The sequence below is a fragment of the Haliaeetus leucocephalus genome, unplaced genomic scaffold, assembly GCF_000737465.1.
Source record: "Haliaeetus leucocephalus isolate CR32 unplaced genomic scaffold, Haliaeetus_leucocephalus-4.0 Scaffold187, whole genome shotgun sequence".
Taxonomy (NCBI): domain Eukaryota; kingdom Metazoa; phylum Chordata; class Aves; order Accipitriformes; family Accipitridae; genus Haliaeetus; species Haliaeetus leucocephalus.
Genome location: NW_010972623.1, coordinates 1071462 through 1143550, shown reverse-complemented (window position 1 = coordinate 1143550; position 72089 = coordinate 1071462). Strand labels below are relative to the sequence as shown.

The window sequence follows — 72089 nt, the reverse complement described above, 5'->3', positions numbered from 1 at the left end:
ACTGTTTCTAAACAAAGGCCATCCCTTTCAGGACTTCAAACAATTGAAACCAATTGTTTTGATTCACAAGGAGATTCCAGCCAGAGCAATGCTCTTGCATGGCAGGTTTTGCATTCATTGAATCAGCACCTCCCAGCAGAAAACCTTGCCTTTGGAAAGTTTCCAACCATCTCTGCTTTGGAAACAGTGCTTCAGGCAAATCACTCTACCACATCAACACTGAATCATAGTTTAGATAGAGATAGAAATCTAGAGGATTTCCAGAGCAAGCTGTTTCACCACACCCTTCATGCAAAGTCTTTTTTCTACTTCCAGTTCTTGCAAAGGGCAATGAGCATTGTTGTAAGTGTTTACATTGCTGCTCTCTGCCAAATTAACATGATCACTCTCACCACCACAGGACCTTTTAGGTAATGCTAATTACTTGCAAGAAACAATTTTAGAAGCACTAAAAGCAACCAGGATAAAGGGTATAACTCCAGTGAAAAACTCTACTCCAACAAACAAGCTTAAATTGTAAATTTTGCAAAAATGCCAGATTATCAGATGCTCCCAAATTTTGTAAAAGCAAGTTACTTTCAGCACATATATCATTGCTCTTTCATACATCATTTCACGGTCACTGTTGTATCAGAAGGTAGGTAGTGAGAAGTAAGCAAAGAACCACCTAAAATACCAGTCCACGTTGTGAACCAGGTTTACACAGACCATTTGATGACCACCTGCTTTTCAAAAGTCACTCTTTGCCTGCCTTGAACCTCCTAAAAAATGTACTTTCACCATATTCCTGCTATGTAGGATAGCATTGTCCCCACTGACTTAAACGCAAATCATGGTGTGGTGTAGAAGACTGAACACAGCTCATCTGAACCTTACCCCCAAGCCTGACCTTTAAGACGATCTTCCCTCTTTCAGTTGCATGTGGCAAGTCTCAATATATCATCATCAGTGGGAAATATGTAACTGCACCACTGAAAATAACTGGGAGACATGGAGGTAACTGAGACAATGCAGAACTGCCAGAACCATGGCAGCTGCTGAGGGCAGCTTTACAGTTTGACATTATGCACATCCAGGTAAATGATTATTTTTACATGCATTTTCCTGTGGGCACAAGAACTAGCACAAATATACAAGGAATTTTTTATTAATATCACTTTGTGGAGAAAGTATTGAAAGCTCCATTTCACCAGGGACTGTTTCTGGAAGGGGAAGAAAACTAGTGGAGTCTTCCTCCCAAAATCTCTAAAGTGGGTTAAACGAAGACATTCCTTCAAAAATGTTAAATCTACCATGATAATACAGGGAAATACACAACCCCTTTCCTGCCAGAACCTCGTTTAAATTAGCTTTTCCACACTTTTCTAAAAGCTTCTATCAGCTTTCAGTAACAATAACAGGAGACTAAACACTGCAGACAAAGTACTTTCTCTATGCTGAACAGTTGAAGAAAAAAAAAAGAAAAGAAAGAGAGAATGGGGAAAGCAGTGGAGCACCAAGGCTCTCCCTGTTTCTGTGGGGGTAGATCCTCACGCTTGGTTTGAGTGCCTTGTGGCTTCAGCAAAACTTTGGATCAAGCTCTGAACTTTGTCAAACAGCTTCTTGGTTGGTCTCAGCCTGTGCTGTTTCATTCAGGCTTCAGCACCCTGTAGGAGAAAGCACTTTCCTTGCTGCTTTGTGCTGAGTGACTTCCTACAGCTTCATTCAAGCTGGAGCAGCCTAGCCCTGAACCTCTGCTGAAACATGCAGTGCTGCATAAGGGAGTGAGTTTCCTAAGTCTTGTTAAAATCAATGTCTCAATATCATCCACGCTGCCTGGAAAGTTTTGGCCAAGCTTCATCACTAAGATAGGATGAAATATACCATCTTGTAGTGGAAATATTAATTTGTTACTTTTCTGAAGTGTATCGAACATGAAAATCTTTCATGTTATTGTATCTCTGTCTTTTCTTATCTGCAATATGGGCTTTCTGGGCCCCCTGTCTACCCCAACCAATATTTTATATAAACCTGGAGTGCAGAGCCTGCACTGACATCTTAGAGGATGAGCCAAGTGACTATCATTCAAATATTTATTTCATGAGAAGTTAGAACATTTTGCACTTTCCTCCACAACTCTTTCAAAAGCAGTTCATTTCTTCTTGCTGGAAGAGTGCCATTGTTCATCTGATGCTAAAGATAGGGCTTTGCTGTTTTCTTTTAAGTCAGCGATTGGAGGGTGGAGAGCAAAGAGGGAGTTAAGCTTTATTATGCTGCCTTGTCAAAAGGATACAACATTATGCAAAAGGAATGATGTGGAACAAAAAATTGCCTTCTTTTCCATGCACTCTCTCTCACTGGCATACAGATTTCAAGTGATATTCTTCCTTCGCTTTGTCCGGTAGATTGGAATTCAGATGGCTGTGTCAATTAAATGGCAGGCACTTTGTGCACCTTGCTGCCTCAGTCATTTAGGAAGCAGCAATCAGTTTTCTGTTGCCCTCAAAATTTCCAGATTAATGAGGCAGGAGGATGGCGGTGTTTGTCTGGCTTTAAATCTATCTTAAATATGCATTTGATCTCTTTAGCGTTGAAGCCTGTAGTCTGGAATGAACAATACTCCCTCAGAGTAAAGACAGGCAGAGTGTTACATCCACAGAAGGGCAAGCGGGGCACAGAGGCACTATGTGATTTGCTTGGGGTCACACTGAGATTGCATGGAGAAGCAGGGACTCCAGCTTACAGCTTCCCTATCTTTAAACTGGAGGCAAACATGGAGGGACTGTGATCTACCAAGAGAAAAGAGGACAGCCAGTTTCTTTTCTCTGTGGCTTCACAGGATAAACCAGAAAACACTGAGTGATACCCCTCCTGATTTGTTTTTCTAACAATGTGTGCCTACCTCCCAGCTGCTCGCCTCACTGCAGCATGTTGTGCAGCAGGATCATTTTATAGCCAATAAAGTGTTTCTTCATGTGTGTTTATCATCCTTGAAAGTGGAATCCCTCATGGCTGAACGTCACTCGCACGGTGCGCAGTGGGGAACGCATGGCAGACTCCCAGCGAATTCCAGCGTTGAACATGATTAGCTTCCTTGTACCTCTGAGGAATAGTACCAGGAAATTGCTAACACTGTAAATTGTCTCAAATATGCACTTACTAAAGCCTTTAAAGAGCAATTACTGTATGTTAACTGAACACCAATCAACTGTAAAAACAGCAGTTATGTGGATTTAATAGGTATATAAAGGAGAAAATCTCACCACCCTGTGATTAATTCTAAATCACATAAAAAGTGTAACTTGTACACTTATTGCTTATTAATACATAAAACATGTACAGCATGTTAAAACATTTAATTAGCACTTAAATAACAGGCTAAAAGTTAAGTATCAAATTATCACTAAAATACTGTTGAGCTCTTCATTAACCATGTGAGACAACCCCCCAACATGCAGTGCTTAGGTCATTCTAGCAATTAGGTGCTTTCAGTTATCTGTCAGTGATCTTATATCAGCTGTGTCTCATGGTCTGTCGGGAACAATGATATATTATCTAGTTTCACTGTCTCCAGAATCACCTTTCTTACAATACAGGACATTCCCAAGAAAGCCAGAAGACAAAGAAGGGACAGCAGGAAGAGATACTCCTGAGCAAAGTCTTCAGCTCTCATTTCCATGAAGCTGTGTTTAAAAATCTGGCCAGTAGAAGATATGTTAATAGCAATTCTCAATGTGGAGAACTTCATCAGTAGCTATAAGCATCTCAGGAGGGACAGGAGAGTAAATCTGCAGCAAAGGTTCTCACATGGAAGAGGAGATCAGTGGTAAATGACAACGGGGTTGTGGCAGAGGCCAGGGAAGAAGGGAGCCAAAACTAGAGAGCTGGAGGCCTCCAGCATCGTGAGGAGGAGAGCAAGTGACTAAATATCACAACAGGAGTTTGAAAAAGTAGAAAAAGGTGGGGGAGGGAGGTGCACCTTAGACTTGACCTGCAGTCGAGATGGATGTTTACTAGGGATCCCAGAGGGAAGGAAAATAATAGCTGGTATATGCCATTGGGAACTTCATCCAATCATGCAGTCTGTTGACAGAAGGAAACCACAACGTAGAATTACCCTTTGTTTAGTCTAAATCAGCTGCCAGTATGCACATACACCACATGAAAGGCGAAACCTGAACATGTTCCCAGAACGTCTTCCTGAAAAAGCCATCTGCTGCCCAAGCTAATGTTACCACCCTCCCCATCACAATGAGTTTTGAAAGGGTAAATTCCATTTTCCAGGCAAGATAACACCCTCACCTCAGCAACATAGCTTAAGGCTGCCAAGTGCAGTCAAGAGACTGGTTTCTTCACAAGGCTATCAGCTATTGTGTGCAAACTCACAGAAAAGGCACAGGTGTAGAGGGGTTTCCATGCAGCCAGCACAGCCCATCACTCTTGTGGGTTTGTGAAGGGCTGTGGACTTGCACCACAGCTTCAGAGAAAAGAAGGGATTGCTAATGGCCAGCACAGACAAAGGCAGAGCTGCCAGCAAGCTGGACAGGTTATTGGAGGGAGACCTGTGCTGTTGTGCTTCTCCGCCTGCAGAAGGAGGTGGTAGAGGAAGGACACCCAACCAGCCCCCTGACTTCTGTGGGGCAGATGTGAAAGTGTTTGTTCAAGAAGAAGGCCCAACAAGAGGAGGCCATCTATTGGCCCCAGACAGGAAGATGCATCGTTGCTTCTCACCAGAGTGGGTAGAAAAGCCTCCCTTTCCTCAGAAGCGTCATTTAGCAGACCCCACAGAGGTGGGCAGATCTGTTCCCCCTCAGAAAAAGGATGTCCACTCACTAACTTGGCCTAAATTCTTTGACTATATTTGATTGCATTTTTTCTCATCTTGATAGTAAATCTGAATTTATGGTACCCCAACAGCTTAAAAGATATGTCATGCAGAAATTAAAAAAATTTGTGCCTTTCACACAAAAAGGTTTAACTTAAAGCAAATATTTAACTTAAAGCATTTTCCCTCTTGATACAACTATATCTGTGCACTTACCAAGAGGACAGATTTAAATGTGAGCAGTTATGGGTCCAAGAGATGGATAGCTCCTTGCAGTGGGTTGACCTTGGCTGGCCAACAGGTGCCCACCAAGATGCTCCATCACTCCTCCTCCTCAACAGAACAGAGGAACAAAATATGACAAAAAGCTCATGGGTCGAGATAAGGACAGGGAGATCACTTAAAACCTACCATCATGGGCAAAACAGACTCAGCTTGGGGAAATTAATTTAATTTATTGCCAATTAAACACAGTAGGGCAATAAGAAATAAGAACAAAACTAAAAACACCTTCCCCCCACCCCTCCCTTCTTCCCAGGCTCAGCTTCACTCCTGATTTTCTCTACCTCCTCCCCTCTCAAGCAGTGCAGGGGGGCGGGGAATGGGGGTTGCGGTCAGTTCATCACGTGTTGTCTCTGCTGCTCCTTCCTCCTCATGCTCTTCCCCTGCTCCAGCGTGGGGTCCCACCAATGGGACACAGTCATCCATGAACTTCTCCAACGTGGGTCCTTTCTACGAGCTGCAGTCCTTCAGGAACAAACTGCTCCAGCGTGGGTCCCCCCTGGGACCTGCCAGAAAACCTCCTGTTCATGGGCCTCAGTTCCTGCCAGGAGCCTGCTCCAGCATGGCCTCTCCATGGGCTGCAGCTTCCTGCGGGGCACATCCACCTGCTCCGGCATGGGGTCCACCATGGACTGCAAGGGGACAGCCTGCCTCACCATGGTCTTCCCCATGGGCCGCAGGAAAATCTCTGCTCCAGCGCCTGGAGCACCTCCTCCCCCTCCTTCTTCCCTGACCTTGCTGTCTGCAGGGCTGTTTCTCTGGCATTTTCTCATTCTTCTCTCACAGATGCTGCTCCGCAGCATTTCCTAGCCTTTCTGAAATATGTTATCACAGAGGCACTACCAACATTGCTGACTGGCTCAGCTTTGGCCAGTGGTGGGTCCATCTTGGAGCCAGCTGGAGCTGGCTCTGTCCGACATGGGGACAGTTTCTGGTGTCTTCTCACAGAAGCCACCCCTGTAGCCTGCCCCCCCTGCCACTGCCAAAACCTTGACACAGAAACCAAATACACTCCTAATCTCTGGAAACGGAAACATGTCTTCAATAACTATCAGCAAGAGTACAAGCAATCCTGATCTCATCTAACCTGTAAAGTAACTAATTTCTGTCCTTACCAAGTGTTTGGACAATATGAAGCTGCTGAAAGTAAACAAATATTTTGTGGAAGGAACATATTTCTCCTCTGTCCTGGACCTGAACATGTCTTGAAAGTCACTGGAGAGAAGTGGATCTTCTTACTCCATGACATAGCATGTCAGGTCTTCTTTCTTCAAGGGGTTTTATTCTTGGCCCGGCATTTGTTGCCTAGTTCTGTGGTGGGTTTAGTGTCCTTCTATGCACAGGAGAGGATGTTCAGTGTATTTTTCAGGTCTGAACTAGTTTTATGGTTAGCTTAGTTTGGCTAACCATAGCCAGGAGCTAGGATCCAGCTCCATGATGCAGACAGACCCTTCTGGTTTTACATTCTTATTCTGGTAAAAGAGAAGTGAAGGTCTTCAGGCTAAGGCCATGGACAAGGACCCAACTTACCAGAATTTATTTTCTGGTTTTGATAGACTTCCCCAGGACAACATTATTTCCTTCACTTCCTGTACCAGTTCTCCATCTAGCAAATGGAGATATTAAAACCTGCTCCTACAGTAAGCCGTGACTTGTTTTTCCATTAGATGGTAAGATTTTTGGTGAAGGGTTTGTGCTCTGTTCATACTACAGCAAGCACTACAAAAATATTTGTGTGATGTGCCTTCTTTATGCTATTGTCATGTACAATAAGATTAGTGTCTTGTTCCATTTTTTATCCCATCCTCTGCCTATAAATTATGCTCTTTGAGAAAGCATTAATGACAAAGGATACTAGAATAAAATTCTAACTGGCTTTTGCTCAAATTATGACTACCATCAGTGAAAAGAAATATGAGAATTAAAATAATTTAAATATTTAATTAACAACAGAAGCCTTGCTAGTGCTATGGATCCTCCATGAAGGGGACCTTGAAATGGTGATAGGAGACATTTATAAATAGTTTTAAGCCCTTCTCTCTCACTGGAATATAAACAGGAATTAAAGTTCAGGAATTTTGAATGCAAGTTTGTACAACTCTTCCTGCTTTGAGCAGACTCAAAGTCTAAACATTATAGTTTTAGTGAATGTTATTCATAACACAGGGAAGTTAGTTAAGAGAGGAGTATCACTACCTTTAAAAGAAAGAAGTCCCAGCCTGAAATTGGACGCAATCTGGACTAACTGAAGCCGTGCTGGTAACCTGCTGTTGAAGAAGCAAATGAGATTCTTCACTGCTCACAAACAGCTAAAGATGTCTGGAAAACTTTGTGCAGAACAAAACAGTCCAGCAATGAAACAGCTGCACAGAGAAGTTATTTAGGAACCATCAATTTAGATGTTCAGATTGGAGATAGATCTGAGCCATGAAGTTTTGATCAGGATTCAGACATGCTGTAAGTTTTCAGTCTGACCTGCCATGGGGACTGGGCAGTATTGAGCTCCTGACTTCTCCAAAGCTTATGCACAATTTGGATCTGAGAGGATAGCTTGCTCCCAGCTCCAGCTCTAAGAGGAGGTCAGACACCTCAGTGCTGAAAAGAAGTACTTGCATTGTACCTCACTTCATCCTCTGTGCTGAGGTCTGTGAGGAAAAGCACTATGTCAGCATGGGTCGTAGTTACAGATAACCCCATGGACAGAAAAAAAATTAGGAAGTACCATGACTCTTTGGGTTTGCATATTCCTTTTCCATCATTAGCTTTCAGATGACATTAGGCATCTGGAAAATATAAGCATAATGGCCAGGTTTGAGATACTTAAGTTATCTTAATAAAAAGGCAACCCACCTACATGTGCATAAGAACAAACCATGAACTGGAGTTCTTGTTATTCACAGAAAGTATGACTAAAACACAGAATCAGTCATTAAACTCTCATAACTCAGTCAGAAACTCACTTGAGTGCTAGAGAACAGCTCATCTGTATTACACCCTTGCCATTTCATTTACAGCCTTTGCTAGTTTTTGTATCAAGATGGAGCTCTCTGAAATCGAATCTGAACACTCTAATTGAGAAATCTTGGAGGTTTATCTTATTCAAGGTTCCCATTTTGTATGAAAAATCAAAATTATCACCTCTTCCCTGAGCCGTTTAACCACCTGTGTGCATGGCACTTTTCCATTGCTAATTCATGGTGGTACCTGATCATACTTCTACTTGAATGCAGAGTGTATAATCACAGAGTTTGCTCTCAAGGATAACATTGAGGAGGAGGTCTACTTTTTTTTCCCAGGCAAAGACCAAAAGATCTGCAGCAGATGACTGAAGTCCTCTGCTCCAGGTGAATATGGGCTCCCCATGAAAATCAACTCTTCCATGTCTGCAGTCAGAAAGAAGTGCCAGGAGATCCTATATCACAGATATAGGATCACCAGCACACCTATAATACAAACTCCAATATTAAGTTCTGAACTCACACCTCCTGCAATGGTAAGCATGATTTCTAGATGTTTTCAAAACCACTCATATGCCAAAGGATGCCAACAGGCCCCCTGAGACTTCTAAAAATCCCATGCTACTGTTATGAATGTTGAAAGGCAAGGACGCTGCCAAGGAAGTAATGCATTTTCTTACTTTTGCCACCATGTGTGTAATCATCATATTGGTTTGGAGACCCTTATCCCTTATTCCTCTTTTCCATCTCACTCTAAGGATCTCCCAGACTTCACAGTGTCCCTGGGAACACTCCATTTGATAAAAAGTAATGGGAAAAGAGCATCTCCTTGTCAGCTTTCCAATTAAATTACATGGAAAGAAATCTAAGTTACAGCATGAATTCCTGCAGAATGAGGTCCTAATTGCTAAACATTTACGTTAAATTGAATAAACAACAACATATATTTAATCTGATGATAAGAATATAATTATATTTTTGTTCCTGCTGTTAATTGAGTTAATTACATGGAATATGCTATCTACATCTGATCGCCTGTCCTTCCTGCTTTTGGTGAATAGGACAGAAGACCAACCAGTTCCTCAGAGAAGGATCAGACAGGTTTAAATTCATTCACCCCCAAAAAGCTTTTTTCTGCAACTGAGCCAAAAAAGCACACATCCTGTTTGCACCTCCCCTCCAGAGCAGATCCTAAGGACTGATGAAGGCAAGCACAAAGATACTCTTTTGACTGCCAGATGGCTTATGTCTGGTCCCAACCAAAGGCTAGCAGACAACTCTGTTTTCTTGCCTTGCTGTATGCTCCTCCCTACCAGGCAGGGATGGTGTCTGTATAGTCTCAGTCTTGCATGTACATGAGGCTGGGCTTCCTTTAGCACGGACAACCATGATAATGTTCTCAGTCTCCTAATACAATAGCCCAACTTCTACCAGATCCAGTATAGCCAGAGTTTGTTGTCTGGTTACTAGGAGTAATCCTGCAAAGGAAGGTGGAAGAGGTGATTACAGGAGCAGCTGAAGAACAGGGGAAGCAAATCTCATTTTCTAACCTGTTTTCCAGGAGGAGACTCCTATAGTAACAGGAAGAAATACCCTGCAGCTGCAGCAAGATGGCTCAAAGACCTTACTTCTTTCTGCAGGCAACATGTTTTTAGTGCTGTTTAATTACCTTTGAGAAACCAAATCCTTTCTACTTCTGAATGACTATTTTTACTTAAATCTTGTGGTTTCAACAATCACATACCTGAGGTCCTGAACAGTCTAAGCAGAGGAAAACATTTTCTCTGGAAATAACACATCAAAGACTCATTGCTTTATGGAGCTTGCCTTCTAATTATCTACTGGTTCATACAGACCAAAACTACCACTCCTTTTACTGCAGCATGTCTGCTAGAAGTCTTTCATGACTTCAATCTAAATGATTCCACAAAGACTTGAAGCATCATTTGGCCCAGGAGCTTAATATGATTTCCTTCAGTTGCAGAGAGAAGTTGAAATTTCAGTCCAACATTTTCAACACAAGCTAAATTAATTTGAGGCATAGCTGGTAAACATATTTCTCTCTTTAAACACTACTGAGAGCACAACAGAACAGCTGCAAAGAGACACATTTCACTTAGATTTGGAAGTCATGCATGTACAGTTGGCTAGTCTGAGCTAAGCTCTTCATTAATAGAAGTGTAAACTCAATAGAGAATTCAAGAATCAAGCTGAGGCATATTTGCTTTTACACCAACTATTCAAAGAGGCAAATTATTTGAGAAGAGAAGCATGTCTCTTCTCATTCCAGCAGCTAACTTCATTTTTTCCTAAGCATCCTAGCTGAAATGAATCAATTGGATTTCTTGACAGATTATTTTATGTACATGAAAAATGCATTTTATGAACAACGTAAGAATAACAGATAACACAACTAACTTAGGAAGCATTTCTTTTTAGGAGAATAAAATAACAATTTTTTTTTAACACAAAAGTATTTTACCTGTCAGTTCTCATCAGAGAAACCAAGAGTTCAGTAAAATTTAAAATGGAATTGGTAGCAAAAGTAGTGTAACTTTTATTACTATAACATAAAATGAATATGAAATAGGTAGGGCTCCTTCTGCTTCTGTGCATAAAGCTATCATCAAAACAGATTGAGACTTTCACTAGGGACAGATTATTCCCTTCCTGCTCACCATGGGATTTCCTGCTTTTTCTTCAGGAGTCAAGACACTGAACTAGACAGGGAACAGACCTGATCTGATCAATTCCCACATTCTGCTAGAAAAAAACCAGATCGCAAATGCAGTAAAAGAAAAGCCAATAGTGCTACCTGACACTTAGCTGCACTCTCCATCTGTTGCTACACAATGGAGTGCATTGCATGAGAAGTTACTTTATTTTGCTTATTTTTCATGCTGTTTTCCTCATTTTTTTTCTAAGTTGACAGAACTTTGTATTGGATTCCTCCAGCTGTAACAAGCAAGAATACTGGCTCAATCACAAAAGCAAAGCAAAAACAAAACCCCACCACACTGACACTATTTTGTTGGGTATATTTGACTTGATTTGTAGCATATTGTGGGAGTGCTGGAGAAAACAAATTGTAGAATTCAAGTCAGAACTAATTAAATAGTTTGGGCCAAGATGAAATGCAGGAATACAGATCGGTATCTTCTCCTACATGATAGCCATTTTCTACATCTAAGAGCTGGTCGGTGCTGTCCCCTGCTAATGATGCATATAAACCCATAGAGAAAGCCTGATAAAATTTGCTTTGATCTTGCTAAGACATCATTGCCTTAGGTACATTATATGTCACTAGGCATGCATTTAGATGGAAAGCATGCCTTTTGGTCAAAAATGATTGGACATAGAACAGACAGAAATGCTGGTCAGAGAAGAGTCTATGAGTCAGTGAGCACTTCCTTGAAGTAGTTCACACTTCACCAAAACCATGGACTTGCAAAAAGTCAGAGACAAGCTGGAGATATCGAAGGTTAAGACAACCCTGAAGAAATAGGAAAATAGGAATTTGAAATAGGAAATGGGCCTGGGAGGTAATTCTGGAGGTCTGTGGTCCAACCTGTTGTCACAAGCAGGTTTATTGCTAACACTAGAGCAGGTCAGTCATGGCTTTGTCTGTATGAGTCCAAAAAACCACCAACAGTGAAGACATCACATGCTCATGGGTTGACCTGCCCCAGTACTGCACTGCTCTCCCAACAGAAAAGCTATCCTATTGTCTTACCCGAATGTCTTCTCCCTTTAGAGCCACACACATATATGTCCTGCATGTCCAATGAATCATGCTTCCTTCTCTCCCTCTACCCCTGCAAAATATGTGCTGTACATCCACACACAGGTAAGCAACTGCAAATGCAGCAGGAAAGATAATGCCTTCAGCTAGGCTTTCCAAACCTCAGCTGATCCAAATAGACATTAACTTCCTTTACCAAGACTTTGGCAGGATGCTTGCTCTTTGACTTATGCCACCCAGCCCCACCTTTGGTTCACAGGGTGTTTGCACCCATCCATTTATCTGAGGACAGTTTGGTATGTGACAGATGAGAAGGCAATAAAAGGTTTACAAGCTGCATCCTGGAAGGACTGTAGCCTTCAAGGCTAAACTTTGTACTCCAGACTGCTCAAACTGAAATCCCTGTTTCCAGCAGTGGTTGGTGTGGGGGGCATGGAAGTAACCATGCTGTGAAGAAAGAAAGAAAGGTTTCTCTAACATCTTACACCTATCTTGGACCAAAACATTCCCTTTTCCAAAATGTTCTTACCCAGAATAATTTCCTATTCAGTAATCTTGTTGCTTTGGAGCCAGACATCTGGCTTTCATGATGGAAAAGTCTGCTTTATCACAAAAATATTGAAGAAAGACTTCAAGGTGAGGAAGAGTGGAGAAACTTGGGGCAGTTTTCATTGAAATGTACTGAAAAATTGCAACTGTGTTTAGATATTTTCTTGAAGCCAGGAGATTGACTTTTGGTGCTTAAGTTCACATGAAGTCTTCTGTGCAGCATCAGTTTCTAAAATAACTGAGCCACAAGTATCAACATTTCACATAGCCTCTATCACTTCGTAAAGAGTGGACTTTCCACTGGAAACCCTAGAGTTCTGCACTATAATCCTTACTTACCATGACCCTGCCAATCCTCAGTGTTGGTCTCTGAGTCACAGGGTAACCCCAACTGCTCAACTCCTCTCCAGGGAGGTTGTATGTTTGGAAGGGAGGGAGATAGCGGTCTCCATTCCCATAGCAACTCCTGCAAAGCCTTTGCACTGGTGTGAATATGAAAGCAAGATCTTTGCATGGAGAGCATTCAGGCACTGTACCTCTAGACTAAAAGAAAATGCCAGCAGTCAGCTAGCAATAACGTGGCAAACATTTACCCAGACTTCTTAAGAAAAGGAAGGACAATGAGCCTGGGATTACAGTGTGTGCAGAACATCAGTTGTCCCACAGCACAAATGCTTCCTGTGAAGCCCAGGACTCCCAGTTAAAAGAAAGGGAATTGTCCGGCAAAGCAGAGAAGTAATGTGAGTAAAGGATCATGTTGGTAACTGTTTCCTTTGCCTTTTCCCTCCCACCCCTTTGTTATATTTCAATTCAGCACAGGAATCTCAAGGCAGATGATCCAGTCACATTCAGCCAGAAACCTAAAACTGGGACGATCGAGGGCATTGGTTCGAAATCACACAATCCTGCCACTGAGGTGAATGGGATAATGCACTGTAATACTCTAGAAATATCCCAAATTCTTGCATTACATCAGTTATGTAATTCTTGTTAGTGATGTACCACTGAGCAACCCTTTCCCTTTTTAAATTGGTTGAAGTGCAGGTTACCTCTGGGCTAGAACATACAACATGCAGATTATTTGTAGGTCTCCCTCATGAACAAATGTTTCCAGAGACTGCTGAAAAAAGGCAATGTCTAACAGACTAAAATGCACCCTCCCTCCCTCCCCCCCTTTTTTTTCCTGTGTAAACATAGGATCAGGAAATTAGTATTTTAACAGAGAAATATTTTGACTCCTAGGGACAAAGGTGGAAGAATGTAAAGCTATCAGGTGATTCAAGCTTCCATACTGTTTAACATCATACACATTCAGTTGAGATCCAGTTCTAGTACAATCAAAAAGCCACTTACACTGGAAACAGGATCTGATCAAAACAGACCCAGAAAAAAAACCCTGACATCTTCTGAATGTGCATTTAAATATCTATATTTAAGCAAAGAAAGATTCCAAGACAACCCCGCAAGTATAATTTTAAGTTTTCAATGGACAAAGAGGAAAAAATAATGCCTCCATCTTACTGGGTGTATATTCGACTCTAATTTAAGTACAGCCTCAATGCTGGATCCAGTAGGTCATTGGATATTGGAGCATACAGTATCCCAACTCATGAAGAGACTGAGTTGCTAATCCAAATACCAGCCTGTCTACATCTATTTTGATCTTTCAAGACAGCTTGCAAAATTCCTTCATTTCTATGTTTGGGTTCAGGAGTCAGCAGACCTTGGCAGTGTGCCCTTGACCTCTAACGGATGTTGGGCTGGTGGATATTCAAGGTATTCTTTGGAGAGGTGGTGGACCCTAGACCTGTGTAAACTTGGGGAAGTCACCCCCCCCCCACCTGTAAATCCAAAGTTCTCAGTGAAATAGGGGAGGAAAAGGTGCTTTGCTCCCTCCCAGAGCTGCCAGTTGCACAACCAGTAACTTTTACAGACCCATCATCAGAATAGCCAATACAAAACTACACACACACAAACACACACTCTTAAAAAGTTTTTATTAATTTTCATTGTTTTTTTTTTTAAAAAAAACAAACCCGTCAGTGCAACAGTTCAGTATCCCCTTCCTATCCCCCATCAGTAAGCAGTAATTTTAAAATCAGGAAATACCGAGTGCTGAAGCCAATGGGTTAGCATTTTGCTATTATTTCCTTCTGTCAAACTCTGAAAAAGTCCTCTGTATAAATTAAACAATGAAAAAAATGTTATTTTCAATTCTATGTCATTACAGTCAACAGAATCATAATAATGCATCTATGTGTGTCCACAATATATCAGGTATACATTTTTGGGAAAAGAAAAAAAGGAAAAAAAATATGATATTCTAGGCTTGTTAAAAGGATAATGGTCCCATATTTTTTATTAACAGGTTAGCAAAACAAAATCCAATGGATTACAATATTTACATGTTATTTGAAAAATAAAGTAGTGATAAAAGCATGTCACAATCATTATTTCTTTTTTTTTTTCTTTTTCATTTTTGGTAACCATTACAAACACCCAATCCAGGTATGGAACTGTTTAAATACATTTGAAATGAGGCCAATTAAAAACAAATACAGACACAAAATGTGTATTTATACTTGTCCCTCCAATGTGTTTTTCCATGACGTTCCCTCCCTACTTCAAAAACAAAATAAAAAAAAGCCAACAAAAAAATCAAAAGAATCCCCCTAACACACAACTGATGAATCCCCAAAAGCAAAACACCATGCTTCTCAAGTAGCACTTATTCCACAAATGCAACATTTTTGCCATCAATTTTATGTGAAGCTCTCTAGGACACCGTTTCCTCAGCAGCTTCCTATTTTCCCCCCTCCCCCTCCCCCAGATCCCCCCCAAAACAAAAAAAACAAACGAAGACACATGCATTTCTAAAACTAGGTTTCAGTCAAGTACTTTCTACTTTTTGGAAAGAAACTCTTTTTTTTTTTTTTTTTGTTCACAATCAGAACATACCACAGGCACCAGATCCTGTATTCATTGCTCAGGCAAAAGTCCTGTTGAGTTTGGTAGGCTTTCCACCCAAGAAGTAGTGCAGGATCAGCCACTTAGGTATGCAGGTTCCTATTCATTCTACACTGCTCCCCTCATGCTCAAAGCTAAGGAGGAGGGGAAAAACTTAGCAACTCCATCTGGAATCGAGTAAAAGTAGTTCTCCAGGCTCAATGTCGTATGTAACTATTTCACCTCCGCTTGCAAAAGATGTGTTAACAGACACCCCTCCCTCCCACCACACCAAAACAAAAAGAAAACACGCACACCACAGACGGAAGAAAAAAGGCAGCCAATCTTAACGAAAAGTTACTGGTGTGAGACTGATAGATGTTAGTATGACAAGCAACAGAATGGTTATGAGGACCTATGTGTTTGGCCCGCGAGCTGCATAGCTGTGCCGTAAGTTTGGTTCTTTAGTTTTTAAAAAAAAAGTTAAAACTTCTTTGTTATTTCCATATGTTTAAAATTAACAACAACAACAACAACAAAAAGTTCTATTCACAAGATCTAGTCTCCTTTCCCTGTCCCCCCCTTGAAAAGAAATAACTCATTTTACATGAGAAACTTAATTGTGCTGTATTTGTAACACCTCAGGCTGATAGAAAATAAACATGTGGCAAACAAAACCGCACAATCAGTCACATGAAATCTATCAAATCCTAAAATTATAACTGAATACTAACAAACAGCTTACCTGGAATAAAGGATGACAATTCACAAACAGTTATCTAGGAAGTAAAGTCTCTCTCTCTTTTTTTGTTTTTTTTTTTACTAAAATAATTAAAAAAATCACAGTATTTTAAGAAATAAAACCCACACTGGGATTTTAAGCACAATTTGTTTTCCTTTCTTTAAAACTTTTTTTCTTCCTCCATTCACCACCTTGCCCAGCAGTCTCTCTACATTTAACCACAACAATGACAGGTAGTACTGACAAATGCAGAGATCTCCCTTGGTTAATTCTGAGGTACTAGGAAACAGGTGACTGTTTTAAGCAAAGCAGTTTCTGTTTTGTTTTTGTTTTCTTTTTTTTTTTCCTCTTTTTTTTTCTTTTCTAAAGCAGTTGCGTTCAGTCTGGAAAAGCGTTATGTATTAAAACTAGAAAAACGCACACAAATTTGTGCGTTGAAAAGTTGTCCCCCCCACTTCTTCCATGCTCACGACGCTTCCATTCACAAACAATCCAAGTCTCCACTGCAAAGCACGATGTGTAATGTAGGAATACGGGGAGTTGCTTCATTAGTCCAAGATGAATGTAACTTCCCATTGTCAAGATCCAGAAGAAAAGATGCAGTGATGTAATGGAGCCACTTATTCCATCACTTAAATAACTTTAATATACACACACTCACACAGGTACCAGTGCTTTGAAAATAGATCATTCAGTCCTAAAAGCAGCTTTATTTCTTCCTTCTGCCCACCCCACCCACCCACCCCACCCCGTTCATCACTGTTCAAGTACGTTGATTAGAATCACACCAAATGCTTATTCGTTTTTGGCCTCCGAGTTGTCTTGGAGAGGTTTGTCAGCAGCTACCACGCTGACTGCTGTTTCACTGTTGTGGGAATAGTCCACCACCATTTTCTCAATGACTTCTTTTTCTTCTGGCAGTGTGCTAACAGTTTCTTCTACATCCTCCTTTGGCTGGCTGTCCTCACTGGTCCTGTGCTTGCTTTCGTTCAGTGCCCTGGAAAGCCAAGCAACAGAAAACAGAAACATTTACAGTCGATATGGAGAACAGCAAAGCCAATCTGTGCATATCACACAAGGGAGAAAACCAGATCACTTTCTAAAAAGGTAGACGCAAGCAACCACACCACTGCCACCTCATGCTCAAAAGGAGAGGCAGTGGAAAGAAGCTACCTACCAGTGGGACCCACGACATTCTAGCTTTGAAACCAAATCTTTATTTGCTCTACAATGGGACAGAGAGAAGCTTCATGAGAGGGAAGAACTACAATTGTAACTTTTAAAATTTTATTCCCCTTTTCCCAGTCCCTTGTAAACAAGACTTACAAGGCACCAAACAAAGGCACAGGAAAAGAATACTTTTCCCAAAGAGTTAATGATCCAATAAAAATTTTTATAGGTTGCAACATTTCAAGTACTCGTATTTAGGCAGACAAGATTAAGGGTAAGAGAAGAAATATTTCCCATCTCATCACAGTTAACCTACAATATTGTATTTAAATGTCTTCCACATGTCAGCAACCTTGAATGAGATCTACTCTTCGAAGAAACTCTGGTCAGCAAAGAGATCTCTGCTACAGACGAGATCTTCATCAGAAGAAGGAAAATGATTCTTCCAGAGATGCCTATCTTATCTGTGATGCGTATCATGGCACAGCGTGCAAACTGCTATAAAAAGGCAAAGATCTTCACTATGAAGATGAACTAGTGAACTTCACTGTGCACATTTTAGAAGGAGTTCATTCAGATTGATTTTACTTCCCTTGAAGGTCTTGACATTTCTCTGCACATAAATCTTCGCACTGCTATGCAAGTTTAGCTGCAAGCATGCAAAAGAGATATAACAACAAAGGGGAAAAAAAACCCAGTTCCTTTGTAGAACATTCCATCTAATTTTCTGCCATTTTTATGCTGCTCTGCTGGCAGGCAAAATCAACAGTATGTTTAGGTAAAATTAATCCTGGCCAAGTGGTATTCATCTTGGCACAATGTTAAATTCTAGAATCACAGTTAAACCCTACAGTCTACAGCCACCCTGGGCAGCAGAGTTAAAAAGGATGAACAGGACTTCCCATGCAGAGACATCTGATGACTGTATCCACACTTGTGACAGACAGAATTGTTCTTCATAGAACTGTGTTTGCCTTCATCACAGAGCTTTTTAGGAGGCAAGGAATGGGGTGCAAGGAACGCACAGAGATCTGCTGTTACTCTGGCTGTTTGGCAAAGGAATGTAAACCAACTTACATGCCATGTCTCAGTACATGTCGCTCCCACTCAGAGCCTTCTGTAAATGATCGGCCACAGAACTCACATGGGAAGCGCTTCTCTGGAGCACCACTATCAGGAAACATCATGGGATCTGGAAAAAGACAGCATAGCCCGTGAATTCAGAAGTGCCAGGGCAAGAAGGGACCACTGTGATCCTGCTCTGATCCCCTCTGCTGCACCTTCTCATCCCTGAGAAGCAAAAGGACTTACCTATCAATTACTTGTGTTTGTGAAAATGCAACTCCCCCAAAGCAAACTGACACTGCAAGCGACAAATCCCATCCTAAGTCTTAAAGCATCACTGCAAATAAGGGTAATGAGTTACTACTCCCTGTTCCTGTATTTCAACAAATTAAGAGACTGTGGAGTTTTAATTCAAAACCAAAACTGAGAAGTTTAGGGCTGAAATGGCTTGAAAGCAAAATAAAAAATCACTAAAGCCCATCTATAATTCTTCAATTCATAGTACAAATTTTCGGAAACAAAGACCCAGTATATTTAATGTGATCCTCATAATAATTAGATATCCCTTCATCATGAAGGCTTGTGGGTTAAGTCCTGCATCTTAACTGCATAGGTGTTTCATCCCAACCTAATCTTTTATACATTGAGACCTCATTTGCAGAAGTGTCAAGCACCTAGTAATACAAGAGAAGTCAGTGGCAGCTCAGGGATCGGTATTTCTGAAAGCCAAGCTCCATGTGAACACAGACAGCTTTAACAAAAGATGAAACATTTTCTCACAAATTAAGAAAATCACCACATAAGCCATTAAAAATAATTGCATGGACTATCTCACTTGATTCTTTTGCTGGAAATGAGACAGCACCATCTGCTCAAAGCATTAATTCCTTAGCAGGGATTATCTTAAGCAAGAAATCAACAGAATGTCTTTCTGACTCCTCCCAAACTACATAAAAGAAAAGGGATTTTGCTTCATTTTGGTTCTGATCTCTGCTCACTTGATTTCTTCACTCTCAGATTTACTCTGTTCAAGATCAGCCTATGAACTTAAAATTGCCCACACATTCCCTATCATCCATATGTAAGTCCTGTAAATGTATTTTTGTGACACACTTCTCACTAGCCTTTACTAAAGTTCTATATGGAATGGTTCTTAACATAAGTTTTTGCCTCTTCTCCCTGAAAGAAAAAAAAAACCACTTTGTATTTCTTACTGTCAGTGATTTATGTAGTTAAATATCACAAAGCAAGGTGCTATGTCAAGAGGAACACCAGAAAGTAAGTCAATGCCATTAGTTCAGTTTACATTTGGATTTTAATACCTTATGTGTGGTACAAATCTATAAAGACACTGCAACACACAGACGAGTTATGGTACAGGGACAAATATTTATGGAAGGTAAAAGTTTTAGAGGCAAATGCTGCTGTTCGGTACAAGAACATACCTACTGTATAGTACACAATAGCAAGTTTATTCTGGGCCTCTGCAGAGAGGAGATATGCAACATAGAGGCTGTTTTGCTCAAATAGGGCGGAGTTAGGGTGGTTCAGCCTGGAGAAGAGAAGGCTCTGGGGAGACCTTGTTGCAGCATTTCAATTCCTAAAGGGGGCTTCTGAGAAAGATGGGGAGAGACTTTTTACCAGGACCTGGAGTGACAGGACAAGGGGTAATGGTTTTAAACTAAAAGAGGGTAGGTTTAGATTGGACATAAGGAAGAAATTTTTTAAGATGAGGGTGTTGAGACACTGGAACGGATTGCCCAGGGAAGGTGTGGATGCTCCATCATTAGAAGTGTTCAAGATCAGGTTGGATGGGTCTTGAAGCAACATGATTTAGTGAAAGATGTCTCTGCCCATGGCAGGGGGGTTGGACTGTATGATCTTTAAAGGTCCCTTCCAACCCAAACTAGTCCATGATTTATACTTGCAACTCCCATTAAGATTAGCAAGTGCTAGTCTAGTCAATGCATCACCTCTTCAGAACACACTATCGTGTTCACCCTACCCCACGATCAGTTTTGCTTCTAGGGCTGTGAATTTGGACGGCTTCTCTGGAGGAGTATCAGAAGCTGCCCTTCTCTGAGGCCTGCAGAAGAGAGGTAACAGACTGCACAGACACCTGACCTCTTTGCGGTTTTCCTGCATCACACGTACAAGCACTCATGGACATTTATTTTTGTCTGCTGTGGAAAAACACCTCTCGATTCCAACTTCTGCTAAAACCAAGACATAAAGGTCAGTAAAGATAGGCAGTCCCTCTGGGATGCAGTGCCTACAAGGGGGAGCTGTTCTTTCCACGGTGTATGCCAGAGACCCTCTTTTCTCCCCCTCATCTTCTTCCTCCCAGGTCAACATATCTTCTACCATCCGTTACCAACAGCCAATGACGCCCTTCCTTTCCCATCCAAGATAGCAGTTCAGCTCTGCTGAACTCTGCTGCTCAGCTCTGCCTGTGCACATGGCCAATAGCCCTTCTTTGGTCCACTATCCAACCGCCCATTTGGAGAAACAACACACTCTTTGCACCTGCAGTACTGCACATACCAGCCAGAACATAAAGTGGTGAATGTAGGCAGCTGTTTGACTCACGGAAAGAAATCCTGGTTCTGCCAAAGTCACAGACTTCAGAGCGTTCAGACAGCATTTGATTCCAGATACTCGGAGCACACAGAGGCACTCTCAGCAAATCCCACTTCCTGCTAACACCACAAAGGCTAGAATTGTCAAAAGCACCCGAGTGGCATACAGGATTACACAGTTTGATGTGGTTTGAAAGCTGTGACAGCATTAGACACTGTGACAGACTATTTAAAACCATAGGTCTGGTCCTCTGCTAACAGGGCAAACCATTTCTGTGTTAGAACTGTCTTCTGAAAATCCACAGGGAGATGTCAGCATGCAACTCAGCATCCAACCATGCCTTCAGTTCCTGTCTCACTGGGACATTTTCAAAAAGTGTACCTTGCATCTTGCACCTTATAGTGGTAATCCACAACTTGTTGAGAAAAATATAATCAATACAACTGGATCTTTTCTAAATACCCTTGCTATAGTAGGCATAATGGTTTTCTGCATTTTCTACCTATTTTACTATCATGTATTACAAATGGTTACAGATTAAAAAGAAGAAATAACAATGGTGAAACATTGACCCTACAGGGTAGTCAGGAAAATAACTCCAAAGCAAACTTGAAAATATGCATGATTTTTTTAGACTGGTCAACTGAACAAGCACGCAGAAATCATTTTAGCCAGTCACAGATTTAAAAAACACGGATAAGGTGAAAAAAGTACAAAATAAAAATTAGAATTATGAAGATACTATCCCTTGCTCAACTATTGATCACATGAAACATGGGGATAACACTTATCTATTATCCCTGCAAATTTAGATTTCCAGCATAAAGGTGGTATTTTTACATTTTCACAAGCGTAACCTAAAGCCAATTTAAACAATGAACTTCACCTTGGGCTGTCCCCCTCCCCATGGTGCATTTACAGGGATTTGTAAGCTTGGCAGATAGCACCTTCTTCTCCTTGGTCTAGATGCCATGGCTTGCAAGGTCACTTCAGCGCCTGTGCTTGTATGTAACGCTAAGGTAATCCTCACAAGGACAGCATGACTCTTCATCCCCTGCTAGCTGTGGGTCTATAGAAAATATTAATCAGTCTGCTACATCTGCAACTAAGGTGAGCTGCTCCTTTAGTCAAATCATTACACAATCATTAGTCCAGCCATGAAGCTCTGAGGGTTGAAGCTGTCCCCAAACAGACACCCAAGCATGTTTCCACATGAGTTACTAATGTTGAACTCTGAAATGCATATAAAACAAACATCTCTTTAGGTCCTCTGATTTTTCTGCTGCTCTTGTGAAGGGTATTTTTCATTAAAACATAAATGGTTTCCTATCCAACTTGCTTCCTTTCTCATTTAAATAAAAGCTATCACTAACCACACTTGAAGTGAAGTGGTGGTGATAAGCGCAGACTGAATTTATGCTGCAGGGACACTAAACAAAAGCCAAGACACTGGGGTCTTGCTATGAAAAGGTAAAAGCATGATCTGAGCCCCTCCTGTTATGTAAAGAACCTGTGAACCCAGAAATTGGAATTTTTCAATGTCTGAAAATATGTAGGGAGACACGTTTTCTTTTGTGAACTCACTCCTGAGTGAGTTTGAAAGCTTAAAATTCATGAGGAAAAAGGTAAACATGGTGGCGTACCTTTAGTTAAAGTACATAGAACTTGGCTCACTGCGGTCGTCAGCATCAAGAGGGTGGGTGACCCCAGGAACCTGACATTCAGACATCATAGGTCTAAGGATGTTAGAGTTGTGAACATACTGCATTTGACTGACGAACTGTGCACCAGAGCAGACTAGACAACACACAGTTTACATCAGATACTGCAATAACCTGATTTTCATGGGGGAAGGTTGTTGGAAGGGAAGGAGAAGAAACCTTTAATTCAATTTACAGAGAACTTACTTTTTTCCCTGCTGATCTAACTTGGACCAAACCAAAAGCATGAGCAAGCACATGGCCTAGCCTTGCTGAAGTCAGTGGGATTAGTCTTAGATACGAATTTAGGCAGATATTTAAATACACAATAGTACAGGTGGGGCATGGACCTACCCTGGCTCCAGAGCTGCCAACTGCAGCAACGGCAACAGGACTGACACTGACAAGGAATGCTGGACACAGAGTTAAAAACATCCCATAAAAAAAGTTTGGCCACAACCCCTTCATCCCTTGCTTGAACAATGCCGAGTGAAAAGCTGAAAATTGGTTACCAAAACAGAAAATCTGACAGACCACTAAAATACTCCACTTATGTAGTTTTCCAAGCCCTTATAGATGTTATCTGCATGGGCAGAGAAGTCACAGATGCTATCTGTGTTTTCTCATAGTACGTATTTTCCGAACAGCCAGAAAACTTGTAATAAGGATTAGAAACACAAGATTCCCCCAGGAGCATCAGTGTCTTCACAAAAGTCCCATTCTGCTCCTGCTGGCATGCCTGCACGGCTCTACAGGAATGTGCTATAGAGTCAACAGCTGACCTTGCTTGGTGGGACTGGTAGGGCATGTTGCAGTGCCAAAAAAAAAAAAAAAGAAAGAAAAAAGGGCTGCACTGACCTCTCTCTTCAGTCTTGGGGCTTAACTCTTCTTCTTTTTCTTCTTCATCACTGCTGGAGCTCTCTGTTTTCCCCTTCATTTGTTCCAACTGGTCCAAGTTAACCCGTCCAACCAGCTCAAAATTACGACTCACCTTTGAAAGAAACACTTTTGTCAGCAATCAGCACAATCAGTAGCTAATCAGAAAAATCATCACATATGCAGAACAAAATCGAGTACACCCCAATGCCTGCTCAGCTAGATGTGACATGCAGTCACCTGATCAAATTAACACACATTTCTTTTCAATGATAGTGATTCTTCTTTTGCTGTTTATTTTGCATTTCTCATTTTTGGTTTTCAAAAATTAATGACATTCAGTAAACCGCTCTCATTTCTTCCTGGTTTTGATGTATTAAAAAAAAGTATCCAAGAAATGCAAAACACTTGAAGTTGTATTCTCTTTTTATGGGACCATTCAATGGCTGTGATCAAACACTGCTATTGCACATCCACATTGAAGGAAAATTCTTTGTGACTGGTTCATTCAGCTTCATTCATGAAAGGTTGGGTCTTTTACTAAGCACACGTGTGCCACATACACTTTCACTCATTAATAACAGATTAATTTTCATTATGAAGGGCTGCAAAGTGCTTTGCAAACTGATACACAGACTATAATGGGAACACTTCACCCAGCAGTCAAATTCAGCTAACCCTAGGGTGAAATGCACCAGCTACTTAACAGCTCACAGCAGCAGTATGAAAAGAGCAGCTTAGGGCACGGAATTCAGGAACTCCACCACATCCAACAGAAACAGCAGAGGAGCACTCCAGATTTACAGCAGAGGCAGCGCATGGAGCATGACACTAGGGCTAGTATTTGTTGGATGAGAAGTGCCCTCTGAGCTCATTGATTACTGCTGGGAAGGATTTTGGATTCATCTGTCATGCAAAGAGACAGCCCTCCAGCAGCACAGGCACTCAGCCACAGAGGCAGACAGGATGGAGACGGAGGAATGAGCGCAGAACAACACCTCCTGCAAGATGCTGAATGAAATATCAACACCCACTATTTTTTATCCCTTTGTGGGAAAGGGAATGTGAATAAACCTAAGGAGCATGTGAATTAGACTGTAGTATACCTTCAAATAGCAAACTATCCTAAATGCGGTGGTATGCAGATTCCTAGCACTACTCTGTACAGACTGTTGTGATGAGGTTCTCTGATTTAACATGTTACCCACTGAGATTTAAACAAACAAGACCTCATGCAAGGCTCTTAATTCAGTTCAGCTCATGCACAGGAACTCTTTAAGGTGCAATATATCTTTTGGGTGTCGGAGCCCAGAACTTGGACACAAATTAGATAAATTAGCAGAGAGAAATGAGGAAAAGATACCCTAAACTACTGGCACTGTCACTGCAGGTCCAGATTGGAAGGGAGAGCTGAGTAAGGGAATCATCTTCCCAGCCTGATGCACTGTGTCTAAAGAATGAGAACTAGTGCCTCCTGGATATGCCAGGTGCCTAGCTGTGGTGATAAGGAGACGTGGAGCATCTCGTGTACCGTGTGAATTGCAGAAGATTCTCCAGAAGTAATAAAGAGGGAAGATAAGCATAGCAGGCCAACATAAGTTTACAGAGTTTGTTTTTATAAGACAGCCAAATATTTCTGAAGCATGAAAAGTTTTGCTGGGACTGCTGCTGCTGTCAGCATAAATGTATTTGGCTGTAAGGAAAGTGTCATTCAGTCAATGAAGTAGGAGTGAGTTTTTAGCAAGGACCTGGGCAGCTCAGCTCCAACAGGCGGAGGCATATAGCTGCGTCCCCTGGAAATGTGACAAGGAAGCACTCTAAGAAATACTTCAAAACACATCTCAGTTCTAGAACTTAAGTGTCTCTCAGCTACACAGCTCACAGTTGCAGAAATTCAAAGCTAACAGTCTGTGGAAAGCCTCTAATGACTTCTCAAAGACTGGATCAGGTCTGCACTCAGGCACTCCACAAAAACTCCAAAGCAATCTTAACTTAGGACCTGGTTATACTTGCTGTTTATCTTTCTCTTGTTAAATGTAAAAGAAAATGTATTGCCCTCTTTGTTATTAAAAAATGCATGGCATGTCACGCTGCTGAAGTTGCCAGAGCTATCTTATGTTTGGAATCTCCTGTCTTTTAGAGGGGCTGAATCACACAGCCCTGATATTGATTCACAACCCTTTTTTTTCTCTCTTTAAATAAACCTAGCATAAAGTGCCTCTTCCAGATAATCATACTCTGCATACAACAGCCTGCCAATTCTGATCAATCTGAACAGCTTTAGAAAACATCAATTTCGAGTTTCTAAAGAAAAAAAGAAATAATAGAAAACAAAGGAAGTGAAGCCCAACAAGGGATTAGTTTCCAAGATTTGGGGAGGGAGAGAAAAAAATCCAACAGCAAGTTGGCTACTCAGAGTTGACATGCAAGTAAACTAATACAGCATTTGCAAAGAGTAGATCGCTACGAATTAAAACTGTTTGGATGTTACCTTGTGCTCATCTCGAAGGTGAGCGTCCAGCTCCTCTGTGTGTTTGGTCTCATAGTAGCAGAGTTGGCATTTGTAAGGTTTCAGTTCATTGTGCTTCTCTATGTGCTGCTGCAAGCTCTCATCACTGGAGCAGGTAAAGGTACACTTATCACAGCGGAAAACAACTCCCTGCAAGTACTTTGACAGTTTGGAACGGCAGACTTCAATGGGAACGACCCGCTCTTCTGTAGGGACAGGACAACATTCACTTAACAAATTTTATGAAATATCAGTCCCACATGTCAACTGTTTGGGCACTACCACCCACACAGGGAATAGGGTCTGTTATATAGGTAGGCAGTCTATCTATAAAGGAATGGGAGCTAAGCTGGACCAACACAAAAAACACAAGACAACAATTCTTTGTCCAATGACAGGGTTATTCCTCCAAGGCTACAAATGCAGGTGTCCTCACTAATGTAACTGCTTATTGGGTGAAGAGGATGGAATGGAGGTTTAGGAGCAAATACGACTCCATCTGTGAGTCAGAGTAGCAGAACCTGGGAATACAAAAGCAACCATAAATCAGCCAGACCGAAAGTCCATTTTCATTCAGTACTTGAGAACAGCCAGGAACGGCTGCTAGAAATGTAATAAACAGGGAAGCTGCAGGGTGCTTCCCAATGCATCACCCTGCTGGCTCTATAAAAATCACAGCTGGTATCCTCAACATCACATCTAAAGCTATTCTCTGGGGACTGAGAGGGTAAGCAAGGCAGCACCTTTCCCTGGAAGGGGCTGTGCAGTTCAGCCAGGGGCAGAAACTTCCCAGCACACCCACAGCTTTCAGAAAGCTCAGATTCAGAATGCACACATGATGTACTGAAAATGCTCTTGATGAGTTTTTAAACTCTCCACTTCTCAAACAAAGCACTGACATTTAACAGAACAGCAATTAATTTCAGTAATTTGACAGAGACAGAATCCAATCTGTCTAACACTCATCCACTGTGGTTCCCCGAGCTGTGCCACAAGGGAAACCCCAAATTTGACCCTTCAGCTGAGGGTGACCAGAAGATCCTCATTATGAGCTTTTGTTACTCAACTGGCCTTTCGAACTAAAACACTGAAATTTAGTATTGTTACTCCTTATGGACTGCAAATTAAAGGAGGAGTTTGATTCTCCTCGTGCAGGTTCATCCCTCATGACAGACTAAAACAAACAAATGAAAAAACAAGGCCTGAATCTCAGATGGTAGACATGAAGGCTAGGGGAATGCAAGACGTGGCAATCCACATATGGATCTGAGTCAATGGGCCTTTTTCTTTAGAGAGGAGGGTAATATCACATCCAAAGACAGCTACAGAAATACAAACTCCCTTAGGGTTTCTGGAAGGTGACAAAAGCTCCACTGTTCATTCACTTTTGGCCAATCCACATGTTACCACTGCTCACAAGACATTTTTACAGCCCAACAAAATACTGCATCCTGCTCAGCTTCTCCCTGAACACAAAAGTTATCCTATCTCATAACTTCCTCTTTGGCTACCTCAAAAAGCGGAGGTTCTTCCCAAAGCCATGCCTTAAAAAAAAACCCTGTGGACTTGTAATTTTTTTCTACACCAACAATAACTTCTCTAGCTATAAAGATACCAAGTTGTGGCCATTCAGGGTGGGAAAAGGGGAGGGGAGAATAGGGCCTAAGAGACAACAGAATTTAAAGCTGTGATTCTGGGGTCATAAGAAGACTTTTTACAAGGTGGTTGTAGCTGTGTGCTTTTGAACGCACTGAAATAAGTGACACAGCTGGTTTCAAAATTGAAAAAGTCAAGTGAAGTTTTCAAAAAGAGAAATACAAATTAAAATACTTGAAAATTCACTTTTGCTCTAGTACCTGGCATAGATTTAAAAAGCTCAAATATGGGATGGTATAAAACTTTTTATCTACCAGTGTAGAGTAATGCAACATTCCCTAATTCACATTAGCAAACCCTATTACCTCACAATCACACACACACTCCCCAAATCAAAGGCAGCACAGTAACATGAGAAAAGCAAAACAAACATCAATTCTAGCCTGAAGGATTTCACTTTCAGGAGATGATTTAAAACTTTTACATGATGTGTCCGTGTCAGTGAGCTTCTTCCAAGCAAAGACTTTGGAACTTGCAGGGTGTATTGGTTTTATGTGGCAAGGTTTTGGTAGCGGGGGGGGTTACAGGGGGGGCTCCTGTAAGAAGCTACTGGAAGCTTCCCCTGTGTTCGAGAGAGAGCGAGCCCATACCAGCCGGCTCTAAGACGGACCCGCCGCCAGCCAAGGCCGAGCCAATCAGTGATAGTGGTAACGCCTCTGTGATAACATTTTTAAGAAGGAAAAAAAGTGGGGACAGTAAGAAAACAGCCGCCAGAGAGAGGAGTGAGAACATGTAAGAGAAACAAGCCTGCGGACACCAAGGTCAGTGCAGAAGGAAGGGGAGGAGATGCTCCAGGTGCCAGAGCGAAGATTCCCCTGCAGCCCGTGGTGAAGACCCTGGTGAGGCAGGCTGTCCCCCTGCAGTCCAGGGAGGTACACGGTGGAGCAGATATCCACCTGCAGCCCGTGGAGGACTCCACGCCGGAGCAGGTGGGTTCCCGAAGGAGGCTGTGACCCCGTGGGAACTCTGCGCTGGAGCAGGCTCCTGGCAGGACCTGCGGATCTGTGGAGAGAGAAGCCCACGGAGCAGGTTTTCTGGCAGGACTTGTGACCCCGTGGGGGACCCACGCTGGAGCAGTGTGCTCCTGAAGGACTGCACATCGTGGAAAGGACCCATGCTGGAGCAGTTCGTGAAGAACTGCAGCCCGTGGGAATGGCCCACGTTGGAGAAAGTTCATGGAGGACTGTCTCCCGTGGGTGGGACCCCACGCTGGAGCAGGGGACGAGTGTGATGAGTCCTGCCCCTGAGGAGGTGAAGCGGCAGAAAATAACGTGTGATGACCATAAACCCCATCCCTGTCCCCCTTGTGCCGCTGGGGGGGCTTGGTGGAGAAATCCGGGAGTGAAGTTGTGCCCGGGAAGAAGGAAGGGGTGGAGGGAAAGTGTTCTGAGATTTCGTTTTATTTCTCATTTACCTTACTCTGGCTGATTAGTAATAAATTGAGCTAATTTTCCCTAAGCTGAGTCTGTTTTGCCCGTGACGGTAATTAGTGAATGATCTCTCCTGTCCTTATCTCGACCCGCAAGCTTTTTGTTATATTTTTCTCTCCCCGTCCAGCTGAGGATGGGGGAGTGATAGAACGGCTTTGGTGGGCACCTGGCGTCCAGCCAGGGTCAACCCATCACACAGGGTTATTTGGATCCAGAACCTCCTATTTTGTAAGGTGATGCTCTCATCTCCAGCTTGCCCCTACAAAGCTCTGTTTATTTAACTACTCATTTAGAATGCATTTATCATACCTGGGCAACTGACAAACTCACAAGCAAACCATAAAGCCCCACAGACAAATTGAAAGAGGTAGCTTCTTCATCCATGTGTAGACTTCTTTAAAGTTCAGCAGTGTCTAAACAAAGACTACTGTATACGCCTCACAAAAAGATGTCCTGAATTGTGGAACATCTTAGCAAGAGGTGTAATTAAAAAACAACAATAAAATAAACACCAAAAAGCATCATCTTGGTTTAAGAAACCAAATCCTTTCATTAGACTGAAATATTTGGGCTAATTGTCATGCAGATCAGGGATTAAATTGAAAGGCCATTAATGCACTAGGTATTTGCAATACAGTAGCTCAAAGCAGACATATGTTTTTTTGCTCGAGGCATAAAAGAACCCATGACTCTATCAGTCCTTAGTTGTAAAGAAAAATCTTTACTCACCGACACACCACAGCATATACAAGTTATTTCCTTCCCTTAAAGGAAAACCAAGTACAAAAACCTAGTTCTACTATCAAGACACAGATCAATTATTTGGTCATGTTGGGTGTTTGAAAATCTGCATTTTTGCCTGCAAATCCAAGCTACAGTAACAGAACATGTAGCATTTGCATTCCAGCAGCCAAAAGCAAGCACAGCACAAGGTTCTGCATGTATCAATGAAGCTGTGTGTACAAGGGATGCCAGAAACAACCACGTGCAAGGAATCAGGATATGTAGCAATGAAGCCTTTGGGGAGGTAGGTGAATTTGAAAATTTGACTTATCTTAAAGTTACTATTTATTCAAGAGAAGCGGGTGTGATTTCTCTTAAATGGAAGAACAAAATCACTATGTGTACCATGAAGAGAATAAAATGATCGGTAAAAGAAGAAAAAATAATGCCCCAAGGTAAAGTAGACCCAATAGTGATCTTGGTAAGTTGCATTCAGCCCTGGAAAATACCAATGTGTTCCAAAATGTGTGATGGGAATGTTACTGAAGGGATAATGAAAACTAATTGCATTGTCCAGACTAAATTAAAGGCCAGCACCTCTGTGCTGGCCACAGAGCAAGCATTCACTGTCTCCTCTGTATCTCCTCTCCCCAGGCTCACCTGTCACAAAGGTCAGGAAGAACTCGAGAGCCAAACTTACTCTCTTCACATACCTGCCTCTAGCTATGTCAGTTGCCTGCTACAGGCCACCTGTAATGAGTCTGTGCTCCATCTGTACCCACAGAAGGGATGGTGAACTGCTTTTACACTGATGAGGAATAGGTGATACATGGAAGAAGGCTCTCGGAAGCTTCCTGTTTGCCCTCATTCTTAACGGCAAGCAAATTCCTTGCCTAATTTTTTCTCACTAGGCATTCAGGCTCCTAGCTGATAATGCTTTAGCCCTGTAAAACATGGCTTCTGCAGCCATTCATTAAGAGGCATATACTCTCCATTTCAAGCACATGCTGTTTCATCAAGGATTAGGGGTGCAGCAACTTAGAAGTAATATAAGAGTCATGCATCTGTAAACATGTCTTTTTACACAGGAGGAACATTAACTATGAATGGATCAAACCCTTCACTCTTGATTTTACACACTGCACCACTCCATCTACCTCAAAACTAAGTTTCTTGGACCACAGCTCAGGGCTATGCCCTTGTTTTACCAATGCAATGGCTGTAAAAGAGGAAGGCTATCTATCTCAGACTACATTCACCATCCCTCAGTCTCTCTTTCAGTGCATGTTAAATCTTATCAAAATTGTCTGCTTCAGCTGCCACACAATTAAACACAACAGTAAAGGGCTTTTTTAACTAGATATATGCACCAGGAAGAACTTTAAAGAAGGACCCTACTTCCTTTATTGCCTGGATGCTTGACGCCAGAGATAACCCTTGTCCATCCCTCAGTGGCCTCTGAGATTCTTTATCAGCTATAATCCCATTTGCATTAAAACTTCTTGTACTCTGTTTTACCTCTCCCAACGCTTTAGTGGGTATACTGTTATGTCCTTTGCTATCAGCTTTGTTTCAGCAGCACAAAGGCTCGAGGTTGGTTTGTGCAACTGAAGCAACAGCTCTGCAAAAGAACAGACCCACAGTGTCACTCAGGAGGTAACCACCTCCTTCCAGTGCTGTACAGGCAGTACAGCTCCTTGAGCTCTTGAAGTGCTCTTCTACTTCAGCAACTGGACATTCCCAGTGTCAAGTCTATGCATAATGGAAAATACCCTAACTAAGCCCATCCAGTACTCCCTCAGCCTGTATATATGTATTTTAAAGGTCTGGCAGTGTCCACTGGAGCCCTGGCACAACCACAAAACAAAGCACACCTCGGCAGCACTTGGAACCGCACAGTCCTCTGCACAGGGGTTAACTAAACCCTCTTCTCTACAGTGAGCTAATTCTGGAGTATGCCCTGAAGCTGGGTGAAATCCAACATAACAACACCTTCAAAGGCAGGAAGTAAAAGCTAAAGCATCTGCGAAACCCTTGCAACCAAATAAGGCAGCTTTGTAATGTGCTTTCTGAATCATGGCACGTCATTTTTCTCAGATGTTCCCTCTGAATAGCCCTGCCAGCAGATAGAAATTTGTATGAACTCTGCCAGCCTCACTGCTTTGGTACAAGAAGGACTTTAAGCTACCAACACTGAAAAGTGGTATGTTACAAGGCATTACGATAGCACTTGTCACACCAGGATCTCCTCCAGGAAAAAGATGGCATGCAAAACTTGTGTTTGCTCACCACCAGTACCCTACTGTGAAACTCGGCCCAACCTGCAAACAGGCAGAGTGCCATCCCAACACATGGCTTTAGATTTCAGCAGCCAACAGACCATCTACAAGCATCAAGTGTGATAGCTATGGGCAGGAATCCCAGCCCAGAGAGCCCAAACAGCTGTCTCTTCTGAGCTAGCAAGCCCGCAGTTAATAGAATATAGAAATCCCTAATCCCACTTTTAGCTGGCTTTAAAGAAGGGAGAGGTGGAGATAGACAAGGAGTCTTAAAGAAAACCAAAAATATTATAATTCTTATTTTGATCCTAAGAATGCTGAAGAGAAAAAAAGCAAGCAAGTAATCAAGAGATATTGTGGGGCCTCTGATTAGTTGATATACCTTGTCACAGAGTTTATGATAGTAAGGCCTTTATAAGACACATAAGCAGGAAACAACTGCGGCCTAGATCAGAGCTGTAAATTAGGGCCTCTTGCTAAACAGGTGTTTGATGACTGTTAACCTCTCTAGAGGAAAAGCTTAAAAACAATTTTAAATCTGCCCTGTTTCAGCACTGGCTAACTTTGAATTTTACAGGAGATAAGTAAGATGCATCATTTAGAAATGAAACAAAAGATACTCAAGGGCTGATGACTTATTTAACGTACTTGTCCTCATGTACAGAGAGGGGGAAATTTAATGATATACAGAGAGGAAAACTTAATGAAACCAGTCTGAAAGACAAGGGTGTTGTTCAGCATTCCCTTCATCAGATACAGACACATACGGCGATATTGTTACCTCTGTGCAGAACTATATGGTCAATCATGTTGCGTTTATATTTGGTGTGATATAGGCAAAGAGGACAGCGAAGGTCTTTGGGTCCTTCCTCAGGAACTGCCGAATGCCCAGCTTCCACGTGCATAGTAAAAGCAGATCTGTGAAACAGGAGGGAGAGATGGAAGCAGTCAGAAGAGGTGTGCAGGGAACGATGAAGTGTCACAGCTCTATAAGGGACGTGTTGTGTAAAATGGTACAGATACCACTCAGCCTTGTCTTCACAGTGCCACATGGCATTTCAGTGGAGCTATTCACAGGAGTAACACATGAGCAGAGGTATTTGCAGGCTTGTATCCTCAAGTAACAAACATTCACTCTGACAAGATATTCTTTTGCATGGGTTGCTCTATAGTCACATTGCTATAGTTAAGATAGCAAAAGAATTCCCATCATTCATGGTCATTATTTGTCTTCAGGATGAAATATTCAGTGTACTTTCTCTGGCAAAGATTAAATTTTTAGCAAGTTGAAAAAAATCTATCTACTGTTCTGGACCTGCAGAGGTGAGGACAGACTTATTTCTGGAGGCAGATAATGTCCTTAACCATCTCCGTCTTTGTAGGACAAGCCCAAAACCAGCTAAAATCTTTAGATTTGGGATACAAACCAGACTTGCGTTCACAGTGAGTTTGGCACTGAGTAGTTAAATTTTAAAGCATCAGCTATAAGGATCTGAAAACCCAAGATTAAGAATAGTCTAGTTATTAATGTGGAGGAATGAATGAATACTCCACAGTACTTTTGAACAAAAAATTTCTTGCTGGCATTACATTGGCTGCATACTTAAAAGTTGCAAGAGACATGCACGCAGAGGAAATTAACTGTACACCAATTTAACCACAAGCTCAACTACTGAAATAAGAGGCGTCTGTAAACTTGGGGCACTTGGTCATTTTTTCCTAAAGCAGTGGTAAAGCTTGCAAAAGCTAAGGAGCTTGCCACATTGAACTAGAGTTAGAAGTCTCTTTGAAGTTCTTCAAGACTGTTAGCTTGACACAAAGCAATTTCCTAACACAACTGGCTTTGGGCCCAGCTCAGTGATCACTGAATTCTACAGGTGTATTTCTATCGAGTTCAGTGAGTGCTTTCATGCATTTAAGTTTCTATGGTAAGTTGAAGAGGGGATTGGTATGGGGTTTTTTTGCCCCCTCCCCCCTTTTTTTAAAGACAAAAACCATGCTGTGTTTCTAAAAGAAGCAAGATTTAAACCCTGAATGTTTGAGACACCACATGACACTGCTAATCCCTTATGCAACTATGAACGTGTGTAAATGTTGCTTGATTTAAGATGATTTCATTTCACTTCAGGTAGAAGAAAATGGCACTTGCAAGACACAAACAGAATGAACAGACCTGGCAATTGCTGGTAATCTTTAAGAGAGATAGCAATCAGGATATAAAGCACAAGCAGCAAATTTTACCATAGAGGCAGCAAGGGGCTGAAGCAACAGAGGCTAGAGACATGAAACTAGAGGTTGCTCTTGTTTGGATTCTCTCAGGTTTGTGCTCAACATTTTCTTCCAACAGAACTCCTCCCCTTTATCCAGTCATACTGCTTACTGTGACCAGTCTCCTAAGAACTTAACAAGTTTGAGGCCTCAAATTCAGCTGAGGGTGTTATGCTCGAGGGTCTAGCATATCAGGAAGAAATGATGAACAGCATAGGTGCACAGGCCTTTATTTTCCTTACAGAACAGCAGCTAAAAACATACACATGAACACACATAGCACCGAGTTTTTAAATTTTGCACATCTAATTGGATTTCTGAAATGTCTCTATATGCTGTCAGATATACTAGAGAATGCTTTGCATTTCAGCTAGATAGATGGTGGGAGAAATAAAATTACATGAGAGAGGTTTTTTTCAGAAAGGTGATATAAATTCTTCTGTCTCTGTAGGACACTTGATTGTTCCATGCTTCATATCGATTGCACCAGAAAATTACCTTATTTTTGTAGAGAAGATTTGCACAACTGAGGATAAGGATAGCCCTCTACTTGTCTATGCTGAGGAGGAATTACTACCTGTACCATTTCCTCCAGCAAGTAAATTGTCACCCCACTGGACCTGTTGTTTGAGAACAGAAGGACTCGTGGATGATGTGATGGTTGGAGGCCATCTTGGGCATAGCGATCATGAAATGGTAAGAGTTTTCGATTCCTGGAGAAGTAAGGAGGGGGTCAGCAGAACTGCCACCTTGGACTTTCAGAGGGCAGACTTTGGCCTGTTTAGGGGCCTGGTTGACAGACTCCCTTGGGAGGCAGTCCTGAAGAGCAAAGGAGTCCAGGTAGGCTGGACATTCTTCAAGAAGGAAATCTCGGAGCAGGAGCAGGAGCAGGAGCAGGAGCAGGCTGTCCCCAGGTGCCGAAAGGTGAACCTGCAGGGAATAAGACTGGCCTGGCTGAACAGAGAGCTTTGGCTGGAACTCAGGATAAAAAAGAGAGTTTATGACCTTTGGAAGAAGGGGCAGGCCACTCAGGAGGACTACAAGGATGTTGTGATGTTATGCAGGGAGAAAATTAGAAGGGCCAAAGACCAGCTAGAACTTAATCTGGCTACTGCTATAGAATACAATAAAAAATGTTTCTATAAATACATTAGCAACAAAAGGAGGGATAAGGAGACTCTCCATCCTTTATTGGATGTAGGGGGAAACATGGTGACAAAGGATGAGGAAAAGGCTGAGGTACTTAATGCCTTCTTTGCCTCAGTCTTTAACTGTAAGAGCAATTGTTCTCCAGGTACCCAGTCCCCTGAGCTGGAAGACAGGGAAAGGGAGCAGAATGAAGCCCCCATAATCCAAGGGGAAACAGTTAGTGACCTTCTACGGCACTTAGACACACCCAAGTCTATGGGACTGGATGGGATCCACCCAAGGGTACTGAGGGAGTTGGCAGAAGTGCTCACCAAGCCACTTTGCATCATTTATCAGCAGTCTTGGCTAACCAGGGAGGTCCCAGTTGACCAGAGGTTAGCAAATGTGATGCTCATCTACAAGAAGGGCTGGAAGGAGGATCCAGGGAACTACAGGCCTGTCAGTCTGACCTCGGTGTCAGGGAAGGTTATGGAGCAGATTGTCTTGAGTGCCATCATGTGGCATGTACAGTACAACCAGGGGATCAGGCCCAGTCAGCATCGGTTTATGAAAGGCAGATCCTGCTTGACTAACCTGATCTCCTATGACAAGATGACACACTTAGTGGATGAGGGAAAGACTTTGGATGTTGTTTACCTAGACTTTAGTAAACCCTTTGACACTGTTTCCCACAGCATTCTCCTGGAGAAACTGGCTGCTCATGGCTTGGACGGCTGTACTCTTTCACTGGGTAAAAAACTGGCTGGATAGCCTGGCCCAAAGAGTTGTGGCAAATGGAGTTAAAGCCAACTGATGGCTGGTCACAAGTGGTGTTCCCCAGGGCTCAGTACTGGGGCCAGTTCTGTTTAATGTCTTTATCAATGATCTGGATGAGGGGATCAAGTGCACCGTCAGCAAGCTTGCAGATGACACCAAGTTGGGCAGGAGTGTTGATCTGCATGAGGGTAGGAAGGCTCTGCAGAGGGATCTGGACAGGCTGGATCGATGGGCTGAGGCCAACTGTATGAGGTTCAACAAGGCTAAGTGCTGGGTCCTACACTTGGGTCACAACAATCCCATGCAATGCTGCAGGCTTGGGGAAGAGTGACTGGAAAGCTGCCCAGCAGAAAAAGACCTGGGGATGTGGCTGACAGCCAGCTGAATATGAGCAGCAATGTGTCCAGGTGGCCAAGAAGGCCAATAGCATCCTGGCTTGTATCAGAAATAGTGTGGCCAGCAGGACTAGGGAAGTGATTGTCCCTTTGTACTTGGTGAGGCCACACCTCGAGTATTGTGTTCAGTTTTGGGCCCCTCACTACAAGAAAGACATTGAGGTGCTGGAGCGTGTCCAAAGAAGGGCAATGAAGCTGGTGAAGGGTCTAGAGCACAAGTGTTATGAGAAGCAGCTGATGGAACTGGGGTTGTTTAGCCTGGAGAAAAGGAGTCTGATGGGAGACCTTATTGCTCTCTACAACTACCTGAAAGGAGGCTGTAGTGAGGTGGCGGTCAGTCTCTTCTCCCAAGTAACAAGCAACAGGACAAGAGGAAATGGCCTCAAGTTGCGCCAGGGGAGGTTTAGGCTGGATATTAGGAAAAATTTCTTCACTGAAAGCGTCGTCAGACATTGGAACAGGCTGCCCAGGGAAGTGGTTGAGTCACCATCCCTGGAGGTATTTAAAAAACATGTAGTTGTGGCACTTGGGGACATGGTTTAGTGGTGGACTTGGCAGTGTTAGGTTAATGGTTGGACTCAGTGATCTTGAAGGTCTTTTCCAACCTAAATGATTCTATGATTCTATGATTCTAAAACCTACTGTAAGGACTTACTGTGCTTTCGTCTGCAGCAGATGGTACCAGCTGTTGTAGGAGAGAGGAAAATGGATTACATGGATGCTGCTGTGATCTGGCATGGCATTTCCTATGTTCCTCTCCCTGGTCAGCAGTGGCCATGTTTCTGTTAGCTACAGCCAGCTCTCAAAGATCTCAGAAGTCTTTTCAAGTGCTAAAATACCCCTTATGAGTTCAGTTTATCTGTTTTGCACAGTACTTACTTAAAGCCTGTATAAAAGGAACAATCTTTGCACTTGAAGAGCTTCTTCCCTCCGTGTTTGTCACGGTAGTGACGCCGAATGCTCTGTATGTAACCCGAGGAGAATTCACAAAATTCACAGTTAAGGATGGCTTCCGTTTTTTCCACTCCTGCAGCACTCCCAGAAAGTGGGATTGGGCTGATGTTGTTGTTGTTCCTGGCCAAAGCTGCAGACTGGTAGTGGTTCAACTGCTGCTGAACATCAGGAGGCTCAGAGTATGAAGAGTCTGTAGAAAAACAAGAGGGAAGTTGTTATTCCAGGTGGATCAACAAATCCAAAAATGTTTGAGGCCTGCTCCAGCACCTATTGGCTTTTAGAGGGGTTGATCAAGATGTTGGTTATGAAATCCGCCGACAGCTTTCTGAAGGGTTAAGAAAAAGAGGTGTAGCACTTCTTAATCTAATCTAATGTGTATTCTACAATTTAAAAGGTGATCAGTATAAATTATGCTCTTTAGATCTGATTTGGGGAGGAAAGAAAGTGACAGATTTAAATTTAAAGTAGTCTAAAAAGAAGTCTGGTTTTAAGACACTTAATTTGTGAAGGTAAAGCACATTAATCATACTACCAAGTGTTTATGTGTTTGGTGCATAAATCAGACCAGATACTCTTAAATATCTTATGCCAGTTTACACCAGATGAAAGTACGGCACAGGATACACATAAATAGCCGACCTAAAAGGGAAAAGAAAAAAAAAAAAGAAAGGAAAAATAAATGGATACTCTTCCTTACTCATTCATGGAATTATTTGAGAAACTCACACCAAAAGTTAACTTTAGCGAAATGATACAATTTTACTTTGTCACACTTGAAGCAGTCTTCACAAAAAGTAAATTCAAGTTCTCCTATCTGATGATGTTTGAAATGAAATCATTGGGAAAAAAGATATTTCATCACAAATTCCAGTAAAGCAAACTTCTAAACCGCATTTCCTTAGAAGCTGCTAAGTTTTGCTATACTGAGAAAGAGATCTCTTTATACAGATATGTCTGTATAGATGCATCCCTTCTAAAACGCAGCAGAACTGTGTCACACCATTTTAATGGCATGTGGAGAAACACAGTCGAGATGTCTCAGTACTGAAACTGAAAGCTATAATACTTTAGTTGGATCCCTCCAAAAAGGAGCGGGGGAGGGTGGTGTTGAACCTTTACCAACACACTGCTTGAATGTGGAGGTTAGGAATTCATCTGCTTTGTCCTATATAACCCACAGCTGCCTATGAATGGCACAAATGAAAGCAGATGAATAAAGCACAGATGAATTTCAGTGTCACTTTCCTGAAAAGAAGACAAAAGGCTCTTTTCTTTAGCTTTCTGGAAGAAGGGAAAGGGGGGGGGGGGGAATGGAGTCGGGATACAGACTGTACCAGCCACCTCCTGCTTTGATGGGTGCTTCATTTTCCGAAGCTTAATTCCCCGAGGCTAGATATGTAGGAATTCTCTAACAGAGGTACTTGTGGGAACTTAACACCATCCATTCTAACCAATTAGTACAGAGAAACAAAAGGCAAACAGGCCTATACAGCACTCAGTCTGGGGACTTCTCCACCTGCCTTCAAAAGAGTAAAATGCTTGCTTTCTTTTCTCACTACCGCAGAAGGGTGTTATACATGCCTGAGAAATGAAAAACAAACTAACAACAACAACAACAAAAACCAAAGACACAAACAAAACACGAGCAGGAGATAAATGTCTTCAGGCTCCCCTGGCTTCATCACCAGGTGTGCAGCAAAGACAAAGGCAGACACATGAAAGATTCTGGTAAAATGAATGAAATACTTTTTGGTTTTCCTATCCAAGCCTCATGAACTGAGGCTAGATTACAATGAAGCATTTATTATCTCTCATTTCCACCACTTCTACAGCAGGTTTGCTAACCATGAGGGCTCACAGTGAGCTCCACCCATTGTGTTTGAAACAGGCTCCCCATTTCCTTTACTTTGGCACCAAATGGGCCTGAGGAGCTGTAAACTTCTGCAGAAGTCTCTTCTCCCTCACAGGCAGCAACTGTGCTCTCACCCTCTTTTGGAACAGGACCTTGAGGCCCGAAATGATGCATGGTTCAGAGCTTGCATATCTGCAGCCTGGTGTCTGGGCTATCAGGTTCAGTATTTAGGAAAGCTAAAGTCCTGATAGAATTAAATCTGGCCAGGGATGTCAAAGGCAACAAGAAAAGCTTCTGTAGGTACGTCACTGATAAAAGGGAAAATGTGGGCCCTCTCTGGAAGGAAATGGGAGACCTGGTTACCCAGGACATGGAGTAGGCTGAAGTACTCAATGATTTTTTTGCCTCAGTCTTCACTGGCACTTGCTCCAGCCACACCACTCAAGTTGCAGAAGGCAAGGCAGGGACTGGGAGAATGAAGAACTGCCCACTGTAGGAGAAGATCAGGTTTGAGACCATCTAAGGAACCTGAAGGTGCACACGTCCATAGGACCTGATGAGGTGCATCCACAGGTCCTCAGGGAACTGGCAAATGAAGTGGCTAAGCCACTATCCACCACATTTGAGAAGTTGTGGCAGTCTGGGGAAGTTGCCACTGACTGGAAAAGGGGAAACATCATGCACTTTTAAAAAGGGAAAAAAGGAAGACCCAGGGATCTACAGGCCTGTCAGTCATACCTCTGTGCCCTGCAAGATCATAGAGCAGATCCTCCTGGAAACTATGCTAAGGCACATGGAAAATAAGGAGGTGACTGGTGACAGCCAACATGGCTTCACTAAGTGGAAACTGTGCCTGATAAATTTGGTGGCCTTCTACGATGGGGTTACAGCATTGGTGGATAAGGGAAGAGCAACGGATGTCATCTACCTGGACTTACGCAAAGCGTTTGACACTGTCCCACATGACATCCTTGTCTCTAAATTGGCAAGACACAGATTTGATGAGTGGACCACTGGGTGGATAAGGAATAGGCTGGATGGTCACGCTCAAAAGAGTTGCGGTCAATGACTGGATGTCCAAGTGGAGACCAGTGACAAGTGGTGTTCCTCAGGGGTCAGTACTGGAACCCATGTCAGTGACATGGACAGTGGGATCGAGTGCACCCTCAGCAAGTCTGCTGACAACACCAAGCTGCGTGGTGCAGTCGACATACTGGAGGGAAGGGATCCCATCCAGAGGGACCTTGACAGGCTTGAGAGTTGGGCCTGTATGAACCTCATGAAGTTCAATAAGGCCACGTGCAAGGTCCTGAATATGGGTTGGGGCAATCCTAAACACAAATACAGGCTGGGTGACGACTGGATTGAGAGCAGCCTTACAGAGAAGGACTTGGGGCTACTAGTGGATGAAAAACTTAATACGAGCCAGCAATGTGCGCTTGCAGCCCAGAAAGCCAACTGCATTCTGGACTGGATCAAAAGAAGTGTGACCAGCAGGTTGAAGGAGGTGATTCTTCCCCTCTGCTCTCATGAGACCCTACCTGGAGTACCGCATTCAGCTCTGGGGCCCCAAACATAAGAAAGACATGTACCTGTTGGAGCAGGTCCAGAGGAGGGCCACAAAGATGATCGGGGGCTGGAGCACCTCCCCTGTGAAGACAGGCTAAGAGAGGTGAGGTTGTTTAGCCTGGAGAAGATAAGATTCTGGGGAGACCTTATAGCCTTCCAGTACTTAAAGAAGGCCTACATGAAAGATGGGGAAGGACTCTTTATCAGGGAGTGTAGTGATATGATGAGGGGTAACAGTTTTAAACTGAGAGAGGGTACATTTAGATTAGATATTAAGAAAAAATTCTTTCCTGTGAGGGTGGTGAGACACTGGAACAGGTTGCCCTGAGAAGTTGTGGACACCCCATCCCTGGAAGTGTTCAAGGCCAGGTTGGATGGGGCTTTAAGCAACCTGGTCTAGTGGAAGGTGTCCCTGCCCATGGCAGGGGGGTTGGAACTAGATGATCTTTAAGGTTTCTTCCAACCCAAACCATTCTATGATTCTAGGATTCTATGAAAACCAGTGAAAGCAGTGGAAAGATAGCAACTGACTTGAGTTTGCTTCCAAACATGCGTTTTAGCACACAGCACAGAATGAACTGCCAGCAAATAAGAAACAGATGGTGAGGTTGAGGTTTTGGATTTCTTTATTTATTTTTCAAAAGCAGTACCTGAGAGAAGGACTAGGGAAGCAAATCCACAGCACAGAGCAACAGCACTGCCTTAAACTGGCAGAGCACTCCTACATGGGCACCTTCTCTATTTCCAACAACTCTGCATGTACTTCAGTGCTGGGCTGACTGAAGTTGGTGATCAAATATTATAAGAGCCTTCGCATTTATACAAGCCTTGAGCTGCTGTGCAGCGAACTGCTGAACACCTTCTGGCAGTGTTGCTGCAACAACAAGATGCCTTGATGTAAGAGTGGAGAATGAAGGAGAAAGAGAGCAGAACTTTTCCCCCAGAACTGACCAACAATTGAGTCATGGCTGTACACAATTCAAGTTCCACCTCAGTCTTTTTCCTGCACCTCAAACACAAAGGATTGGGAGCACTCTGGGAAAGTTTTACAACCTTGGCCTGGAGCAGGAAGAGGGTCTAGCCATCCATGTTTGGAAAAAAGTAAAATGGCCTTAGAAGCCTACATCAAAGTCAGAAAGCAGAAGAAAGACATTAAAAGAAGCAAAGGTAAGAGTTAAGAGAATTAGTATTCAGTAATGTAAAACACAAAGGCAAAGAGAAAACATGAAGGGGAAGAAAATGAAGAAAAATGAAACACCAGGAAGTACTGATTATAGGTTAAGGAAAAAAATGGCATTTTTTCCTTTGAACAGCCTCGAGGCAGCACAAGAAAATAAAGCATGCTCATATATGTAATGCAAGGAAAGAAAAAGGAATAATTAGCCCTGACTGATTTAAAACAATAAAACAAAAAAAACCCCACACCAAAACCACCCGAGATCTGTTTTTAAAAGTAATTTTATCCAAAATGAATGGAAGGACTTCGCCGTGCAACTCCAAAAGCAAGGTAAGTCATGGGACGATCTGACGTAAAAGGAAGGACACCTACAGTCATACCAAGAGGCAAAAATTAACAGTAATTGATGTAGTAAAAAATGGAAGAACAGTACCAATGCTGCAAATCTCAATTTTGAGATTTCACATATCACATCTGCCTACAGACTACCTGTACAGGAAGAATAACAAGGCTAGCTAGTAGTGTAAACCCTGCCAGCACCTACAGATCTAAAAGGCCACAGAAACTACACTCAGTATACAACAGCATTCTCAGATCCAAATGCGGAAATGACTAGTTGAAAGGAAAGCAGTAGAAATGAATGTCCACATGATGACTCATCAGCACAGCCATACCTAAATTACTATTGTATGCTGGTAATAATACGTAAGTCTTACAGTGTCTCTGCATGGGGTGAAGAGAGACAGCATTTCCAGAGTGCCTAAAACACTTAAATGCCTGGTAAGTGATGTTGCCACCCTGAAAACTTTATTCAGAGTACAGACACAAAGACTGGTACAATGAGTCTGTCAACAATACTGGAAGTTACTACCTCATCCAAAAAAGCATTCACAGTCTCCACTACAATGCAATACAATGCAATCATGAAGATGCAGCTTGATACATACCTGCATACCTTGGGATCATGCACTGGGGAAAAATATACAATGAAAACCTACTACAGAAGCAAAATGAAAATCTAAGTTTTCATGGATCCTCTGCAGCATGTAACATGTTTCAGATACCTAAAAGAAGAAAAACTTGGGAACTTTTCAGAAGAAAAGAGTAACTAAAGATTCTGATCTGAATACATAAATTTACTCAGAAATTAAATGATGTTTTAGTTATTTGTAGGTATTTTCAGAGCTACTGATGAACATGTAGGCAATGGCAAAACACACTAAAACAAGACACCTAAATGAAACAACAGACCAGAAATATGCCTGGACATGTCTAGGTAAGAGACACTGAGCAGCAGTTGAGAAACCAGAGGAAAAAGTACCTATTAAAGGAAAGAAATCAGACCATTGCTTCATCCTTCTAGGGTGAACAGAACCAGACACTTCTAACACAAGCATTTGCATGCCTGCACAGTGAGGGACAGGGATGGAGGGAGAAACACTGTTCAGCAAAAGCAACTCTTTGAATACACTGGATAGTGAGCTCACTGCATGTGCAAACTACTAATAATTGAATAGCTTTATGGCCAGAAGGAGACAGTGGGAGAAAAAAATGAAGATGTCATGCTTTCCTGGTACATCCACATGGAAACATCAACCAAAGTCAAAAGAGATCAGCACTTGTATGACAAATGAAACTGGGAAAGGGGATGTTTGAATCCTGAGATAAGAAAAAAATCAAAGAGAAGGTATAGATAACAAGTGCTTAAAAACGCTGGGGGGGGGGAGGGAATGCAGTAACAATACAGGCCTAGGATGTTATGGATCTGTGAGAAAATGTACTAAAGACAGTAAAAGGAAAATATTTGGAATGCTACTTAATTTTCTCTGAAATTATTCACATAAAGAGAAGATTCCTACAATGAACAACAGAAAAATTCCAAGGTATAAGATAAGTCTGAGTGGAACTTATGACATTTAGGAACATAATCCCTTCTGAAATTCAACAGGACTCAAAATTACAAACTCACTGAGTAGTAGGATAGCATATAGTCATGAATGGCAACAGCTTGAAAAGTGGGAAGGTGGCAAAGCAGGGTGTCATACAAAGATTGTCAAGACTACACACAGTTGTTCACTTTATGCCATGCAGCACTGACCTGGAAGGAAGAATATGTGGGAGGGTGAAATGTTCTGCCAATAAATTAAGCTGAGGGGAGGGGAAGATAGAGAAGACTAAGATTCAGAGGGATGCAACAAAACATTCATGAAGAAGCTTAGGGAACCATGCAGTACAAGGAAATTTTATTCACTTCATGTTTAAAAACAGAATATGAACCTACTTCTCTACCCAAATTCTGATTTCTACTGAAGAACCTTTACATTGCTAGGATGTTGTGAATGAGATGTAACAGAAATAAACTTTGTGTCATTGTTTGCACACTCCAAAACACAAAAGAAAAGAGTCATCACAGAGGAAAGAAAATAAAACCCTGGAATAAAATTGCCATTTAAAGGATTTACACCAAAAAAAAACCCCCAAAGCCCAAACCCCAAAACCTTGTTGGAGGAATTTATTTCAGCTTTATCTGCAAAGGCCATTTCTTGGATCATTTTGGACCAGCTTTTTGAGAAACATATTACATATATGTCTAAGACTCAGAAGAGGGCAACCGGAAAGATATATGGACTATGCAAACTTGTTTATTCAAAAGAGGTGAGAAACTATATCAGTGTTTCTTTATAACTTTGAATTCCCTTTTGAGCTATGTGCACACCTATCTCTGAATGGAACTGAGACAGGATATATGCTATGCAGCTTCTTGTACTAACATCAAAATCATTTCAAAGGGACATAAATTTCATCTAAGAAGAAGATAATAATAAGTAATTTTATCTTCTGAATTCCTTTAGACAGAGAGTCTCATACTGCTGCCTACTGAAGAATCTTGGAGTTGAGATCAAGGAGAGAGTGGCTACAATACTCTGTGTAACAGATGCAAAGGAAACCAGTAGGAATAGTAGGACTTAGGAAGGACTAACACAATTGATGAAGTTAAGTTATACCATATTATTTCCATCAGAAGAGAAGGGTTGGTCCAAGACCTCCCCATGCCCTCCTATTTTTGAGTATCCAGCACTACCAGTAATTCCTATTAGTGTTAGCTTTTGAGACAGGCACAAATGTTCACGAACACTGCCTGAATCATTACCCTGCTCTGCTAAAGCTGTGATTTGGAAGGATCCGTTTTAGGGGTCAGGAAACACTTCATCATGTAGCCATTTAATTTCTTGCTATCCCTTCTTTGTCATCTGTCCTCCCCACAACAAAATTTCTTTCCTGGATTCAATGCAATTTAACTTTCCTACAGTTCTTTGGGTGGCTTGGCCAATTACTAGTCACATTTAGGCTGCAAACAACCCCCTCATCATAAACTAGGCTCTTTCCGTAGCTGCTCTACCACTTGCAACCTTTGCAACTTCAGTGCCAAGCCACTAGAACTTTCTAACCCCACCAGTTGCTTTGCTCATTGCTGTTTTTGCTTGCAACACAGAGATGATGTGTGGGGACTGCATTGTGTTTCTGTTGCTCTGGCATTCATGTTATTTCACCTCTGTTCATCCACTGTTCACCTTTGTTTATCCACTGCCTTCTCTTTAAAGAGTGCTTCAGGCTGAGAATCTGCTGCCACTGGCTTATACCAGGTGGACGGTTCAAACTGTTAGTCATGTTTCAACCCTATATTCTTATAATTTGTTATTCAAGGACTAAAATTCCATTGTCTAAAAACAGAGTGGCACTTAAACCAAGAATTCTGATACATGTCAAACACTGGTATGTCCATGTGCTTATATATTTCCATAAAATGCATAAAATAAAAAGTTGCCTCAGTATTCCATATTCTGTTGAGCTAAACTCAAACCTCATAAATGGAAGTGAACTTACAGAAGAGAGGAACACAAAAAGATCTGCAAATAGCTTTAGCAAGAGACTGATTTAACCAATCTGCCAAAAGGACTTACTGGTAACAGGTTCTCTTCTGAATTTACAAAGATTTCCTACTTCAATTGATTCTTCACTCAGACAGTAATCTACAGAGCAATTTTTTTTTTGGCACTGGTAGCTGAACCATTGTCATGCTATTATGCTCCATGATTTCCTCCTCATTTTTAAGGGTAATTCATCAGATATTTTTCAGAAGCACTCCACATTTTCTTTTCTATTGCTCTGGCCCTCTAAGTATTTGTATCAATACAAACACACAGCCACAAACAAACATCCTGCTGTCACCTAAATGCTCACTTGCATCTAAGCTTGAAATGAAGAGGGGAAAGAAATCCAGCTTTGTCAAGTGCTACGTTTTTGCGTTCTGCTCTAAAACTGGCCCTAAAATTACAGTGACCATATATGGGTGCTGAGGATCCATTCTAATCATAGAGCTTAGGAACTTGTAATTTGTTCTGGAGACCTCCAGCATACACCTTGACATTATTATTATTACTACTACTACTACTACCACCACCACCACCACCAACAACAACAACAGCAGAAAGGCCTCATCTCTATCACCACCTCTGAGGTCAGATCACTTTGGGCAGTGTTTTCAAGCATTGGTACCGAAATGTAGTAACAATGTGTCTTAAAGAAGAAATAAATCCAGCTATTTTAATGTCAAACTTTGGGCTGTCAACTATGATGATGATGACATATGTCCATTTCAACAGAGCCAAAATGAGCAAAGGAGTTTTACCCCTCTGTCAAGTACCAAACCCCTCTAGCAGGTTTTAGATCAGTGGAAAGTAACTGGAGTCTCAGGGACTGGGAGAATATCAGTTAGCTTACACAAGAAGGCTACTAACATGTGGGAACGATAGCCTGCAGAAACACTCTCTTGCACAGCATTGGTCAAGTCATACCACATATCCCTTCACAGCAATAGCATCCTTTTTACTCTGTATAGAATGATCACAAATTCCAGGGACAGCAGTAGTATGTGACACCTAAGACAGCATCACCTACCACTTTGTGCCCTATCTTGAACATAAAAAAAAAATCAAGAGTCAAAAGAAACCAAAAACCTCAGGAAAAAAAACCAACAGGAGTCTAGATATGCTTCTTTCTTTGCGCTGTGGGTGTAATCAGGTCATTTCTGTATGCCCGGAAGGAATGCAGAAGATGTTTCTTCCTTCATTTATTACTTGATCCACCCAAACAACTTATTCTGTCTTCTCTCTACCCTAGTCAAGTCTTTCAGTATCACAGCAATCCCATCACAGCAGGCTGGCCAAATCCATACAAAGACTGACAGCACCTTCTCCCAGCTGCATGAGTTCCTGTCTCTACCCTGTTGAATCTCAATTTTGCCTTTACCCTTTCAGTTCAAGCACAAAAAGCTCAGGACCAGAAAAAAGCACAATGAACAGCAAGCTGATACCCCTCTGAGCACAGCCAGTAACAGAATAAACATCTCCCTCTGTTCCACCAGGCACAAAACTGTTCTCAACACGCTGTAGGAAAAGGCCAAAAGCCAAACAACTATACACCAGTGGAAGAGAGCTGCACAGAACAAGGTCATCCCCAGTGCCCTAGGTCCTTGAAACAGTGAGGAGTTTGTTCAGTAAACTTAGAGGTGAACAAGTCCTGCACTTGTTCTACCAGTCCCTGCCAATCTGATGCAGGAGAAAAGTTCCCATCTGATCCAACATCTGATAATTAGTTTAACGCTGCCCACAAGAAGTAAGATGCACCAACAAGTACCAAGAGTTTTAACAAGCACTGGCAGGCAGTGTGGCTACTGGCAGCATCCCTGGGAAGGAAAGACAGGCAAACTCTGAGGGGAAAGCAGAAACATGCTCTAAGTTAGAGAAAGAAGGAACACAGCTAGGGGAAAAAAAAGCAGCCTGCAAGGAAGAAGGGTTAATCTGATACTTCAGCATGAGCATGCAGCATCACTCCTATGGGGCACAAAAGCAGGGAAACAGACAGAACAAGTAGACAGCTCTTTGCAGCCTGACTGTAACTACAAAAGCAGAGACACCTTCTGTTCTGCAGTATGCAGATCACCATCTTGCATCCTTAGCATGAATGGTATCCTTCCAACTCACCTTGCAATTAAAGCAATTCGGTATTGAAGCTTTGCCTGAATTTGCCCTGTAGTCACTACTGGCTCTCTGCCTCCCCAGTCAAAACAACAGTCAAATAAAGGGTCTCAGACAAAGAAAAGGGTGTCGCCCCTCCCCCCAAACAAACAAACAAACAAAACACCAAACCCCAAACTAAATACAAAGAACAGGCTATTCTGCTCCAACACAAGGTTTCTGGGCTGTGAGGACTCTGACTGTTGTGGTCTTCCCCAAACAGCAGCAGCCATAAAACATAAAGACACAGTAGCAACAAGAGAGAAAAAGCACCAAAGGTGAAGAGAGGAGTCTTAGGAACTTTCTGCCCTGATTGGAAGGTTAGAAAAATACCTCTTATCAAGAGCAACAGTGCACATCAATAGAAATAAACAAGTCAGCCACAAACTATGGTAGGGATTAAAAAAAAAAACAACAGCGGCAGTATGTCTGAGCATATAGAAAGTTTGCCTCTCTTCTGAAAGGTGAAAGGAAGAGGGAGATGTGTGGCTCTAGGGCTGAGTGGATCACTGTAACAATCCTGCCTCACTGGCACCAGCTGAGAGGATTTTGTTGAAGAGGCTCCTTGCTTCCCACTGTTCTGATAGTACATGAAATGGCTTTAGCAAACTTGCTAAAGGCCCTCTGCACCCCTCAGGATTTCAGCTGTCAAGCAGCACAAAAGACACACATCCTGATTATGCATTATCCACTTTAAAAATTGTACAGAAATGGGAAGGGATTTACAGTTCTTAAACAACAGTCCCAGAAGCAGAACTTAGTCAAGCAGTTTTGTACCCAGCCTAGCTCTGGCAAAGCAAGCAGATGTATTTATATTTCAGTCTCTAGATGAGGCAAAGTTCTTTTCCACTGGCAAAGGCTAAAGTTCAGAAAAAGCTGGAACAGGGCACTGGGTGTTTCACTTAGCAGTTTGCAACGCATTTGCTCCTGCAAGTAATTAAATTTAACGTAGATGTTGACATACCACGTACTGGGAAACTCCAAAAATCTTCTAGTTCTGACCCTGCATGTGTTTTGTGATCTGTGCTGGTATTAATGATAGATCCCATTTGGCTTGCACAACAGTGAAAAGCATGATTATTGAGCTTCAAGGGCACACACAAAGTGTGCTGCTTTCTACATTCCAAGAACTGGTTACCACTATAAAGGAATGGTTTTGTACAATAGCAGCATGACTGAGAAGACATTGAAAGCCACATCCAGGTCTGTCTAGTCTATCACTTGCACTTTACTGTTCTGTTTTTACAATTCAATATTCTTAATCAGTAAAATTAAAAAACTATTATTTTGAATTACTGCACATAGTAACGATACAAATGAATTTATGAGGCTCCAAATCTGCCAGCCATATGCGTAAAGAGTAGTACTTTGCTCTACAACGCAGTTAGGCCAAAGGGGTTATTTTCACAAAATAAAGAGCTACTCGAAAAAGCAGTAGTACTAGCTAGGGCAATTTAGGGCAAGTATTTTACATGCTCCCAAGAAGCTTTTGCTGAGGCTGAACTCATAACACAAAACTGTTTATCAGTCTACTGAGTCATTTTGCCTTATGGTCTTTATGACAATAGGTTGCACTCATGGATTTCTCCAGTTTATAAGAGGAAGGCAGTCCACCACCACCACAGCCCTTGAATACAAGCAAACATGCGTAACACCAGTGCTTACACAAATGTCTGTTGCCATGTGCCTTCTCCTTAGCTGATGATCACTTTGCAGGTAAACCTCTTGCTATTGTTCCTGTTCCTGTTTTCTACTCTTCAGTCACACAATTTTTGTGTCTGTCTTGCTTCCAGCTCTTCCTTATTGAAGAAAGAGACTGTAGTCTTCTATTGTTATGCCTTGACAATGCAGATTATGGGATTCCATTGCCTTGCACTTAAGTCAATAGGAACAGAACTGACCCTGCATAGTGCAACACTGGAAACCCTTATCTGTGACACATACTGCCCCATAGGATGACAGTATCATCAATAAATCCATACAACCCTTCTGAGCAGAGATTAACATGAATCTAAATTCTGATTCTCACAAAGACTGTGAAAGAACACAGAAACAGATCTTGTTAGGGCATTCACCCAGTCCTCCTAACAGCTTGTAATATTTCAATTTACACTGAATTTTTACTGTGTAAGTTCTCAAAAGTGTTAAGCCACATTTCTGTCTAAAGGGCAAATAAGTAAGTAAATCCAAACAAACAAAAAAGCCAACCACACAAATGCAAAGAAATAGTCAAACATCACCACTTCTTTCTTGCAAGAGGAAAAATACCTGTAAACTATGGGGAGAGGAAAAGAACATTTTACCACAATGGCAACCTTATCATTTCAAAAGAGTTGGACACCACAAACCATTTAGTGCCCCTATGCTATGCAAAACAGAGAAAAGTTGCACTGGTGATCAATATTTGCTGGGTTTTTTTAGCTGCTTGTAAGACCCCGTCCCCCTCCAAACATCATCACCCCACCCCCTAAAAAACCTGAGTCCTTTACCTCTAGTCAAACTAGGATACAATGAAAACACATTCCTTACATATGAAAATAATGCCAAACACACAGAGAGGTAGGATACAAAGAGCAGCATCTTCCAATGATGTCTCTGTAAGAAACTTCTCTGCTAACTCACCGAGACTGTCACAGTCACCTTCTTACACTACTGCCTTGAGAAAGGCATACAAGCACTAAAGTGGTTGTTGTGCTTTCTAATGATAATGAGGTTGCCAGGGATGGGCCTACCTAAAATGTTCAGCATCTGCACTTTAACTTCACTTCCATGTAAAGTATACCAAGCACCCAAAACATCTCCAGGATATACAGCTGAACGCTTCAGATACACTTGCTGCTACCAACACAGAACTAAAAGAGATGAGTCACAAAAATTTAAATATATTCACATCTTTTAATGAATGGATCAATCTATAAGAACAAAAGAAATGTTCTAAGGGAGGCCCCTCAGGGAACAATTTCTGCAGAAAAAAAGAAACATCAGCAGAAGTTCCACTGGGCTGCTGTCCCAGAACAGTTCTATTCAGACATGCACTCTGCTATTACAATTCAGTACCCTTTTCCATTTTCTCCATTTTTACAGGGCTCAACAATTGGCAAGGTAAGTTCTGCTAGCTCCTCAAATCTCCGCAAGTCATCCTGCTCTATTTCCTATTCCAACCACAATATTATCCACAGACAAGAAGAGACCCTTTCTGCAACCATTTCAATTATACTAGCCTGCTGCATACCTACCAACCTACAAAACAAGTTGATAACAATGTGAGACAACCTTTTGTCTGCCTTTCACTCCAGTCCTAATTCAATTTTGCATCCCCAGTGAATTAACTTGATCACAGCCCACACTGCAGGTCATTTATACATACCAACACATGCAAGATTCAACTATGGCACACCATGTTAGCCCCACTTAACACTGGCTCCAGCTAGACAGCATAGTGCCTGTCACACAGACCTGCATTTCCTTTTATTGGGACCAGTCTTTTATCTAGTCCTATGTATCACCTGCAACTTGCAGGCCTAGGCCACAGAGACACTGATTTATTCCCTTCTAAAAACCAAAAATAAATGATGTCATAAGAGAAGCCACCATTAACTTGATCTGCAGCCAATCTCCTAATGTCAAACAAATTCCTTAAAACAGGTTCTTCCTTCCTCAAGCAATGCTGAAAATGTTAACGTGATTATTGTAACACCTGTACTCGTCTGGCTAGCTCCCCAGTAGGTGGCTTCTATTATTGTCAAAGTGACTTAACCATTAACCCTGTTTAAAGATGATCAAGCTAACCGGGACAAATTCTGCCTTGGTTTCAGGCTGCAATACAGATCTAGGTAACAGAGTCAACCTCATGACATGCTTTTGTTAATAGACTCATCATTTTATGTATTTTTAGGAGGAGTTCCTAAAGGCTGTAAAACTGCCTTCTACAGAGATCTGCACTCCAATTTTAACTTCACTAATCATGACTTTGAGCTCTGGGAATAAGCAAAAAAAGAAGTCAATGAACCATCCTTCCCAAATTCAAATATTGTCCTTCTGTATCTCTCAACAAACCATTGCTACCAAAAAGTTGCTACTCACAGGAAAGACTAGGACAGCCACTGAAAATTATTTTCCACTTTTTAGTCAGTAATGGAACATTTTTTTTAAAAGCAATAAAAAAGCAGTAGAATACGTCACAATATGTACTCTACTTGTTGGATTAGTTTAAGCTAGCATTAGCAAAAATAAAAGCTCAGTTAGTAAGTCTTCATTGCATTGTTCCAGACATCCTTTGACAAAAGATAGTCTGAGAGCAGCTGGTCAAAATCTTTTTATAAGATTCTCATCCCAGAAGTGACTTGCTGAACCACAAAAACATTATTCATGTCTCTCTTTTTCTTCAATAAAGTATTTCTATGCTGATTACTTTTTTCTTTAAATTCCGTTCTGACATTTTTCTGAACTTACTTCTTATCTTTCACTCTTTCTCCTTTCACACTTTTTTCTGTTGAGAAAGGAAAGAAGGGAAGATGGGAGACCAAAAATGCTACAAAATGATTACTGATAATATTTATTTCCCATCCATAGTTCACCAGTAACCCAAGCAAAACAGCATCAACAAAAAACTCTAAGAACCTCTCAAATTTCTGGAAAAAAGTGGGGTTTTTTTCACCTCTTCTAATATGCCCTCCATCCATCCCAGTTCCTTGAACACCTGCAGGTCTGAACCTTTTATTTATAGTCACCTACATTCTCCTCCCATGTCAATGCAACTCATCCAGGAATTAAGATTTTTTTCCCCAAAGACCAGCTCTTTTCTTCATTGGCAGGAAGTGACACCCAAAATGTGCCTCATAAGCTACCACTTAAAAGGCCTTAACACGTGCTGTGATACCACACACCACCTCTTCTATGAGTCTGCATTTTCTCTGTTAAGTGTTCCTTCCTCTGCTGCTTTCCAAATATCTTCTGCATACTCCTCCAGCACAAAGGGATTAACAGCTTTCAAAGAAAGCATGGAAAAGAAAATGGTTCTCAGATTCTCCTTCCTGCAGATGCAGCTTAATATCTGAAGGTACTTTTGGTGCCCTCTGTAGCAAGGACAAGAATAATAATTATGTTTACTATCATTATAGGTTCACATTTTAAGCTTAATCACATGGTTTCACTGAAGTGCTCTACTAACAAGATAAAGGGGTGTTTTTCAGGAGCATGGATGAAATTAGACGATCCCTTTCCCACTAGCTATCACTAGAAGCCCTGCCTTTGAAAATTTTCTACAATTTAAATCTCTGCTAAGAAGTAAAGCCAGCATTGACATATTCCAAAGTCAACTGGTGACAGGACAAGTTAATGTAGTATGAACTGGTGAGCATCTAAAGCAGGTCATGCCCTACAACACCGTGTTTACTCTTGTTTTTGATGCAAGTTCTGTTTTTTCTTAATGATCAAATTAATCTACTTTTTGGGCAAGCTGCCTACTGTACGTTTTTTTGTAATAAAAATATTAAGTGGCACCTTAGACAAATTCTTGCTCTGAGGCACCTCTTACCATTAGAGTCCTCCACTTCTTCAGCAGGAGTGTGGTTCTTGGAGGTGTGGTGGGCGTGTGAGGCTGCAAGGTTGACAATGCGGGGTCTTGGTAGTGTCAGTGCTTTCCCATGCACTTTCAAGGAGTGCTCTTTCAGCTGGCTGATTGTCATGGTGGAAAATGAGCAGGAGGAACATTTGTAGGCATGTTCACCTGGGTGAGCGAAATACAGGCAAGTCATCAGCTCACAAAAGAAACAAAATGGGGCCCCCATACTTCTCTTACTGAACTCGGCAGTAAAATTCCCATGGACTCTTCAGCGAAAGACTGATCCCAAAGAGAACAAGCTGTGTGCATCTCCTTGTTGGAGCAGTCTGGAGTCTGCGGGTACAGGCACCTGCTTTGGACCAAAGTATTGCTTTCTGACAACTGCAGATCCTTGTAAAGTGACGGATGCCAAAAAACAGAGACCAGACTCTTAGCATGCCTGTGTTGCATGATATGAGAAGAAAACAGACTCTGGGATGAAAATGGAATCACTTAACTATAGCACTTCCAAATTTCTTTGGGAGCACAGCAACTAGAGAGGGTGAAGTCATCAGTTTCTGCATGCAGCACATCCAGCATCATTATTAATGAAGCAAGAAGGACACTACAAAATGCTAACAAAGGTCCCTCCAAAAAATAAAGGGCGGGGGGGGCAGGATTTACATTTGGGAAAGGTCACATTTTCCTTATGAAAAACCTGCCATTAGGCAGAGGTAATCTTCATAGAACTGGTAACCAGGTCAAGGTTGGTTTACTACAAGAAGTGAACATGGTAATACCAAGAACAGTGCGTATCTGTAAGGCTATGTGAAAGTGTGTTATGAAAAAGCACTAAAAGTGAAAGAACAGAAGTAATGAACAGTAGTGAATTTAATTTTGAATACATTCTGAGCCATAGAGACAGCAAACAAGGGGAAACAAATCCTGAGACAAGATTTGTTTTGCATTAAGCATGGAGGCAATTGGAACACAAAGTGAAACTGTCCCAACACAAACAACGTGATATTATACAGGTGCCAAGTTATTGTTTTGGAAGTGCCACTTCCACGTACAGGAGTAACACCGGCCACATATGAGCTGTACATAAAGTGCCAAAACTAATATAGGAGTGAAATATTCATGAATAGTAACAGAAGAACAAGAGTTCTGGTAATGAACGAAGCAGAATATGTTTTCCATCTCTCAACAAATTTAGCAGACAAGGTTCTCAAACAGCATTGTTTCTAACACCAGAAATAAGTGAACCAAAAGAGAATGTGAAAACACACATATTGCAGCAAGTCAGAGTAAGCACACCTGAAAAGATTAGCAACCATCCTACATAAAAATAACTCCCACCCCCTCTCTTCCAGAAAAACTATGCTAATCATGGGGACACAATACAAACTCTTAAAAAGCCTCTTTTGGTACATCTGAAATAGAACAGATCACTTAGAGTCTGAAATGGTGAAACAAGAAATTGTCCCACATGTTTTTTCAAATGACATTCCTCACCTGCATATCGTATCAATTATATATTACCTTTTTACAAATAGAAGGAAACATTTTTGTGTACCACGTACAACAAGTTGCTCAATGGAACAGGATCATATAAGGACAAAAGAAACTCCAAGGTATAAGATACCAGTGAGATACAGACTTTCATGGTTTGTCAGTATAAGAGATTCCTGGACGACAGTAGGCACCAACCGTTAACTTAAAAGCACCACAAGACATTAAAGCAAATATAGGATGAATATACATTAAGCGGTCTAGACACAACTAATAAATATACCCACTATTCAGCCATAACAGTTCAGGTGGACATCAGCATGAAAGGATGTGTTTGCAGAGGAAACGCTACAGTTTGGCTTAACAGAAGCCTTCTGCACTTTTTTGACTGCTAGCTGTGCATTTCATAAAATGATTATATTAATACACATACAAATAAATAAATCTAAAAATTTACGTAGTGGGTCCCAACACCCAATATGTACTCAAACCATTATGTTCCAGATTACACAGAAACTGAGCAGGGCCAGTACTGTCTCACAATCATCCATTTTGTGCATGCAGCACCTCCAGTGTCATCACTAATGAAGCAAGGACACTAGAAGATGCCAACAAAGGCCCCTCAAAAAATATAAGAAAAAAAAAGAACAGGTGAAAAAGTTCAGATGAAAACAACAGACAGAGCCCATTTAGTGATGCTGTAAAGTGTTCTGATCCATGCCAAAGGAGATGGCAGATGAAAAACAAATGCCAGAAACACTGACTGGTACCAGCTGTTAGGCAAGAACGCATTTTATAGTCCACTGAATTTTGACGCATCCCCAGAAAATGAGGGAGAGAGGCAGACTGTAAAAGACTTCAGGATTCAGGGTTTTATTGAATTTTAAAGATCTCCAGGAGACTTCAGAAAAATTCAAGGGGATTGAAGTTTCCACTGCTAAATAAACTGATAATGAGATGATTGACAGGAGACAAAAAATGGTAATAAAAGAGAGGTTCAAAGAACCACCGTGTTATTGAAAAACTGGGGATTCTGAGGAAACGTCTTCATAACACGTTTATTCGGTAGTATATATTTCTGAAAGATTGACTCAAAACACAGCAAAGCAAAGCTCTGACTGAAAAACATACAAGCAATTTTTCTGTGGTGTGAATATTCATTTGGTAGAAATGGACTGAGGGAGAAACAGATCATAAGCCTTTGGAAACCCTATTACACAAGTCATTGTGCAAGCACTATCTAGGCAACCATGAAATTGTGTTCTTGTATGATGCAAAACATGGTCTTTCAAGGAGTGTCCACTAATCAAGTTCAAGAGCATGAATTCATAATAAATAAATCAAGGACTTACATGAAGAAGAGTGTGAAGTAAATATTAGTTGCATGCTAACTTTGGCTCTAAAAATCTGGCAGGTTCAAACAAGGTAACACAAAGTACCCCAACTGTACAATAGCATAAAGAAAACATTATTTTATGGCTGGTGAAGATAAAGAACCATGTCACCTCCATACAGGATGTGGGACTCTGTAAACTGGAACTGCTGCATACAGCTGGATTTCCTAGAAGGGACAGAATGCCATGGTCCCATACAACAGTAGGTTGGCAAAAATTAAACTAATCCACAATACCCATGCAAGTACAGAAAAGGGTCCTGGCACAAGCTCTGTGAAATCCAAAATCAATACAGGAAACAAAGTACAAGCGACCATCAATCCCTCCTACATTTTTGTAAATGACAGGTGCGTTTGGATCAATGTTGACAATTACCTTTTTTTTAAGCAGCAGACAGCTATAAAATCCTCCTGCCTTTCTTCCCCATTTTCCCATCTTCCTCCTCCACCCCAACCTGAGTATATGACATAGCATAAACAAATAATAAAGAAAGGAACATACTTCTAGCCCTTTTGTCATCTGTTTCAGGAGTTTCTACTTGCAAGTTTTTAACAACTGGGCTAGTTTGCAGTTTTTTAGATTGGTCAATATTATATTATTTGCACCAGAGTGCATGTTTGGACTGTGGTTTGAGGGTTGATTTTTTTGCCCTTTTAATCAAAAAGATGCAATTGTGGAGCCAGTGGGTTTTGACTCCAACCTTCTGATAACCTTTCAATGCATGATGTGTGATGGTGCCAAGAGTCTAGGGCCAAGAAATAAAGATGAGAAAATTCTGAATCTCACACTTTTTAATAATCAAAGGTGCAACAATTTGAGGTGACCTATCTTGTATGGCACATCACCTTCCCAATTCCTGTTCATCAGAAGCATGTCTCTTTGCTTGCTTGTATGGATTCCGTACTGCAATACAGAGATTTGCAAGACAAATTTCCACGTACGATAATGGAATTGTGCCATTCTCAGCCTGCTGCAGAAAGACCCGACTCCCAAAGTTTGCAGTGTTTTGTTTTAATATGAAAGCCAGTGTAAGAGTCTACCAAAACCAAGATGCAATCCACAATCCTTTTCCCAGAATCACCTAAAGCACAAACATAAAAACAAACATAGCAGAGCAAAGCTCACTACCAATCCGTTAAGACACCAATGGTATAAACAGATTGATTAAATTCTCTTGGAAACAAGCAGAAATAATAAGAAAAAAATCATTAATATAAAAGAAAACAGAAGAAAATTAAGACATTCTTGAAGTACTCATCACTGTTTTAAATTCTTGTCCTTCCAAAAACATTACTCAAACTCCCGCTGATTCCAACAGGTGCGTAGGCTGGCCAATCCTGCCTTGCCTTTGAAAATCTTACCCAAATTTGGTGACAAAACACGTGGTTCAAACCAGCATCTCTGATCAGCAGCAAGAATACATGGGCCATTTCAGCTGCTGCACTGCAAAACTGAGAGAGAGAACTTACCAGCGTGAGCCTTGAGTATATGGGTTTTCAGGCGGCTATTATAAGAGGACTTGAATGGGCACAGTTTGCAACGGAATGGCTTATGGTGTCCATGATGGGTCTGCATATGACGATCCAGACTTGAAAAGAAAAAGACAGAAAAGGGAAACAAAAAATGGTAAATAATTTCAACTATTCCTTCAGATGCAAAGCAAAACACTTAACAGCAATAATAAATTAAATAAGAGGTAGACCAGGCTCAACTATCCTTTCTCATACTCTCTCTTGAAATTCAATAGGTCTGCTTAAAGAAAAAAAGTACAATCTAATCTGAGGAAAAGGAGCAGAGCTGACACCAATTCTGTTAGCAGAAAGCAAGCCACTTAAATAAACTTATAGGGCAAGATTAGTATAAATTAAATTATACCTGATCCAGATTTAAAGGACCAGTTGAAGAAACAAGAAACAGACAAGAACAGTAAAATTATCATTACAGAATTTTTCTCCTGGGAAACATTTTTGTCAAAATATGCCCTCTTTTGTCCTGTTGATGCAGGGGGACAAAAAAAGTATTTTTCACCAGCTTTACTGAGGAAGCCTTCTTTTGGTTACAGCAGCAGAAGCACATTAGACATCCTGCTCTGGGGAGGGTGCCAGCAGGCTGCAGTTGATGAGTTCCAGGATTAAAAGGCAGCAGAGTTTCAGAAGTAACTGTGTAGGAGACTCTGCATGAAGCTCAACAAGAGAAAGGGTGGCAAAGACCAGCCTCCGTTTTCTTCAGGGAAACTGGAAGATACCGACAGCCTGAATACTGGGGGTGATCAGAACCTGCTCTTTCCACAGTTTCCCGTAACAGCTTAGTAAGTTTGGAAGGGAATAAAGGATGTCTTCCACATTTTCTAACAAAAGATCAAATTCATTCTATCTGTGGGAGTCCTGCAGAGCTCTGCAGTTCCTACAGTGTGGCTGACAGCCATGAATTCACAGTCTCCAGGTGGCAGGCAGGTAGTTTCAGCTCAGGTTGTAAACATTTCCAGTACAGCCTCTTCTTTGGGCACATTCATGCTTTGTGATCTACTCTTAGTTTGAGTCATCTTATGCGTGGTGATAGAACAACAGCATGGCAGATACAGCACACTGGAAGAGTGACAATTTGCCAAAACTACCCCCCACCTGCCACCTTAATTCTAGATGTATTTCAGGCATATTTCCTTTTATTTTTCCTAAATTTTCCTGTTCTTTTTTTTACTGAATATCAACACATAGATCAAGTGGCAGTTGTTACAGCCCTCTCACACTACATAAGATTGTCACGGGATCTTTAGTCCCACATTGACAAGAGCTTGAGCCAGAAAAGCTGTGTTTACGAGAGCTAACACTGAAGTCTGTGTATTCAAAGATCCGATGATAGCAAAAAAATAAAAAGTGAACTTATGTCTTCTCTCAGGGCCACTTCATACAAATACAATTTAACAGAAATCTGGGATGGAGTTTGTGGCAAGATGAAATGTACAGCTTTTCCAGAGAAATGGGAAAAAAGTCTCCTAAATAAGACATTGAACACTTGCAGTGAGTAGTCTATAGAAAAAAAACTTGTTTTAAAGAGCTGACAGGGAATGAGCTTACTTAACAATTAAAGCAGACTGCCAAAGATGTATGTAATACATATCAAGCTATTCTAAATATGTACCTTAAGGTGTTCTACACAGTAATAATTAAAACTATATTCACAACCACATACTTTGTGAGCAAAATTCTTCCAAAGGCAGTTTTTTAAGTGTTGGTCAGATTTGGGAGAACAGTGGGCTGTTTAAACATTTGATCTGGTTTCTTTCACAGACTTTATCTCCCAACAGAGTAATTGCATCAGAAACAAAAACAAAAGATGAAGCAGACAACTTCAACAACAGCGACAATGCCTATTATCAAGTTAGATGATACCTAGAGATTTCTTCCCTGCCATCCACTACTTTCAACTTACCTGTCCTTCTACTAGTAGGACATCACTTTATTTGCTTCCTAGGTAGGAAACAGAGTGACTAGAGACCAAACACAACACAAATCTGATTTTGGAAGCAAACTAGTTTATTAGGTAAATAGCAGGTTCTGTAAGCTACGTGAAGTAGGGGTGTCCCTCACTGTCAGCCTTGGCAAAGCAGGGTGGGATCTACCCAGTAGTATCCATCCTTCCCCTGGTCCCTTTCTTATTGTTGGCTGCTCAATCCCACGGACCTTTTCAACAAGACAGACCAAACTATGGCATCAATTTGCAATGCTGTGACACTAGCCAAAATCTTGCTTTTTAACATAAGGAGTTAAAAAATGCTTTTTATCACACTTCCTCTCCTACATGCATTTGACTGCAAAACAGTGATTGCAAAACAATTCAACAAATTTAAGAGCGCTACTGACAGTGCTATGAATGCCTACATCAAATAAGTACCTGGATCTCTCTTCTTTTGTTAAAACAGTAAATAAGCAGCTCTCTCCCCAGAAATTGGAGAAGACATGTACCTGTGAGTCAGTCCAAGATGCCAGTGGAAAATACCCCACAAGCCCCATTTTTGGGGGGCATGCCTTATATATATGATTATGATTAAGATACTTTTAAAAACTACCCAGCTTAAAGAAAGTCAACCTTAGGGAAACAAATCATAAGAAACGTGACTATTGATGATGACTACGTATTTTTCACATGCTACTTCAGACAAAAAAACAGGCTGAGGGAGTCACTAGTATACCAGACTGGTGTGAACTTGAAATATCTGTAGACTGAAATAGCATACCATAATTAAGAAAAGAAAAAAAATTAATTTTAAGGTAATTTTATGACAGTTAGAGTTGTAGTAATTATAAACAAGGTAGTTATATGCAGCAGAAGTTCCTTATATATGAAAGATTAACATGGCAAATACTTTTCTCTCCTCTTCTTGGCTTGTTAAGTCTTACGCATTTGACAAGGTTGCGTAAGTGGTGGGCTTCACTGTTTGCCTACTGAAAGAAGTCTTATTCTTTTGCTTGCATGCTTTTTCCCTACACACACAAAAAAAGAGCTTAAATAAACTCAAGAAAATATAAAGATGCAACTTTTTATAAATAGCTACTCGTAATGGCCAAGATTTTGCAGCATGGAAAATACCTAAATGCTGAGAAAAGTGTTGCTCAAGATCAAGTTGAGTGCACTCTTCTTCAATGTCAACCTACAAAACAGTAGTGCTAGTTTGTGCTTCTTTTGAAAACAAAAATAAAAGCCACAACTTACTTGTGCCTGAAAGCAGAGACAAAGGAGCAATACTGGCAGCTGTACTTGTCTTCCCGGGTAAACATGGCCAGAGCCAAATGACTCCTCTCGTGAGATCGCAGACCCTGCATAGACATCAAAACCCGGTCACACTGGCTGCAGTGGTAGCCCCCAGGCCTGGTATCATCTTCCAAGGATGCTCCAGATTCAGCTTCTGTAAATTCCACAATGCCAGGGTCTTTGGCTCCCTCACAACCCTCCATCAAAGTTGTGTTTGAAGGATCTTCAGCTTCCTGCTAAAAAACACATACCCCCCCAAAGCCATCAATTCTCTCTCCCTTCTGCCCCTCAGTCTTTCTCATGTGTTCATTAAAATGCCTAGGTTTCCCACTGCATTATTTTTCTAACTATATCCCTACACAAACTCCAAATCAATGGCTTTCTGAAAAAAGGGCCTACTCATGGGAGGGAAAACCATAATTATATCTATTATATACATACTTGCATATGTAGAAAAAGAATCTCACTCCCTTGATCAAAATTGTGTCAGATAATGCAAAAATACAAGAAACCAAATCAACTATCTTTCAATAGTCTTGATCAGATAAACATTAGTAAGGTATAGAGCAAGTACATATTAGTTTATTTTGCTCTAGCTTACAGTGTAACTACACTACAGACTAATACAGTAGTCTAGTCTGCAGCAGACTTTGTCTATCAGTGTCAAATTCACAAGAAAGAAGCCGGTACACTAAGACCCTAGAATCCTTTTTAAAAATAAAAAGCAAACAGAAAAAGTCCTTTTTTTTAAATCCCTTGCCCTTCCTTGGCCTTTGCCTTGCCTTGCCTTTCCCTTTTCTAACCAAAGCATGCATTTTTGCTGCAACTTTAATAATTTGTAAGACTATTTCCATCACTTTCTTTAGGCTATGGATTTCAGCTTTTGCTCCCTGCTGCAAAATTTCTATTTGCTCGAAGAAAGCACTGACCCTACATATACTTCACTTGAGAAGCAAGGAGAAGAGGAAATGGTCTATTAGGAGGGAAGCATCTGAATCTGTCAGTAGTACCAGGTAAGGTAAAGGAAGGTCAGTGGCAGGGCAATGAAAGCTCTCTCAGATAGCATGAGTTAGGCTATGAAGGATTTGGCTTCCTCACAAGCAGACAATGTCTGAAAGAAGCACCCTTAAGTCAGCCAGCAGGAGTCTTTGCCAAGAGCTCACTGCAGCATGGAAGAATACACAGCTAGTTCCCACAGCCTTGTTGCACTTTCAGTACCCTTGCCGATATCCTGGAGATGGGGCTGTGGAGCATGGCCTATCCTTGGAGATGTCCTAGAAGGCATCCCTTTTCACAGGGAGAAAAGAACAACACAGTTACACCTAATCACCTGAATGGGACCAACAGCCGGCCGTTGAATGTTTTGTTTGGAGCCAGCGTGCAAATTTCATGTGGAAAGGTGAACCACAAGCAACTTTGCACATTTGCATGTGCATACTTCCTCTTCTTGGAAAAAAAAAAAAATTTAAAGAAAAAAAGAAAACGAGCAGCTCCTTTAGGGTTTAACTAAGCAGAAAAGTAGCCCAGAATAGCTGAGAGAAAACCTCCTGCTCATAAACCAAGTCTTTCGGTCATCAACGACATCAACTCCTCTGTGGCTGAGAAGAAATGAGAATTAAATAGTCTTCGTGCCCCTGGATTAAGAGTGGAAAGAAGTTAAAACATCTTAAAATAAACCAAATGTACTTCAGAAACATAGTGTTAGATTAAAACATCATGCTGAACTGGAATACCCAGTTCAAAACCCATGCAATTTCACAAGAGCCCTCCATAGATTTTCAACCAGTCCTTTATTTGAAACAATGCAAGAAGTTGCAGTCAACTTCAGTCACCTTTTAAAAATTCTTACCTTTACTGTAGCTGACACAGAAGAGACATTCCCATACTGGACATGCTTGCGAAGGTGATTACAGATGGCTCGAAGTGTTGGATGGACTTCCACGCAAAATTTGCATTTGTAGCCAACCACCTTTCTCTCCTTAAGTTTAGAAACGTCTTCCAAGTGTCCAAAAGCCTGTTTGAGTACATAAACATAAACCACTGAAGTATGCTTTGTTACCTCATTTCTAGGAACACAGAACAGATTTTACACCTGAAGGGAAATTATGCTTGATGTACACATGTCCTGTTTTGCAGAACTGCAAGGTTGATTTTCGCTGATGTCTATTAATGCCTCCAGAATAAGTGGACAAGATACCTGTGCAGCAGAAACCTTCAGTTTCTGTGCAACACTGGTCCTCTAGAAGACCATTCAGTTTGGCCTGAAGCTGTGCTCTTCCATAACACCACGACTTCCCCAACAGCCATGTGGAGCTTTTCCACAGCAAGTATATTTCAAACTGAAGCAGAAGGAAGGGGCTAAGCTGGCAAGAAAAGGAGCACAATTTGGCCTTCTGGTTATGAGGTACTTGCCCAAAGCTTCAGTCACCATCATGTTAATATTGAGTGTTTAATCAGAGAAAGTACTGAGAGAGACAGAAGGTTGAGAAGGAAACTGATGTGTTATTCAGAGGTACATGGAAGAGGGGGATGGGACATTTTGTAAAGAATCTGCAAAGAAGTATATGGCAGCCTTGCCACAAAAGAACAAGTAACTGTCAGATACAGATGGCCTTCCAGAAGGGTGGGAGGAAGGAAAGAAGATACTGAAGGAAGCAGTAGGAAGGAGCAGGGCTTCCTACAGAACCTAGGGAGATGTGGAGGATGGATGAGGAAATTAAAGCAGAATGTGTAATTGACTTATGGAGCTCAGTGGCACACTGACTCATTCATTAGCCTGTGGTCATTTGGCTGTCATAGAGAACATGCAAGTGGGCGTTAGTGGGCTCCCTGGCAGGGAGTGGGGAGCAGGGAATAGAAAGCAGGGAAAGAGACCAGACACACAAATCCTTACCCTTTCTTGCTTGAAATCTGCAAAAGCACCATCTGCATATTTCTGCTTGCTCAAAAGCTGCTTCCTCCTCTCCTGACGTTTGGCACGCTTCTGGAACTCCTCGTTGTGACCATTCAAGTGTGCGGTCAGCTCTGCCGTGCTATGCAATTTCGTATCACAGTGCTTGCACTGGTAGACAGGGTTCTGAGAGCGGGTGCCACTTCCCAGTATGGTAAAGTCCCTCTTCAAATCCTTGCTGTGGTGGTCAGTGTAATGCATGCACAGCAGCTCTGCTGTGCTGAAGGACAGCTTGAAACATTTTATGCACCTGAAGGGAAGCCACTCAATTTCCTGAGCCTCAGTCTCCACCTCAGGCTTTTCAAAGTCATTCCTCTCCTCAGCTGCAGTTGGCTTTTCATGCTCATCGGCATACACTGCAGTGAAGTAACCCCCCAGCTTGCTCGCATGCTGCTTCTTGGGAAAAACACCAGGGTGACGCTTCATGTAGTGGGACACAATACCCTTTTTGCTGAAGGACTGGAAGGAACAAAGCGAGCATTTCTTCTTCTCTACAGCCCTCCTCAGCTCCTCACTTAACTGAGGAGTGTCATCCTTGGGAGGAGATGGAATGATCACTTTATTGGGTTTGTCGCTTACCGTCCTGGAGGCTGCTAAGCAGTGAGTGTAGTAAGCGTCAATGTCATGTCTTTTCTGGTAGTGTGCTGCAAGCCCTTTGCGGATGGGGTTGGTGTATGAACACAAAGCACATTTGAAGAGGTTGTTCTTGCCCTCTGGCTGTGCTCGGACATTGTTATGTTTGATGCGGTAGTGCCTAGCTATCCCCTTCCGGGTGGAACAAAAGTATTTGCAGAGCTGACACCGGAAAACAGTGTGAGACACTAAATGAGAACTGGAGAAATGAGGTGCTGGCACAGAGACTTCTCCAACATCCTCAGCAGCAATTTCTGGGGAGGCCTTGATTTCAGTCACCATGTCTGGCTCCACTGATGCAGACACTTTTGGTGGTGACTGGGCAAAAACATCAAATTCAGGTTGATTGTGGTATTTCTCATAGTGAATTTTCAGCTTCTCAAGTGTTCCATGTGTGTAAGGGCAGAGTTTGCACCGATAAGCACCATAACCTTGCTTAAAAATCCTACTTGTCTCTTCCACATCATTCTGAGCAATATCATTCGACTGCTCCACATCATGCACAAAGTCTTCAGCAGTGACCTTTACTGATGGGTGCCGTTTCTGGTAGTGTGTGAGAACGCCATGAATACGTGTATTAATGTATGGGCAATGCCTGCATTTATATACAGCCCCTGGGTTAATGTCTATATCCTGAGCAAAGTCCGCAGCTTTCACCTTCATGCCAGGATGCTTTTTGCCATAATGTGTCAGGAGACCATGCAAGTTGTTGTACTCGGACTGGCAAACTGTACACTGATATGGAGTGGAGGAGATAGCAGGGTTTGCAGAAGCCAGCTGGACAGTTTTTTCCTGGGAAAGGCTGGGATCTTCTGCACACTCTGCATCCTGATCCATCTGTGATGTTGTTATCTGGTCCTCAGAATCCATCCTGGCCCCAGCTTCATCAGGCTGTGGGATGGATTTCTCAGCAGCATCTTTCTCCTTAATGATATCTAACAACACAGATTCATCTCCATTCATGGCCCAAGGGTGAAATGCTTGGTAGTGATTAGTAATATCCCAAATGGAAGATGCTTCAAAAATGCAGTCTCTGCATTTATAGGTCTTTATCTCTGTTGGCATCACTAGGGCAGGAGGGGAAGGATCGGGACCTGCCCAGAGTTTAGTTGCCATATAGGTATAGTCAACGTAATGCTCGGGATGTCTCCTTTGGTAATGCACAAGCAAACCACTTGGCTCTGTGTGTGAATAAATGCACCATTCACAGTGATAACCAGCTTCTATCAAGCCATCCAGAAATGCCCATCTCAGAATGGATGTGACCGTGGCCTTCAGATTCGGATGGTCTTTCTTAATATGCTTCCTCAATGCATAGAAGTAAGGTGATGTGTAGCTACACTGCCTGCATTTGAGGGCTCTCAGCTTTGACTTGTCCCGTTCAGTGCTGGAGGTGTGAGCAGGCACGCTGCCAGTTGATTTCTTCTGGCTGCGATCACAAAGGCTTCTAATGGTGGCTGTATGCTGCCTAATCACATCTGCATTAGCTTTGAAGTCACGATGCTTCTTTTGATAATGAATGAGCACACCTTTCACAGTCCTATTTCCATAATCACAGTGTTGGCAGAAGAACATTTCATTCTCGGGAGGATTCACAGAGGTCTCAGATCCACCCCGGCTCAACTGCTGCATTGACACTGGTGGCCTCTGAATACCAGGTGGCAACTCACCAGCCCTCATCATTGCTGCGGTGGGGGGTGCCTGTCTGATATATTTGGCAGTGACCTTTATCTCTGGGTGCCTTTTCTGGTAGTGGACAAGCACTCCCACAACTGAGCGGTTGCTGTATGAACAGTGTTTGCAATAGTAGAGTTCAGTAGCAAGGTCTGGGGGTGGTGGGGGTGGAGGTTGAGAAGCCAAGTTGGACAATTTTGGGGAGACGGGTGTCCCCAACTCAAAAGACATCTGAGCCAGGGCAGAGCCCCTGTCAACCGAGACTACACGCATAGTCTTCTGAATTCTGAAATACGATGCTTTTTCTTCAGGGTGTTTTTTCTGGTAATGCACAAGAACTGAATGCATGTTAGGGCTTGCAAATGAACACACATCACAGTCATAAACAACCACAGTATTGACTGAAGGTTCCTTCTGATTTTCACATTCAGAACTAAAACTCTTGGCGGCACTTTTGTTGAAACCAGCTGGCACACCAGCCCCACGAGCCACGGGGGTGGAGGTTGCCATAGTTTTTGGAGCAGAATTCAAGATCTCTCTCAGTGTCTGAGACTCTGTGTTCAGCCCTTCTTGCTGCTCAACAACGTAGCTTGAAAATATCATTGCATTGTTAATTTTCACTGTGGGATGCATTCTTTGGTAATGTGGCATCAGGCTTCTAACATTTGGGCTTGTATAAGAGCAGAAGCGGCAGCGGTAGATCAAATCAGAATGATCAAAGTTCAGTACATTCATAGCTTCAGGATGATGCTCTCCATAATGCTGCTGCAGGTCTTCAAAATTTGTGTAGTCAATATAACACTCAAGACACCGGTATACTGCACTGTGATCATTGGGATCCAGGATATACCTAAAGCTGAATTTAATATAAGGATGCATTCGCTGGTAGTGGGTGCTAACACTCCTGGCAGATTTGTTGCTGAAATCACAGTGTTTACAATAGTAAAGCCTGCCAGAGTCATTAAACTCTGAATTCTCATTGTTCTGATCAGTACCATACATGTTTGACTGGCTCCCCAGAACAGAGGCATTAGGGCTCTGATGGTCCTTCATGCTGACAGAAGAGTAATAATCTTCCTCATCTTCAGATAAAGTGAGCTCAATCTCTGCTCCATTGGTGGAATTGTAGTCATGCTGCATGCTTCTAAAGTTTGTCTCCTTCTGGGAATCATTAGCCTCTCTGCCCCACATTTGCTGGGCTGCATAAGAACTGGAAACCTCTATCATTGGTTCCGTTTGCTCTTCTTCTCTGTCTAACTCCACTTCGATCTCCACCTCATTGTCCTCCTCCTCTTCCTCATCATCCTCTACATTAATCACAGCATCTTCTTGCTGTTTGTTTTGGTTGATTTTGCTCTGCAGGTTGCTTGCTATTTCATCAATTCTAGTTCTCTTTTTCACTGGAGAGAGATCTAGAGGGAAGTCATTTGACACCTTCCGAGGGGCTTTTGCAACAAAGTTATTTTTAGATGAGAGCCCAAGGATGGAGGTCTGGCTCTTCTTCACTGTGCTGGAAGAGGGGTGAGCATCTGCTTCACTCTCTTGTGGTACGTTCGATGGCGGTCCATCATATTTTGGCAAGTTGTCACAGAACGAATGCTTGTGCTGCTGATGAACTCTGAGGCCTTTCAAAGTTGTGGTGGAATAATTGCACATTGTGCACTTGTATGGATGCTGTGAATGGGGCTGGGGTGACTGTTGCTGCTGTTGCTGCTGTGGCTGCACAGGTTCCATCATCCCAGTTGACTTCCTGCCATTTATATTTCCACTCTCGTAAGACACTGTGCTGTCATTCAAAGAAGAGGCAATGCTTTCAGTCTGAGAGTTCATAGTGTCCCAGTCTGATGCTGTTCCTGTGTGACATTGCTTGTGGGCACCAAGCTTTAACGAACTCTTGCAGGTGAAAGGGCATTCATCACACTTGTACACAGCTGTCTTCCCAGACAGGTGAATGTTCTCAATGTGACGGGAAATGCTTCGGCGGTGCATTGTCAGGAAAGGGCAAAAAGGACACTGGAACCTGTTCATATACCTTCTAAAGGGAATTCCCTTTGTTTCCAATAGTTTGTTGCCATCAGATCCCATCAGCTGCTCTGCAGACATTCCTGAGGTCTGGTGATCCATGGAGTTCAAGCCATTCTCGCTGTCCATTTCATTTAGCTCTTCATCTGAGCTGGAGTCATTTAGCATACTGCTTGTTTCCAGGTCAGCAGAAGAATTCGTCATATCAGCAATTCCATAGCGGGATCTGTCAGACAAATTAACCATGCCCGAGTTGTGAGGTGACTTAGGCTTCATTTGAGGGTAAGACACAGAAGAAAACTTGGAAGATGTGGAAGAGTTGGGCCTGATAAGGGAATTGCCTACAGAGCTCCTGAAGTTTGAGACATTAGCATTTGACATCTCACGTCCTGTTGTATTCATGGATATATAATTGGAGTTTGGAGAGGGATTCTGGGCAGTTTTACTCTGTACATCAGGTGCACCGGTTCCGTCTTGTTGCTGCCTCAGGCTTGACAGTATTTTTACCATGCTGCGGTGCTTCTTCATCATGTGGTCACACCAGCGCTCCCTTCGAGGTGTCTGGTAGCTGCACCATTCACAGCAAAAGTTGCCCCTAGACTTTGTCAGGGGCTTGACCATGGATTCCAAAATGCTCCGCTCTACCACTTCTGCAGGCAGTTCCTTGCAGGGTTCCTGCACTGGCACAGAAGCAGACGTTGATTCAGACATAGCAGCGGCAGCAGTAGGAGGAGTTGAACTCTCTTTCAGGTTGTTTTTGTGATACATTTTCTGGTGCTTAATAATCCTTGCACGCCTGGGTGACTTGTAGGTGCAGAACTGGCAACTGAAAACTTTGCCAAACCCTTCATGCATCATGATGTTGTAATTTAAGGAACCAGCAGTTGGTGGCCCCACTGAGCTCCCCCCAGCCTGTGCTCCATGAACCTTCCTTGTGTGCTCTATGAGGAGGTTTTTGGAACGGAAGTAACGCACACAGAACTTGCACTGGAAAAACTTGTTGGTTGGTTTAGGATTTGGAGCCATGTGCTGACCATAGAAAGTCTGGCTCTGGCTATAGTAACTTCCAGTCCCCATCTGACTTGTTGCATTTTGCCCTAAAATGAGAATTAAGGTGTATATGTAAATAAATAAAATGAAATAAAGAAGCTTTTTTTCTCCACCCACCCTGTATGCATAAGAATGCAACCGCATCCTGAATAGATAATAATCACACCAGGATTCCCTCATTTATTTATGGTGAGACCTACATATCTGGCAATGGTCAGAAAAATGACCATTATGCACAATTTCTCCATATATATGACCGTGGTGCACAGTCTGGGATAGGTAATTTCCAAAATAATCTTCTTGAGGAAAAAAAGAAAGCTAGTACACTAATAAACTTGAAAATTTTAAGGTGGTTCATGGTAGCAAAGAACAACCATGAAAATCTGAAAACCCAAAAGCAATATGAAGAACTACATGAAAAGCAGCTGGGAAATAAAACCATCCTTCATGCTTGCATGTACACAAAAAGCCGTGGTCAGAACCAATATGGCTGAAGCTAGACATCTGCTTTGCTGACACAGCAATAAAGATAATGCGAGTTTTTAAAATCACATTAAAAGTAGAAACTAAAACACACTGAAATAAGCCACATGTAAAATAGGGCGTTAAGAGTTGAGATTAATCCAGTTGAGATTTACCTGCTATTTCATCTGCAATTGTAAATTCATCCTTTACAGATGAAAATTCAACCTCGGTCTGGTTGCTAGCATTCATGGAACCAGACCTTGGCTGGCTAGGACTTTCCTCAGAGACATCAGTTGGCTGCAGAAAAGCAGTGTGAACATCCTGAATGTGAGCTTTTAGGTCTTCATAAGATGGAGCTCGAAAATCGCACCCATCACACTGCAGCACCTCCATGGTTCAGGGATGATCTTTTACATTAGGAAACTCTGCAAGAAAAACAGGTGAAGGAGAGAAAAAAGAGATGTTTTACAGTAATGCCATTGTAACAGATCCTGAAAATACCAAGCTTATGATGACTCAGTCATTTCCAGAGATTCCACAAATACTGCGGCATAAAAGTCAGTCTTTGCTTACCACATTAAGAGGCATCAATTCAGATTCACATAAAGTCCTATCTAGGTAGCTCACAAGTTGCTGACTCAACTCTACAAAGTCAACTTTCTGACAAGTGACTATTGATTCAATGGACTTTGTCCTCGTGGCTTTACCATTACACATGATAGGCCTGTTGCTCAGAAGTTTGCTTGTTCGAAGACTGCAACCCATATGCTAGAGAAACAGTACATTACTCCCAGTCTTGCACTGAAATTCACAATCGGAAGACAGTGGCTTCGAACCTTCCTGGAAATTGCCAAGTCCTGTCTAATTCACTACCATAGATCAAAAGCCTTCACAGGAAGAAACCTGCCTTTCTACTCAACATCCTATCAGTCCTGACGTTGATGGAAACCTAGACATAACTACAATGTGAGATGCAGCTACATGAACCCCAGGCAGAATGCTTTGCTCTGCCCTACTTCCACCAAGCTTTGTAAGGGCATCTCTGATCTTTGATAAAATGTTTACAGTTTCATTTTAGTCTATTCTGGGGACATGACCTTTGTGCGTTAGCAGGCTGGGGGCTGGAGAGAGCTGGAGAAGAAAAGGACAGCAACAGGAATAGGAATACTGAAAATGGAAACAGGAGTTACAAAGACTCATGACTTCCTCGATTTATGCAAAAGCCCTGCATACCTTGAAGTACAAAGCAATATAAAAAAGGGTAACATGAAGCATGGTGGTTCAGCTTGTGACCAATTAATCCTGCAATGCAGTTGTATGTTTACACACCATCATGAAGGAGAAGAGATACAATGCACAAGCAGCACAAAGACTTAGACCCTCCTGCCCTATGCAGTACCTGGGCACAAAAGCAACCTTCCAATGTTAACACAGGAATTACTTCTTTAAGCATCCATGTGTTGCACTGGGAAAGGATGATAAACTGAGCATTTCACAAGGGCAGCCCAAAGCACTGAAAATTCCATGTGTTTATTGTATGTAGGGTATGAAGCTACTTCCACAGTGAGGAGAAGGCTCCAAAAACTAAGGCACAGAAACAAGTGAGGGTAATGCATTGGGATTTTATATGAAATAATGCTTCTTCTGATAGCCTGCTAAAATAAACTTCTAGCAAGTCAAATTCTGGACAGCCTAAGCACAGAGGCTCTCCACATATTTACCTACGTTACTGTGCAGGCTGCACTGTGTCCTTTCTCTCCCCCCACTCTCCCCCACCACCAATAAAGAAAATGACGCTGCACCAGCTTCTTTTCAGCTAACAAAGTTACAATAATCGAGATACTCAAGCTTTTATGTGCAAGCACCAGACCAAATTGTGTGGAAGAGGTTG

The 72089-nt window shown here is 41.9% G+C and overlaps 1 protein-coding gene across 1 annotated transcript; it reads right to left on the bottom strand.

Annotated features, from left to right (window-relative positions):
* Nucleotides 1–16373: 16373 nt before the first annotated feature.
* On the bottom strand, nucleotides 16374–70619 carry ZNF462 (zinc finger protein 462). Its single transcript, XM_010565218.1, has 12 exons — nucleotides 70372–70619; nucleotides 64298–69780; nucleotides 63254–63418; nucleotides 61366–61469; nucleotides 58125–58243; nucleotides 53744–53935; nucleotides 37458–37722; nucleotides 32792–32928; nucleotides 25905–26128; nucleotides 23396–23528; nucleotides 18270–18384; nucleotides 16374–17019 (listed from the first exon to the last, which is right to left on the bottom strand). Exons 1-12 carry the CDS (start codon nucleotides 70589–70591, stop codon nucleotides 16818–16820), a joined length of 7359 nt encoding a protein of 2452 aa, XP_010563520.1. The 5' UTR covers nucleotides 70592–70619; the 3' UTR covers nucleotides 16374–16817.
* Between the last annotated feature and the right edge of the window lie 1470 nt (nucleotides 70620–72089).

Bases quoted from the DNA above. Each gene is read 5' to 3' on its own strand.
- ZNF462 (XM_010565218.1), bottom strand. From the start codon at position 70,591: ATGGAGGTGCTGCAGTGTGATGGGTGCGATTTTCGAGCTCCATCTTAT. The intron at 69,781-70,371 runs GTAAATCTCAAC...TTCTCATTTTAG, and splicing joins AATTGCAGATGAAATAGCAG to GGCAAAATGCAACAAGTCAG. The intron at 58,244-61,365 runs GTAAGTTGTGGC...TTTCTTTTCAAG, and splicing joins GTCTCTGCTTTCAGGCACAA to TCTGGATCGTCATATGCAGA.